Below are 72,089 nucleotides of genomic sequence, written 5' to 3'. Positions count from 1 at the left end.
TGGATTATAGACACCTTTATAATGCATTTGTTGGAGAATGAGAATAATATGCTTTTATGGACTTTTATTGGACTTCAGTGTAAAATATAGAAGAGTTTTTATAGTTCAAAAGGCAATAGCACTGTGTGATTGCACAAGATGATCTCTGTATACAGGCTGTTAACCTTCACATACAGTGTTTTTCATATTGCTCTCTCTCTCCAGGGCTGTATCAGCAATCTTTATTCTGCTTTTAATCGTAAGTCATTATTCTTGCAACATTCCCTAAGAAGAGAAATGTCAACAGGTGACAACTTGTTTTCTGGCAGCAAACCAGCCTCTTAAGTTAAGTTGTGCATTTTTTTCTTTTGCAGACTCTACTCCATCACATGTAGCTGTTTAGTCCTAATTACTCTGCCCTTAAACTGACTTCATCTTGTTCAGAAACATAGCTTGCTACTTTCTGAAGTACAAATGAATAATTCTAGCTAATATGATGGCAGTTTTATTTCTTTCTTTTACTTCCTTTTTTCTTGAGTTTCCAGTAACATTAGTGTTTTCTACTGCACAAGTCATATGGGTTATGAATTTTATTTAATGAAGCCCTAAGCAGTTGGCTTTGGCCATTACTGTGTATGCTGTAGTTTCCGAAGTCAAAATTTGTATCCAATTTCACATGGTGTCTGGTCTCAGTTTAATCTCACCACCAAATAGAAAATGTTATTATATTTTGCATCAGTATAACACTGTTGGCAAACAATAGTGTTGGCTATTCTATCTGTTTGGGTTGGTCAGAAGCATATTTATTACATTTATGGCAAAAAAGGCATGAAGTTAGTATATTATTTATTTGTTACGGATATTTAAATTTATTTCAACTTCTCAAACAATTTTCTCTGCAAATACAGAAATCTAGGTTTCCTATAAAACCAAAAGCTAATCTCTTGCAGCTGGAAGAATTTGGACGGGGTGTGGTATGCCTCCCTTTCTTTCACCATTACAAAACCTGGTATCTCCGCCCATTTTCTGAGTATCTCTCCCTTATAGTTTAAATTCAGCATGCTGCTTTGATCTGTCTCCTGTTTTTTCCAGATCCATTGTAAGATATCAATTGCATCTAGAATATATACATACATCTCATGTACAAACACATTCTTTTCACTGCTCTATTTGGCACTAAACCAGTTTTTAAGTTCCTAGGGGCAGAGCTGTCTCTTCTCTGTGTGCATACGCCACTAAGCACATTGTGAGCACTCAAAGAATAAGCCAATACACATGCAAAGCCCCTCCCTGTTAACGCTAAATAAATTTTCCATAGTTAAACATCCAGATGCCAGGAACCGTGAAATTTATGACTGAATTAATAAACTCACTTGTGCCTTCTATGGAACAGTGAAGTCAAAAGCCCTCTACTTTAGCAAGTGCTTCATCTGAGATAGTGGTTTTTTTCATATTTAGTTTTCAAAATATACAAATTTAATAAAGTTTCATCCCACAAAATCCTTGTGTAACATTTTCACTGGGCCCTAGCTAACATTGGGACAGGTAGCGTAACCTCAGCAGTCTGTTGACCTATGCAATAATGAGTATATCTGTGCTACAAACCCTGTTACTGGGCTTTCTTGGGACCAAGAATATAGAGTTTTTGCATAGCATTTTCATTTTGGAGAATAAACCTTGCTTTCATAGCATTACTCGTCTGAGTCTGCAAGGCTCCACTTGTCGCTGTCACAAGTAAAACATACTCCTAAAGGCTGAACAGGTAAAGTAAACCAAGGGGCAAATAACATCTTCAGTAATGTTTTGCACTACTCTCATTTACTAGGAATTTTAAGCACTGGAAAAGCTTGCAGCTGCAACACACTGCAGTGTGTTTCCACACTTGTGCCATGGGCTTCAACCTTCTCATGTTAGGGATCTCCCACTGCAAGACCTTCCTCCTCAGGGGGAAGGAAGTTTACCTAGCAAACACAGAACTCCCACTGGTTTTGGTAGAATGTTTTTCATCAATAAAGGACTTTAGAAAGTCATGATTTTTCTTCTCACAGTCATGATTGTATTATTCCAGACTTTTGTAAGGGGCGCCCATCGCAGCAGGGCATATTCACACTGTATACGCTTAGACTGTAAGGTTGTAAACCCAAACACACAGTGAGACTCAATAATGTAAATATGTTCAGCAAATGGAGTTCGGTGGAATAAAAATCATTCTTGAGCCAAATCCATTCCCAACAGTAACTCCTTGCCTCATTGCCTGTCACAGGCGCTCCCAGTGGTAATAGGTTAGAACATCGTCACTACCAATGATGCAAATCTGCAGTTCGTCTGGTGGGTTAACAGTGCAGGATGATAATTTCTGGCAGTTCCTCGCTGTGTTTCTCGAAGCACAGAGGATATGAACTGTGATAAATTCTGGTAAAACTTAGACAGCTGTCAGGTATGTTGACAGCGGGAAATTGGGGAGGAGGGACTGTATATGTTATGTGCTAAAACTGAATTTGCTCACACAATTATTTGCTCCACGTATAATTAAAACTGAGCTCAACCCAGCAGCTCTTTTTTGCTCAGCTCTCGCTTCCCATTTAGCTTCAGCCTGGCAAAGAGGAGTTGGTGGTCCCCTCTCAGCTTCTACTCCCTGCATCCAAAGCCCCTCTGGTTATGCCAAAATGATAAGCCATTCACATTCAACTTGGCAGGGTTTCACTTATGCTTCTTCTTCCTTACATTTTTATCAGCAGTGACATTGCTGCCAAGGCTTATGCACCTCTGGATGAGATTTATGCAAATTATCAGCTAGGCTATTTTGTACAATTGCTAATAATTTGCATACAACTGTACAATTTAGTTTAATATGTGCATACTGAGCACTGGGGAAAGGCTTGTAAGTGAGGGGCCAGATGTCTATTGCAGTCTGCCCACAGTGACCTTTTCCAAGCTCTCACTTTCTTTTAAAATGGGAAGCAATAAAAATTGCCTTTCTCCCGAGGAAAGGCTATGCAACTTGGTGGTACGGTAAGCACAGCAGAAACACAGAACTGTTTTCAGCAATAGGCAAAAAGAGGGGAATGTTGGAATATGTGGTCATTGCTCCAATCTAGCTCATCCCCCGTTTGCTCTGTAAGTCAGGCATGCGTGTGCAAAGCCACACATATACTCTCCCACCCTTTCTCTCCCTCCTTCACCCTCACTTACTCCTCTGACATCTCTGCCTACCTGTTTCTGTCTCTCAGATACAGGAAGGGGCACAGTGAACTGTTGATACTTAACTTTAAGGTAAAATAAGTAGCATCCTTTTGATGTGGTTGTCAATGAAAGGAAATTATCTCCTTAGAAATAAAATTATACTGTACTGTTTGGGTATAAAGGTAATGTGAAAGTCAGTGGAATAATGAGTTCTGTTTTAGGAAAAAACACACTCCTGTTATGATATGCCAAAGACCAAATTTGATGTAATAGTAAGAATAATAAAAACATCGTCAAAATTTAGGATTGTGATTATTTTAAAATAAATGCTGATTTTAATCAGATAGGGAAAAAATCTATTTATTTTATTGCAAGTTGCTGTCTTTGCCCTGGAACTAATTTGGTTTTGTTCAGTTTCAGCAACCCAAGTAGATCCATAACCATGCTGTTTTGTTTAATGATGATACGGGTTATATAAACGAGTAAAAAACTTACCATCTTCTATTGCTTTGCTGTGCTCTTGCCTGTGCCAATGGTACAGCTGGTGGAAGTGTTTGCTAGAACCAAGTTACTTGTTTTTAATGAAAAAGGCTTGTTTGCTGAGGTCTTCTTTTTATTATTATTATTTAACATACCTGTAAAGAGCACTGCGGAAGTTCTTTTTTTGTGTGTACACATGGGTATGCATTTAGAAAAATCACCTGCAAACAAAATAAATGTAGAATCATACAATCTAATTGGAGTTTCTAAACTCATTAAGAAAAGGAACACTAAGCTTTCTAAATCCATGTAATAAATGGAATATAATTTTTTGCCCCCTCAATTACTTAAGTCTTGGTTTTCAGCCTACAAATATTTGTGGCTATCTTCAGAAAAGTGAGCATTTCTAAAAACTGCTTTTGCTAACAATTTGTTGTCACTATTTGCATAAGTAATTTGATGAGTTAAGTGGTTGAAGCGGTGAGAATGGGAACATACATTTTTCATTAAACATTTAGGGTAATTATGATTCCAGACATTTTTTCTTTCTTTAGCACAATAATAACATACACAGTCATCATCCCAAATGAGCCTCAGGAAACTTAAATAATGTTTAAAAAAAATCTCCCATGAAAATACGAAATATAATTTGCTATGGAAAATATGCCATTTGAAGGAAATCTACACAAATTATAACTATTTGTGAAACTTGTTTGTCCGTAATGGTGAAATGCTGCGTGGGTGTAAACATACCTGGTTTGGTTGGGATTTATGTTTGCATTTTTATTAATACAGCTGTAAGTTTTTTTCCATAATAAAATAGAGGTGTATTTAATACTGTGAAAATTGTCAGAGATAGGCATTGTCCTGCTAAAAAATTCTCTTAAAGGAAAAATTTTAGAATAGAAAGGGAATCTGTGTATTACGGAATTCCCATTGGAAAACCTAGTCTGTTTTATATTGACTTTGATTCAGAGGCTAAACTACATTTAAATATTTTACAGCAATACTGCCTTTAAATGGGTTATAAATAATTAACTCAATAGCTGAACAGATGTCTCCGTGGAGTGCGAACTCTCTATATCTTAATGAATAGACTTAATAGAGTAAAACAAACTTCCAAGCTTTCAGTTATTGGAAAAGAGTTGACAGGAAATCTGGCATGCTGCTCTGCATAGCAGAATCAGATAATCTAGGAGTAAAAGCAATAGAGAGTTCCTAGACATTTTTTATTATTATTTTTGAGCAGTCAAATTGCACAATATCATGGCCTATAACATTTTGTTCCCACTTTTATGTTTAGAAGAAGCCTTGATTTATTTTTTTTTCCCTGCAACACTCTTCACACAGGAATGGGAAGGACAAGGATTTGCTCTAAACAAAGCTTGAAAAATACAAAAACCCTATTCAAAACTCAAGCCGGTTCTGAAAATTTGATGTAATAAAAATTCTTCAGGACTGACTTCATAATATCCTCCTGCTGAAGAGGAGACATGATGTGGCAGCAGAAGCGCCACTGTTCTTTACTACTGGGACATCTGCAAATTATTCCACTGGACATCCAGTATCCTTCTGCACTGCTGTCGGTCAGCACTGCTCAGAAAATTGGGGAAGAACTTGAAAAAAGGACAACAATGAAACCTTGCACTGAAAAATACTTTCATCCATTTTTTCCCCCCTTATTTGTTTGAAATCTTAAAAATCCTTATACTATAATGATGTATATATGTAGATAATAACCCAGATTCTCAGAAATTATTTAGAAATTAATCTACATTAGATTAGATTAGATTAGATTAATTAGAAATCAATAATCAATCTAATTAGAAATTAGCTACAATGATTTACAAAACCTTAAGCAAAAACCTAAATCCAAAAATGAGATGATCACTCCAGATTCCATATCCTCCCTTCCTCCACTTAGCACTCACAGGACATAAAATTACAAAATAATAAAAAAAAACACCACAAAAAAAACCCCCAAACAAAACCAGCTTTACAAAAGATCAGAGACTTGGCCTTTTCATTACAAATTTACCATCCAGAAGCTGTGCATGAGATATGGTGGTGCTCCTAAAACTCAGAAATTACACAGAAGTACTCTTCAGTACTTGGCTGGGATTCAGAAATGGCACAACTCAAGTTATTCCTGGTTTCCAATTTTGTTCCTGTGCCATTTATTCCTATTCTGACTTCAGTGTTAAATCCCTTCTTTTGGGTGAAGACTGTAGATGTGTACATAATTGTATAAAAATAGATTTCTGCTTGATATTACAAGTCTTTTCCCAATATTTGTAAAATTCTTGCATCTGCTTCTAGTAGAAAATTATAGTGTTACAAAAGCAAATATTTTTTTACAAAACCTTATCATACAGTGTGTACCAATATATCATCCATCAGGGCATAGTAATACAAGATTTCTGTGAACTTGTCAAGCATTTTTTCCCAGTTAGAACAAAATCAGATTTCAAAATGTAATTCCAAAGAGAAATACAGATTTTAAGCAAGATTTAGTCCCTGCCAGCTGTCTGTGTATTTTTGAGCAGCATTTCTGAGCAGACATCCAATAAACCCCCAAAACTCAGACGGAGAACAAGGGAATTTGGAGAGGATGAAAGGCAACAGCATAATTTAGTAAACTAAGTTCAAAGCTTCTCACAGCTTTGGCAGCAGTGCTATTAATTCTTATCATCTCAGGCCTTTCTGAAAGACCCTTTCTGGAAGCATGTGAGTAGGCAAAGCCCCAAGCTTTCACTTGTGAGAAGAGTAACTTTGAAACTTTCATACTGGTGGAAGAAATTTGACAATACCAAACCTTCAAAGTTGAAAGATGAAAAGGGAAACAAAAATATCCAGCATTTATTTTAATTTATTCATTATTATTATTATTTATTATTATTATTATTATTATTTAAAGGCTATTGTTTTTTTAATACCTGGGTGAGGGATATGGAAAATTACTTTGATTGTGGCCTTTGTCAGCACGAAGGTATCTTAAAACCTACCTTTGTTCTGTCTCCTTTTAAGATGAATGTCTGAGGGGAAGCAGCACAAAGTCTGTCTTAAGAACAATAAATAAGAAAGGCACAGGGTCATGAAAAGTCATCCAATAAAACCGGTGCAGGAATGTCAAAGGCAAGCGCCTCCAAACTTCTGAGTAACTCAGACTGTACTTGACTGGAAAACATGACCTCCGAGTAAGGATACAGGAGAAACTACCTCTAAGCAGTAGCATCTGTGGCTGGCTGGGAAGCATGTTGCTCATGAGGAGCATTCATGGCTAGCAGGAACCTGATACTTCGCAAGGCCCCTCAAGTGCCTTCCTATCTCAGCCCTGCATCCATCCAAGAGAAGGTGCCTCAGCAGAAATGGGTGCTTGTAATAATGATCTACATTACAAGTTAGAGCTGTTCACAAAGTGTATTCAGGGGAATAGTAAAATAAAATATGATTTCTGTTTTTTTTCCCCTTTATTTAAATTATTTATTTTATTTTTAAACGCTATCCTTTGTTAAATTCTGATGAAATCTTAATGCATCCAAGTGGAGCATCAACACTATCCTGTATGTCCAGACCTGCTCTATATACTGAGTATACTGATATTTTCTGCTGTGTCACCCTGCTCCCCTTGTATCGAACATCAGAATCCTTAGTAAATGGCTATCTTCACAGTACAGAAGTATTAAAAAGTGGAAGGAAGCATGTGGGAGCAAAGCCAACCACCTACGTGGAGCAGCTAATGTTCTTTTATTATCAGATCTCTGGCAGCCTGTGCCAGAATGCTACGTCTCACCCCCTGGATTAATTTTCACAGTTGCTGCTTATGCAATATGGGGAATCTTAAAATGTATGCACCTAATTCATTTCCTTGTTTTCTCTGTGTACAACAGACATAATACGAGGAAGCTGTACTCAAATACAAGCTCTGCAGGCTGTTTTCCAAGTTACGGCTAGCGATCATGAACACCGAACCAGGTGTACCCCAAGCACAGTGTGGTGGAGTGTGGTAGAACATATTCTGTGTCTGCCCAGCCTGGACCAGGCTTGCAAGTCGCTTCTGTTAAGCAGCGTGTGATGTTCATTGTTACGTGCACTTGTTCAACTTGGCACTGCACTACAAAGGCTGCAGTTAGCTTTCATGCTTGCACGACAATTGCTTCCATGTTTAGCACGGCCATTTGTGTCCAAGACTGCTGCGGAGAGCAATCATAGAATGGTTAGAGGTAGAAAGGACTTTAAAGATCATCTCCCCGTCCCCGTCTCCGTGCACAGAATCCAAATGCACACTCTAAAATATGCATCACCAAGAGACTCACTGGAGTTCAGTCTGAGTAGTTGCATCATTGAATTTTGTAAGTAACTTCCGTTGTCACTTTTGGCATTTGACAATTTTTTCATTCTGAATGGATCTGCTGTATATTTCTATATATTAGCACCATTCTTAATTGTGTTAGTACATCACAAACATCATTTTCATATTTCTGAAGCTTTTTCTTGTGCCTAGCAATGCAAATTATCATTGACATTTTGTCAATTAATTTTGAACTCATAATTTTGAAAAGTTAAAATTGTGGAAAAAGTAGGCAAAAAAAAATTTTTTTTCACCTAAATTAATGATTTGGCTATTCCTTAAATAAGAGCATTGCTTTTAAAGTAGTGTAAGCCAAAAGTTATTATGAGAAATGTGAAATTATATTAGCCATGCTTGGCTTATTGAAGGAACAAGTAATAGTAACACTGTTTTCTACAAACAGCATAATTGGTGGAAAGATTTCGCAGCTTTTCTTCTTAAGGGTCTCTATATTAGGCATTTTTTTTATTTGAACAGTGTCCCTTTTGTTTCTTTTGAATGTATTTCAAGGAATTACTTGCTGTCAAGAAGATTAGTTCAGATTTTCATGAAAATCTAAGCAGCATACAATAAGGACACTCTCTACCCTTTCCCCCACCCTGGTTGTGCCACCACTCCTCTGCGGTCGGGTCATTAGAGGAGGTCTGGAGTGGGTGATGAGGCTGCAGCGCCAACAACACGCTGAAAACTCAGCTCTGTTTTTCACTGAAATAAGTGGCAATGGCATTACAGCTTTCTCAACACCGAGTTGACAAGCCGGCTGATGAAATAACGTGCTGTGGTTCTCTGAGAACTGCCTTCAAATCAACCTCTGCGAGGCAAGGGACAGCCCTTTTAGCACAAGCATCCAGAACAGTGGTTTGGACTGGTGTCGGCAGCAATTACCGAGATGGTCTTTCTGCTCTTGTCAAATTATTTTGCAGCCTGTGGATCTCTGTGTCTGCCTTTGTCCCCGTTTCCCAGATAGCGGACAGGTCTTGTTATCATCTGGGGCAAACCTAGAAGTCAAGATTTTCTCCCTCCCGTGACGATTGTTTGTTACCTGTGCTGTAAATGTCTCCAGCCAGTTTACCTTAGCAGGCGGGGAACGGCTTTTGGCTTCCCATTTAAACACCAGAGTAAATTATTGAACGCCTTTGGCAACAATACAGTTTCAACTCTTGAATGCACAGAATTCTATTGGCACATCTTTTGGTGAATTACACCACCACAAAGAGTTTCTGTGAGGATGCCTTACAGTAAACAGCAATATTCTGAGACATCCTGGATACAGAAGAGGTAGGGAGGATGATTTTGCAGTCATCTTATTTGTATCTTTGAAAACTGAGAAAGCGACAATTGAGAACTAATTGTTTGTCAACTTTGCCTATCCAGGATACGGCCCAAATCCTGTTTGTCTTCCTGGAGTAGTGGATTTGAAGCTGATAGCGATATTTAACTGTGTCCAGTAAGCAGGATTTATTACTTTGTCATAGAGGGTGAGAATAGCTGGCAGAAATCTGTGAAATAATTGGCACACAACTAAAATACATCAGATGATTATCCCAGCTGAGCTCTTCCCAAAATAATTGCCAAACTAATATAAATGTGCCAGTATCAGTGCTATCGCAGACAGTTCTTCACAATTTTTCCCTTTCTTATATTCCTTAATTTTAAGTCTGTTTGAGATGATCCTTTACAGGAACAGAGTAAGACAAGGTTCCTGCACTGGAGATTTTACAGACATGTCTGGACAGTAGAAGAATTGAACAAAAAGATAAACTTATCCTTTTTAAAAACAAACAAGCAAGCAAACAAACAAACAAACACCAACCACAGAAATTATTTCTCATCTGTATTTTCTGAGATTTTTTTTTAACGACAGTGTTTTCAGGAAACCCCTAAGTGCTTTAGAATGAGAAGAAATTACTTTTAAACCACTTTCTAAAGAAGAATTAGCCTATCTGTATTTGTGTGGGTAGAGATGAAAAATTAGTTCTTTTACTGAACAAAGATGGAAAGAAACATTTCTTTCAAATAACGAAATTAAAAAAAAATCATTTTAGATGTTTCAACCAAAACATTTCTTCTTCCTCCAGCACAAGATAATATAATACTTGCCTATGATTGATTCTTTAAAATCTCTGGAAAATAGATACCTACAATGTGTCTTTTATCCCCACGCTTATACAACTGAAACGGACTATATTTTCTGCAATGCAACTAAAACAGACTACATTTTCCACAGTGCCAAGGGGCTTTCCTTGAGATTTCCCATGGAAAAGAGACCAAAAAAAGTCTGAAACGTAATTAAATTGTAATACATAGGTCAGCTATATTTCAAGTATCTGTTGTGTTACCTTTATGGCCACTGAAAGGGAAAAAGAGAAGGGAGAAAGAACGTGGCTTGTAACAGGGAACTGTACGGCAAATGGAGCAGCAGCCAACCGTGTGAAGGGGATTTTGCATTGCAGAGAGTCCTCTGGGGACTGGTTTTGCACAGCTGCACTGATTCAGTGGTTGCTTCATGTTACCTTCTTTATTATCTACCTGTATGAAAGACAAGGAGCATCACAGATAACTTCCTAAAACTGTACCTGCTGCCATGTGGGCACCACAGATGTTCCTGTAACCACCCTCTTGTTGTGCTCTAGGGAAGGGTACAGCAAACGGTGATGGCAGCATTGCCCATACATGAGACAGACATGCAGGCAAGCATTAACAAAACTGCAAGGCTAGCAAAATCAAAGTGAAATCCTAACCTGGGAGATGTGCCAAGCTTTCACCAAAACACCGCTGAATGTTGCGTGAAGGGGAGAAACCAAAGGGAAACTTTTTTCTAAGTAAGTTCTTCAGCACTACTCTGCTTACGCAGTTTTTCCCAGTCTTTATTTCTGCCATTTTACTGGTTCTTACAAAAAAAAAAAAAAAAAAAAAAGGAACAAATGAGCTGTAGTATGAAGCATTAAGTCTAGTCTCACCTTGTCCCAAATCTGGGTTCTTTATCTGGTGTGCAAGCCAATAACAAACAGAGCAGAGTTATTTCCAAGTTTGTTCCATTAATGTGCAGAAACGGGGTGCTCGTCTTAAGGGAGCACACCTTAGTTTCAAAATTTCCCTTTTTATACAACAATTAATACATATTCTAAAAATTAATGCAAGTTCATTGTTATTCTCTTTAATGATTGGTCAAGACTTCTTCACTTCCTAGTGAAGAAGTAAATTAGTGTGCAGACTCTGTTTTCTTCTTCCATTGTTCTCTTCTGAGTAGGCGGTATCATTTGGGTAGGTGGTTAATGAGTCAGTGGTCACAATCTCCCCCTGCCGAAATTACCTTTTTCCTCCTTCTCTAATCTTGGCAGTTTGAGGTGGTTTTCTTGGTTTGCTGACCAGGCCTACAGTTCATCATTCTCTTGACAGAAATATCCTGCTTATTAACAAAGCTGCATTGTCTAGTAGTTATTTCTTCGATAAATCATGTCTAGTTACTATTTCTGTATCGCTGATGTTGGGGCCGTATAAAGGACTTCTAGCAGCAGCAGCAGGTTCCCTTGGTTGCTTTGATTACATGTTACTTTTCATTTTTCTAGTTAATATCAATTTTACTACAACCACCTTGTCAACTAAATAGAAAAGATATATGTAGCTCTTTGTTGACCAGATTTGCATGCAGTTTCTTATCATACATTTTCTTTAATGAAACAATTCAAATGTTGTGTTAAAAAGATGCCATATAGCTACACTCGTCATAAATTCTTGTGATGTTTTTTGCACTTTGCAACTCTTGAAGCAGTATTTCCAATATAAATATGACATGTCAATCATAACAATTCATATCAGGAGTGAAATTCTAATTTGATTAGAATTTATTTGATTATATGAAAAGCGATGAAATCAAATCTGGAATTCATGAATAAGTGAACTGTGATGAAATTATGTTGGGCTGATGTATAGCAACTGTCATCTTAAATACAATCTTAAACTGTCATCTAAAACTTTTCAACATACAAAAGTTTCTTCTTGGAAAGAATAAAAACTGGATAAAAACTGCCATCTAACTCTCTGCTATTGACTTGCCAATGGTGAAATTGTTTTCTAAATCTGCTTGAATTTAGATGATTCCTCTAATCCTTTTGAACAAAGTTTCCTTTAAATTTCTGCCTTATTTGCATCAAGGACTGCTTAGGCATCTAAGCAACAAGCTTCTGACCTTATTTTTATGGTCTTTGAGTGAGAAGTGCTCATTAGTTTCTTAAACATTTCTCAGCCTGTAGGAAGGTTTGATTCCTCTACTGCCTGAGTCTGCGTAACTGAACCAGGTCTGCAGCTGGTGGGAACTGATGTGCAGACTACGATATTCAGTCAAACCTTCAGTCACGTTTTCTTGAGTGATTTGACGCATTTGATGGCTAATGCCATCTGTGATACCTTCCACCAGCCCAAGCTCCCTTCCCAGGCCGGGTTTTCCTAGGAAATCCCTAGGTAAAAGGCTCATTTTCAAAGAGCCCCTTTTACTTCTGACAGGCACTTAATGAAAGCAAGTTTCACAGTGGACCTTCAGGACTGTGTTAGCAGCTCACGAATCGTAAGTGAGAGGAAAACCCCTGTTATGTGAATATCTGCCACTAAACGGTATGAAATACTTTTAAATATGGGAATTGTATTTATGCTGCATTAAAGTGGAACTAAGTTTTTATTAACGCACTGTGAAAATATGAATGTGAGGTATGAGAACTGCATGCTGCATATGTGGGGCAAAGCTACTAGTAAGGGCTGTCGGGTTTGTCACTGCTTCTCATTCTAGAGCTCTGTGTAAGTTTCCCGACGTATTGTCAGTTCCATCAAGAATACAGCAAAATTAGCATCCCAGTGATTTTTGTAATGTGGAGAAAGTCTACCAGAAAATATATGGCAATTCCCTTCCTTTGTATACAGCAATGCATTCACAATCAGGACCTGGTTATACTACATTACATTTCCTAGCATTAGGATAAGGGAATATTTCTGCTTTTACTTCGCTGTCATTTTTAAAAAATAGAGAATATATGTGGGGTTTTGTTCCTTTGCTTTGCTTGTGATGGAAGGAAGTTCATTTTCCAGTTTAGGATCCAAACTGGAATTTCTAATAGAGATATATTCATACATCTCTTAAAAGTCTTTTCAACGGGTGTAAGTTATTTATCTGCTGCGCTTGCAATGTAAACATTTCAGCATTATAGCCAGAACTTGAACCTAAATAGTCTCCTTTCATTTTCACAGCTGAATTTAGTGCAAATAGTAAAATTGTACAAATGATGAAAAGCAATTAAGGCTATTATCTTAATAACATGTACACATATGAATAGTTCCATCAAACACAAAGGAGCTAATTTACTGCATGAATGTCTTAGCTATTTAACATGCTTTCAGTGTTAATAACTTAAGATGGAATATTTTAAAGAAATGTTTTAGGCTTTGCAGTGTTTTTGACAGCATTCACCATGGCACAGTGCTGCTGTTTCCTCTGACCTTGTTGCAGTGAGCTCTGTGTGAGTACATTAACGTACAGAAGCTTTTTGGAACTGCAAGGAGCAACCACCTAAATTGCAAGGAGTGGGGAAAGCTGTACTATCCTTGCAAAGAATGGATAAAAAAGACTGAAGACCTACAAAGCCAAGTGAAAATGAATCAGCTGCTAAAATGGCTGCCTTTTCACCTAGAACATGTTAAAAAAAGTGGATGTGAGTGCCATTTGGGGAACATATGACCCTTTTTTTTCTAAATACTCACCTCCTGTCACAGTATTTATCTTTCATTGAAAGAAGAGAGGAAAGAAAACAATGAAGATGCCTGCTGAGTGAGTGTTCATTGTGCATTGCAGTTACACATTATGCTAACAAGCCTCAAAGGATGTAAGAAAACACTTCCTTAAAACAGCTGATTGTATATTTCAGTGTAAGAAAACAGATAGTGACCTCAAGGTTTTATTGCTAATATTTTCAGTCTTGCAAACAAAAAAAATCAATTAAAGAAGGCTCTTAAATCACAAAGAGCTGTTCCTCATATTTTCCTGTATACTCAGATTCTTACTAGGAATCAATTTGTAACCTTCTGGTCCTAAGAAAATACTGTCTTTCTCATTAAGACTACCTATGGTCAGGGTATAAGTAAAAAACCTACGAAGTATTGTTTTCCTTCTTATTTTTGCCTGAGTGGCAGAGTAAAAATTTGAGGAAATAAGAATCTTTTCTCTTCATAGGATTTTTTTTTTTTTATTTCACTCTGCTGTATTCCTTCACACTGCTTGCTCAGTCTACCATGCGTAGGAGACAACCATGGTTCCTCCTGAATTATTTCTCACCACTTGCTTTCATAAGGGGACCTGATTTTAAGTACACAGAGTGGATCATCTTTAACATTTATGCTGAGGAACTTGGGCAACAGCTGTTCCATAAATGCTACAGAGTCTGTATTTCCATCCTTACGGGAATGCTTCTAATATACATACTGCAGGGACACAGGTAGCTGCCTGACTTCCACATGCCTGCGGTAAGACAGGAGTCTCTGGGGCATAAGAGAAAAAGTCTAGCTCAGATACTCTCTCTTCCTGTGAAAGTGCTCAAAGGAAAGGCTGTAAGGTGGATACTTCAGAGAGGAGGAAGAGGCATGGATCTCAGGGTTTCCAACACTAGGAACTTTTTTTAGACTGATCTTTTCATGACTCAACTTGATGATTTGCAAGCCATCTCCAGAGCAGACCACAGACACTAAGGCAAGATAGCTCCATAGTGTACTGAGTTGAGTTGGCTCGTCTTGCAAAATTAAAAATTAACTTTTGCACAATGAAAGACACATAAAAAGGTAAAATGAAAGATGGGACTTTCTACACAACCTTCTCTTATTGATATTGCCATCTAGGTGAATTTTAAAAGTCTTTTTTTATCAAACAAGATTGCAATCTCAAGAGCTAGCAACAACTTTCATTGCATTTTGAAGACCAATGTTGTAAAAGTCTTTGTAGAAATTAAGTTAGAAATTAAGTCATGTCTCTAATAGGGCAGAGGAAAACTACTGTAACTTCATAGGGTCTTTCGGTGAGCTTTGGCCAAGTTTATACATTTGACTATTACTTCTTTTTCCATTGCTGTAAAAATTACATTGAAGTTCCTTCTAATATTCAGACAGAGAGTCCAATAATACTATCAGCTGTGCGGTAGCAATATAAGGAGTATGTTGAAAAATGAGGGTAAACGTCTTCAGTCGAGAATAGAATTCCATAGGAAAAGTTTTAGACCCCGGTGAAGCTATAAGGAAACGAGTTTATTCTATCTCTCTGTACAATTACGGTTAGGATAGAGATGAGGACTTAAATATCTGTCTAGATAAAAATAGTAATTTTTTTTACTAGCCAACTGAGAAAGTTCTTTTGCTCCACAGGAAACCAGATACTAAACCAAAACTATCATTTATGAGATAGAGCAGAAACCAGCTGGTATTTAGGAATTTTAAAATGAGATTTCTGATCAGAAAAGTTAAGATGGGAAAGCAATGCAAGTCCCGCTGTCTAAAAAAAAATCTAGACCTTCTGTTTTCAAACTATTTGTCCCTACTAACTCTCTTTTTGTGTAACACATATCTCAAACTAAGCAGGTACAAAGGGAGCTATCGCCTTAACGCCTTTGTATTTCACTGCAGGGAGGTGTAAGAAAAGAAAAAGGAATGTTATTAATTATTTGCAATTTTTCTAGATGTAAAAGCAAATTGAATGGAACTGGCATTTTACACTCAATATTTTAATCAGTCCATTCAGCGTGGAAGGGAAATTTGCACTTGCAGGCATGGAGCTCACCCACATTAGCTAGGACAAAATGCTTTTACCTGGGAAAATTGGTTCCTACTGTACTTCTGAAAGAGTTCAGCTCGCACGGGTGTTGATTTGAAGGTAGGATATTGATACTCAAACCAATGCCTCTTTTCATCTCCTACCAACAGACTCATCTCCTGCTTTTTTTCCACTGGCGTGGGGGACCCAGTACAGCTAATGATGTGAGTTAAGCCTCATCAATGAAAGAGTTAACAAGTTTTAATGACAGTCTGTATTACTGGTCATTATTAGTAATAGCCTGAAAGCAAGAGGGAACAGGACTTGTGATTGCTTTTCTGGGCTGAAATCACTGATGCACTGTAACGTGATACTATGTAGTACCATTTTCACAGAGATACACTTCAGAGTACAACTGCTATTTAGTTCCAACAAACATAACTCAGAGCTAATTAAATTACCTTTTTTCTCTACTGTTCTTTTGTGCTATTGAATAAAAAAAAAAAAGAGGAAAAAGAGAATTTACTGGAGTTACTGAAAGCTCTGTTACCATTAAGATTCATAGCTTCCTGAGAGACTCCAAAGTGCTTTGACACCAATAGAAGCAAGTACAGGTGAAGTGCAGCCATTTCAAGGAAAATTATCATAAGCAATTCAGGAAAGTTTTAGAAAAGGGTGAAGGAAACCTATTCTGCTCTGCAAGATCAAGAAGTTTTGAACTAAGCCATTTCCCTTGTAACTGAGAGGGTTTCAGTAATGAAGCTAGTGCTGCCCTAAGCAGGGAAACTGCAAGAGAGTAGCAAAAAGAAAGCTGGAGTTGTGATGCTGAAACTGGAATTCATGTGGGAGCTCATCATCTATGGACTTTTGTTACCATCTGTGTGTTGTTAGATACTATTATTAATAGGAGCATTTAACATTTATTTTTATACTGCTGTCAAAATACTATCTCAGAAGTTATTATCATAGCATTCTGTAGGAAGCATAAAGAAATCTGATGAATATCTGTTATGAAAACTATTTCAAGTCCGAGTTTTTGTACCGTAACTTGATGAACGACTGAGGTGTTTTACTGAATTCTGAACCGAATAGCAGAATGTCTGAAACTATTCACTGGATCGTGAAATATTACTGAGCTTGTCTTAATTACCTGTTCTCTGGTAATTTTACTTTTTGATTTAGTATAATGGATTTTATGTCACTGTGCATGTCATGCAACCCTGTAGATACAATGCATATTACTATGTTATATATTGTTATATACAATTAATAGTATATTCTAGATACAATATAGAGTATAAAAAGATACTAAGAAAACCTCCAAATTACAACTTTTAAATGACTTAGCTTTTACTGCTTCCAAAACCCAACATCCCCACCAACCCTGTGATTTTATTCCAGGCAAAGTAATATGGTGCATGTATGTCACTATAAAGGCTTAGTGAAAAGAGTAAGTTTGCTGCAAGAACATTGAACATACGCTGATTGCTATTCTGAAGAAAGTCTGCAGTAAAATCCTTAGTGCTTCTACTCTGCAAGTTTGTATAGGAGTGTTGCTGACGTATTAATTATCCTGTGATAAAACTAAAAGCAGGTTACCCACAATCTCTTTCCACCGAGAAGTGTAGATTCATGTCTGAGAGTCATATCATTGTATATTATAAATTTTATGGGGAAAAAAAATATATTTTAGCAATCAATTCTACTGTAATTTTATGCCAAAACAGCTCCTGTCAGCTGAATGCCTGAGACAGGCCTGTTAGTGGCTGCATTTTTATTTTCTACTTCAATTTCTGTACTTTCACTGTAGACACTCATTCCTTAAAGATGGTCTGAAAGAGTTGAATGTCAATGCAAAATTTAAAGTTGATCAATGTCTCCCATTTCATTTAAGAAAGAGGATCCGAATATGGCTCCCAGCTGAGTATAGAGAGAGTGACTTACCCTGGTTTCTACAGGAGTAAGAAATTAAAATGTTCTAAGACCAAATTCTCATACTTGCTTTCAATTTAAAAATCCAGTACAAATACATTTGACAGACTCCTAAAACTTCTTTTCCTCCAGTAGTACTTTTAGAAGTAGCATTCTCTTGATGAAATGTGCACAGCTGGCCTATGAGGGGAAAGCAGGATTTTTCAGTACAGCTGTAACACAAAAAGTTATTGCTATGTGTGCATGAGTTAACAGCTTTGATTCAGATTAGGATGTCAAACAGGGCTTCACACCATCTGCTTAGTGATACTGCTTTGGCAGCTAGGGCTTGGTTAGGCTGAGACAATAACAGTAGTTCTCCAAAAATCAGAAATCCTAGAATACAGAAAATGTGATAGTCTGTCCTTGGAAGACGTTAAAAATATTAATTAGTTAATGTATATGTTACTTGCTCTACTACTACTAAAACATCTTCATTTAGGATCCTCAGGTCAGCACTTCCATAAACATACTAATAATAGGTGAAAACAAACCGGGCAGCTTATTTTCACAGAACTAAGACAACAGGATGAGGCTGTGGCAGTGGCAGTGCTTAGCACATGGGTTGGTCAAAGCCCAGGCAGTCACTGTGAACTGTGAACAGTGATTTTCCAGAGAATTGATGCTGAGCTCTGCATAACTTGGCAACAGCAGTCGAGAAATTCATAGTTGATAGAAGGATTACGGAGATATATAAAGCCTGAATCTTTCATTGTGATCACAGCCATGTGTTGCAAGACTGTTTGCAATGTCTTACGCAGTAGTGCCCACCTACTATCATGGAATAGAGATGTCCTATTTGTGTTCTAGGGGAGATCAGGATCCACCTGAAGGCCATTCAGAGGGTCTGGTTTGACATGCAAGTCTCACTGGGACATGGGAATATCCATCCCCCACAGGAATAAATTCTTTAAGCCGTGTTTGGGAATGCATCCCATCCTGGTGTCTTAGACTTATTCCCACATATGTCAAACTACTTTGATCTGTAACACACCACGTAATGTAATTGGCTCCATTGCTAGAACTCAATCTACTGATGATTATCTTTCATTTCCCAGGACTCTGCTCATCTAGCCTACCCTCTTATCTGCTGTTTTAGAACAGCTGTGATGGTACAGATGTTCAAAGCAGAGCCTCCTGTTGTATATATTGCTTTGAAATGCCATCATTTGGACCTTCTATCCCATGGGAAGTTGACCGGAGCTTTATTCAGGTACTTGGTTTCTTGATTTAGCATATTTTGGTTTCTGAGTTAATATTGCTTTTTTCTAATTACATTTCAGACTTCTTTTACTAGAAATCATGGGGGTGTGATGGAGTTCTATTCTGGTAAAATACTGGGGGAATCTAGGGCAAAGGAAGATGAGGATTTTTTGGCTTTAGTCTTGGATTGGGGAGGAGTAGCAGAAGGAAGGACTAGAGGAATATGATAGAAAGAGGTGGGAGGGGAGTCTTGAACTGAGGTGAAGAAAATGCATTCTGGAAGAATAAAGAGAGAGTGCAAAGCCCACAGGTTCCTGGTGTGCTGCTGAGGAACAGGCACTGTTTTCCTGGGAGCTGGGAGGAATTGCAAAATACAAATATTTGTGTAATCAGAGATCTGGTTTAGTAAATATGGGGAGAAGGATCTATGGAAAAGTCCTTTATTCTTTCTTAGAGCTATGAAGATCATAAAATGCAAGACCTCTAGTGGGATTAGTGCTTTCTAGTTCAGAGTTTAATAGTGTTCATTTGATAGAAGATCAAGGTGAGGATAACCTTACCTCAATAGCTGGGAAGGTGATACAGCAAATAATCTTGGAAACCACTTCAAAACATATGAAGGAAGAGAAGGTGATGGAGAGTAGTCAGCATGGGTTTACAAAGGAGAAATCACACCTGACCAACCTGACAGCCTGCAATGAGATGACCACCTTGGTGGATAAAGGGAGAGCTGTGCATGTTGTTTATCTTTACGTTAGTAAGGCTTTCAACTCTCTCTTTCCCATAAGACCCTTCTAGACAAACTGATTAAATATGGACTAGATAAATGGACTAAAAACTGGCTGAACTGCCTGCTGAAAGGGTTATGGTCAATGGCACAAAGTCCAGTTGAAGGCATGCCACTAGTGGTGTGCCCCAGGGTTCAGTATTGGGACCAATACTGCTTAATATCTTTGTTAATTACCTGGATGATGGGACAGAATGCACCCTCAGTAAGTTTGAAGTTTACGTTGACAGAAGCACTCTTAGATGTTACAAAACTGTTGGCACACTAGACAATTGTGCTGCTGTACAGAGAGACCTCAACAGGCTGGAGAAATGGGCTAACAGGAATCTCAAGTTCAACAGAGGGAAAAGCAAAATTCTGCGTCTGGGGAGAAATGATGCCATGGATCAGTGTATGTGAGGGCCCACCCAGCTGGAAAGCAGCTCTGCAGAGAAGGACCTGGGTGTCCTGATGGACAACAAGTTGACCAGGAGCTGGCAATGTGCCGTCATGGCAAAGAAAGCCAATCTCCTTCTAGGCTGCTTTAGGCAGAGCATTGCCAGCAGGTCGAGGGACGTGATTTCTCTCCTCTACTTAGCCCTGGTGCAACACATCTGGAGTGCTGTATCCAGTTCTAGGTTCCCCAATACAAGAGAAAGATAGACATACTGGAAAAAGTCCACCACATGGCCAAAAAAATTATTAAGGGACTACAGCCACTGTCATACTAGAAGAGAATGAGAGAACTGGGACTACTCAGCCTGGAAGAGAAAGGTCAGGTAGATCTTATCAATGTGCACAAGTATCTGAAGGGATGGAGTAGAAGAGATGGACCCAGACTCTTCTGGGTAGAACCCAGTGACAGGACGGTGGGCACAAGCTGAAAACACGGGTGGGTCCATCTGAATATAAGAAACAACGTTTTTACTCTGAGGGTTCTCAAACACTGTCACAGGTTTCCCTGAGACATTGTGCAGCCTTCATTCTTGGAGATACTCAAAACCCGATTGGACATGGTCCTGAGCAACCTGCTTAGGAGGGGTGGAATAGATGATTTCCAGAGGTGCCTTCCAACCTCAGCCATTCTGTGATCGTGATCCTTGTCATGTGAGTGGAGCAAGGAAATGCGCTGGAGTCTCCTCACTGTCTGCCAGTGACAAATCTTTATTACAGTTTTCATTTCTAAGTTCTCAGATCAAATTTATAAATTTGAAATGTCTTTAGCTGTCACTGAAACACATAATTTTAAACTACCTGGCAAGAGTTTAATGTTCCTGGTGACACATAATTGTCAAATGCTTTTTACTTAATTCCAAAATATAATGTGTTAAGACAATGCACCATTAGACAACAACAACCTGACTGCTGGGATAATTAAAGATGCTAAAAATGCTCAAGAAGAAAACTAGTGAAACATTCAGTGACATTTTAGATCAAACAAATTAGTTTTTTTGTTTGTGATAATTTTATTGTCTTCTAGAAATAGTTTTTCTAAAATAAGCTGATTGTAAACTTTTTGTGCTTCCTGAGTTCTAAAATCTGTCTCACAGAAGAAAATTATCCTTTATAGGACATGGGTATTTCAAAATATTTTTTTATGAATCTTGAAATAATATTTCCTTATTCTACTTGCTTATAGATTTTCATATTGGATATTTGGTAGTTATTTGATGTGCAAACTTAAGGTTTGCTTTTGGATGTTTAGTTAATAAAGCAACTCGTGCTAAACATCTGTGTGTTGCTATTGTCAACAAGTCACTTTGTGCTTCTCAGCATTTCAGAGAGAAGGGCTGCGCTAATTAACGGTTGCTGTAGAGCACTCCCTTGTTTCTGAAGACAATAACCCCTCCGGCCCACCTGCTTAGCAGATCATAAGCACATGCCAAGATGAAACCATAGGCAGTGTCAGAGTTGGAGTCTTTTCTCACTCTTTTTTGTTGTAGGTAGAAAGATAGCGAGAGGCAGGATAACTGAGTAAGAGTTGCTCTGGCAGCCAGGAAACTTACCCTGTTAGTAGGACATTGGTTCTCTTCCTGCCTTGGCCACTTAGGTGCTCCCTGGCACTGGGGTTGCCCCATTGCCCTGTGACTTGTAAAATTGGGATTTTGGCACTGGGGTGAAGATCACAACCGTTACAATAGAAGTGCTAGTAAACCTTGTTTTACCTGAAAAACAAGTGATTGTTTGAAATACTTTCCTTTTTCTAAAGGGTGTTCCAGAACAGAGGTGGCGTCTGCATTCGATTGAAATCATGTTCTGTTTTCATTCATGAAAACCTAAACATTCAAATTTTGAAATGTTCCTTTGGGTTTTTTTTAATTATATTTCTCTATTTCTTTCTGTCATTTAATGCAGGGGAGGAAAAAGATAGCTTTTGGGTTGTATTTCTTCTTCCCCTTAGTTACTTTACACAGCATTTCCAATGAATTTCCCTCTCATTTGCCACAACTGTTTAAAATGTTTATGTTTGTGTTATGGGTGAACTCAATTCGTTATGAGGAACAATGAAGAGACTGATGATTAGGATTATGTGGGCAGTTGACAAAGATTTTTCAGAAGATGGAGAGGTTGTTCCATGTTGGAAGAAGGATGTAACTCTGAGCCTGAAATAGAGTGAAAACGGGCCAGGCACCCCAGTAAAAAAAGGACATCCGTATTTTGATGAAGCAGGAGATGTCTAAATGCCTCCTTTAAAAACAAACAAACAAACAAACAAACGAATCTTTTTCTGGTACATTTAACGTTTAATAATACTAGTGACAGAAATGACACAAGTGCAGCATTGTTCTCGATGACTCTTCTTTGTGCCACCAACTGCGTGTTCGCCATCCGCCCTCCCTGTGTGCCTGCCAGCTCCACAGTCACACTGCTTTGTGGTACATGGTTGTTTGGTTTTCTTTTGCTCTTCCCGGTCCACCGCCCCAACCTCGGGGGCAAGTCTACTTGGTGGCCCCTCTATCTTGCCTGTCTCTCTTTCCTAGGCTCAGCCTGTCAAGCAGGATTTGAGACCAACAGTCAGCATTTTGGACTGGTTTGCCATCCAAGAGTAGGTTTTGAGCTATGTTTCCACATTTTTATCCTGTCACCGGACAGATGCCATCACCTCACAAGTGACTCGTCCCTGCACCACCACCATTGCCACCACTGTTTGCTTCACCTCCTTCTCAAGTGGATTTCTGAAAAAGGAGCACGCTTGTTATATATGGCAGAGAGGGAAGAGGGATTTAAGCTGGATCATTTCATAGATCTGGTTAAGAGCATGAGCACATGAACTGTCAGACTGATGTGGCACCAGCTGAGGCAATCTCTGCAAGAGGTGGTAACTTCTTAAGCAGGGTCTGCTGTTGCTAAATAGTATCATGCAGCCACAGGCAGCATGCTTATTCAGAAATATACTGCAAAGCAAGAGGAGGAATAAAGAAAGAGAAAGAAGGAACCAATAAGGAAGCGTTGGAATGATCTGAAATGGGGCATGGTACACAGAAATTTTAAAAAAAGCATTGAATGCCTCAGAATACATAACTGATTTTAATACTACACATTTTAATGGTATTAAATGAAACCAGGAGGGGGTGTGCTGAGAGACTGTGCCACTGCACAGGCCAGACAATTTCTATTCCATCTTTCTGTTTCCTAAGCCAATTTGCCTGGTTTTCTAGTGATCTAACTCATTCCTCAAAAAGCACGTATATTTTGTCGTAGTAATTCCTACGTGATGGCCTGAATGTGAGCAGCTTTTGATTTGAAAATGTAAAAGCAATAAGATAGTATTAATCAGAAGCATAAATGATTTTGGTGTTTCTTCCCCATGCTTTAATAAGTCCTAAAATTACTGTTATCGTAGTGTGTAATTTAATGATTTTCACTTGAAATTGTGAATTTCTTTTTTCCCCAGACATGTCTCCCATGTTTCTTCTTTTTGAATTGTCACTAGAATCTTCTAGAGAAAAACAGAGAGGAAGAACAAATAAAGCTGGGGCAACTTGAAATGCAAACATATAGAAGCAAATTCTCTGAAAACTGTCTCCTGATTATTAAGGAGGAGGGCATTGTTGCTTCAACATTAAAAACAATTCCCCAATGGCATTTGCCTTAAGAGAAACGAAGGTCAAATTATTGTTTTAGTTCTTATTTTATTTACTAAACCTGCTCCTAAAAAATACTTTTGGCAGAATGCAGGGCAAATTGAATGAGGGAGGGAGGTAATGTGTGGAACTTTGATTTTCTTCTGGTTTTCTATTTTTTCTGTTTATTTTCTCCTGCTGAACCAATGATTTTCAATCTTTCTTGATCTGTGAAATCCTAAAAAATGCGATAGCAGGCTCAGTAGGACAAATTTACTGCTAGGAATAAACTGCTTTTATAGTTACCCTTTGCAGCTCCCTTAAAAATCTCTGTGGATTCTCAGGTTGGTCTATGGATCATAATTTGAAAGTCACAGTGGCAAAGCAAATGTAGCCTCTTTTGAAAGCAAGTATTTTAAATACAGTGCTTTCTTTAGAAGACAGATTCTTGCCCTCCTTATTCTCTGCATAGTCTTGTAGAATATTAACTTTAGGAGCCAAGATCTTAGTTGAAATCCTATAAGCATTTAATCTTCATTTCAACATCTGAGCTCAGTTGCATAATCGCTTATAACAAATTACCCACAAAATACCTTGGATTACTCTCTAGACCTCTAATACTTAAACCATGAACTCATAATTTCCAACTTTTAGGAGTATTCCCTTGACAAACCTTATATAAATAGAGGGGGTTTAGAAGCTTTAAATGAAAATTTATCATAAAAAATAAATATACAATAGTCCAAACTCCATTTCAGTGACTTCTTGCCAAAATATAAGACTGTTTTGGGATGGACTAAAACCAGTGTTTTAGGAAAGATGTGTAAGTATTGTAAAGTACCAACCCAGCACTTTTATTTCTTGGTAAGGCTGGGGAGCACAGCTTCTGGAAGATGTTGCTTTGTGATAATTCATTTGCTTATAATTTGGTTTTGTTCTATATCAGATCTGCCTCATCTGCTATGAGAATCCAGGTAAATTAGGAGTTGCAGCCAACACTCATTAGCCCACTTGTGCCTCCAGCCTTTCAGATAAATATTTGGGACCTGTATTACTATGTAGGTCGTTAGCATATACTAATATCTGACAAACATGGGGACTTTTCCTTTTCAGTTTTGCACCCTGTATTTGTTTCATCCAACAAATTGGTGGGTTTAAAACACTAGTGATTCAGAATAGTCGATCGGTCACAGTGCAGCGGTGAAAATGAGAACAACAGATGTGTGATCAGATGGGGTCCCTCCTTCTGTCAGTCCAGCACTGTATGTGAATCCTAAACAGAGATCCCCGTGTAGTCTCCTCCCTGCTGTGGAACTGTTGAGTAGCATTTGCTGGCTAGGGTGTGATCAGGTATCACATTTTCACATTTTCTGGCAAAAAAATATTACTTCCCCTCAGCTGCTTGTCACCACCTGTCTGGCAGAAATTATTGCCCCTACACAGACAGCATAGCTACCAGAAGTGTCCAGACACATCCGTTTCTAATGAATTCACCATAGGAGCAGAAGTAGTCCATGAAGATGACCTGGTCAGTCCTGTCTGCCAGGTCGGTGGGCAGTGGGAAAGAGCAGGAGATAATAATATATTACATTATTAAACCTGGATGATGTTACATCGCCATATCTATAGAGTACTTCAGTAATATAATAAAACAGAATTGATTTCCAAAAGGACAAAACCTCAAAACTCCATGTGATTTGGTAGTCCAAAGGGTGGGATTCATCAGTTTCCATTATATTCCTCAACAATATTAAATCCTTCAGTATAATCACAGCAAAAAAATTTTTTTACTCTCCTCTGTGGCCTTTCAAGTGAAACAACCATACTTTTCCCTGCAGTTTGCCAACTCACTCCCCATTTATTCCATCAAATTATTAATAAATATTCTAATACTAGGTGCCCTGGTGTCTGAACTCTCCATTAACCTCTCACCCCTCTGACAATAATCTCTTCTCTAATCCTTTGTTTCCTATTACTTCATCAGTCATTTTTAAATCTATGAAAGCATCTAATAACCTTCCATCAGATTTTCTAGGACAGAAATGGAGGGGTTTTTTCTCGTTAAGGGTTTTTTTCTCGTTAACAATATAAGGATCAGTTTGGACTTTTCTCTAGTAAAATCAGTGTGAACGGGCACTGCATAGGTGATTTTCCTGTCTGCAGCAGGAGTTGCTTAGAAGATCCCCTGCTCTTAGAGGTACTTACTGGCTTGGCACAGGATCATCCTAAAAATTCCCTTCAGCAAAGAAAGAGCTTCCCAGTATCACAATCAGCGTCTTTAAAGAAGAAAACTCACCAGCCTTTATGAGGTGTGCTGGGAATTATGCCCAAGAATCGAGGTAGGCTTGTGATGGCAGTTTCTGTGACCTGGGACTCTGATGTGTCTGTACAAGTGGCCACAAGCCCGATCCGCGAGCAGCCCATAAGCCAGAGGCAAGGCAGCAGCGACTCTGATCAGTTCAGCAAAATGGGTGGAGGCAGTCTGAATCTTGCCCATAGAATAGTTTGGGTTAGAAGGGACCTTCAAAGATCATCTAGTCCAACACCCATGACGATTTGGATTATGTGCTAGGTTTCTTCTCTCACCCTGTCTCCAAGGTGGCTGCTGACTTGAAAGGTAACGTGGAAAAAAAAAAAATAATAATCAGAATGATTTGCTGGGCCAAAAAGCTGCTTTTAGGGCAATTGGCCAGAGTAGCTACAGCAATTTGGAGGAGGAATAAATAGGCTTTGCACTGCACAACATTGTCCGCTGCCCAGCAGAAGTGATTTCAGGGGAGAATGACAGTGACTGAGGCAGAGGGACAGGCTGAAGCCGGGCTGGGCCATGAGCCCGCCGGTTGGGTCAGGATCAACAGAGCCCGTGTCCAGGCAAGAATGATTCAAGAGCCGTCCCTACCTCAAGGCAGACGGTGGAGTTGGGGCTGGCAGTTGCTGCAGCCGAGGGGCCGGTGTGGCCGTGCCACGCTGCAGCCAGGTCAGCCCGGGCAGGGTCTCCAGGGACCTGCCTGAAAGGGGAAGTCCTTAGCCTGGTCTTGTGCAGGGCTGAGGCACATTCAAGAAAAGGTCCTGTCTGCTCAGTGGTACGTCCTTTCTTGTGATTATTTTCTACCGTAAAAACATATTTACTACTCTTACTACATCTCCCAATGAGTATCAGTTATGTAGATCAGAAAATAAAAAAGGTTTTCTAGTAGATGTTTATAATAGACAAATATAACGGCTCCTACCCTGCGCATTGCCTTAGTACCACTACTTTTTTGCAGGGAAAAAACACACTGTTATCAAAATTGTTACAAAGAGAGAGGCCTCGCAGGACTTGCCATATGCCGGGAGAAACCAAAGGACAGTCCTGACCCATCACACTACTTCTGTCAAAAATGCCACCAGAGCCACATTTCCCTGTCGGTACACAGATGTATTAGCAACACATCTGGATTCACGGAGCCCTTGTCTGGATTATTAAAACACCCTCTCCCTAATGAACATCGGTTATCATGGAACAAAGAACGCTGTTTTCCTCCTTTAAAAGTTGCCCATAAAACACGGGCAGCAGGGGGAGAGGGGAGTGGAAACCTCCTTTAGGAAGGTGAGAGAATGGGTGGGGATTTTTGGTGGTCTTTTTTAAAAAAAGCTTTTGACACGTTGTCATACTCTAAACACCAAAGCAAATGGTATCAGAAGTCGCCATAGCAACAAAACCTTGGAACCTTGGTCAGTGAAAGACTTTCCAAGAAGTGGTGATTATGTCCTTCAGGTAGCAGAGAATAAGACCTCGTTATATTCAAGCTTTGAATACTTTAATTTGCACTTTGCTTTAAGGGAAAAGGCAAAATTAAGAAGGAAAACAATGAAGAGAATTGCCTTTGTTCTCCTCTGGGGTGAATGGTGGAGTATAATAATGCAAGCAACAATAATCCTGTCACCATCCTTCCACCTCAGAAAAAGAGAAAAGGATAAACATTCCCTGATCCTTTTTAAGGTTATAAAAGATGAATTACTCTGTAGTGATGGTGGTAACATTCTTTCTTCCTTCTAACCCTCTTACCCCAAATTAAGCCCTTCTGAAAGCAGCAAAATATTGAAAAATATTTTAACTGAGAAGAGGTTAAGCTTTTTCCCTGGCACAGGTGCCAAAGGACAAGGGAGGCCTTTTCTGCCAAGCCTAGTGCTTGGAGTGTGTCCCCCTGCCACCACATGGCAGAAGGTCCAGGCTGGAATCTGAAGCATCTCGAGGCTTTAGGGAACTCACTGGAAAGCTGAGGATGTGCTAGTTTTTTCAGTATAACAACGCCTCAGGCTGACTTTGCTACAGTCCTTGAGAAGTTGAGCTGTACTCTAAAACAGCTGGACTTGGATGCCCTCAAAAGATGTGACACAACTCTATTGTTGCCTGATGCTGCTCTGAAGAGTGAGGAGGTATATTTGGCTTTTTAAAATCCAGAGCAGCAAGAAGCATGGTCACAACTGGTTTGTAATCAGCCTTTTGAGGATCTGAGGTATCTTTATACGTTGCCCTGTGGCAGAATGAGAGGCTGTTTGAATGGATTCCCAGAGAAGATGGGATGACCTAGTAACAGTCATATTTAGTACCCATCACGAGAAACTATCTTACATTTCCTATTGGAAAACGAATTTGTATTTTAAAACTGCTTTTAACCAGCTTGAGAAAAGAGGATTTGGGGCCTACCTACCAGACACTAACTAGCATGCCAAAAGCAAATACTTTTAAGAAACCCTTAAGACCCCCAAAGCTAACAGAGCTGACATTCTGTAACATTTTGACTTAAAACAATAGGTTTCGGTATTTGATGCAAGACTACAGGACTTTGTGGATTTCTTCCCATTTCTTCAGCTTTATTAATCACATCCAGACATAAGTATGAATTCAAAACAAAGAAAGGTTTAATCTTTTAGAAGACTAGAAAGACGCTTAGAAAGAACATTGGCTTAATTGATTTTTCTTTTACTAAATACATTTTGAAATTCTCCTCTTTTGTGATATGACTTGTCCCATTGCTTTTTGTATTAGGCAGTCTCTGAATGGTACTTTCATCTTCCTATAATTCAAAATCAAGATGTTCCTAGTGGGACCACAGCAATAAATTTTTCAGCCTATAAGCACAGTGCTTGCTCTGATAAGAGGTTTCAAAACTGGTATCTTATACCTCTGTAGAACAATTCCCATTTTTTCTTCAGATTTATCATTTGACTTTTGCATTAGCTTTGTTTAATACTGTTGGTCTCACAGGGCTAATACAGTTAATACTAAGTGCAGTAATGTACTATTACTAATGTAATTTGGGTTATACGTCAAAAAATGTTTGACGTTGTACAGTCATTTTCACCTGTGGAGACTCACTGAGCTCAAATCGGTCAGCTAAAGCCTTGCATAGACACACAGGACTTCCGTTGCTCTTCTGTACGGCGTATGTGATTATAGAAGTCTCTATAGAGAGAAAGTGGAGGGTCTGTGGGACCAGCTTTTACTAAAAGTTCCTCTCTTTGTTGGTAAATACAATGTGATTTTAACAGAAGTCAGAGAAGCCCTATGAAGTCAGTACTTTGATGTAATTTTCACAGAGGTACTTTTTATACCATTTGCAGGAAAGTTGCCAGAAATGTCACTGTTTGTATAGAGAGTCCAGGGAGCTATAGCAAACCTTTTGATTTTATCAACAAATAGAAAAGCTGTGTTCTCCCATTACTTGTGAAAGCATGAGCAGGAAGAAGTCAAATGTGGTACCATAGTTAGGACTCTGAAAATAGGTTAAAGGTTAATAATAAAAATCATCATAATCTTCAGCATTTTTATTGACCTGTCTGCATATAAAGCTGGATACATATTTTGACCTACTTTTATCAATTTTAACAAATAAACATTTATGGGTCACTGGCAGAACAAAACCGAAATCTCTAGGTGCACAGTAAGTCCATAGCAACAGGACAGCTGAGTAATGTAGTTTGACACCTTTCCTTACCTGCCCGTCACCTCTTTTGCCCTATGTTTACATAGCAGACCACAGCTGTCTCTACATCAGGTATCTTAAAGAATAGATAGATAACAGAAATATTTTGGGAAATTATTTTGCTTGACATTGTTGAGATGTCAAGGAAGCTTAGCACAGCTGTTGTGGAGGCTGAAAATGTGCAGAAGTGAGAATCTGCTGGTTGGAAAACTCTAAGGAAAAGTGCCTCGGTGATGACAAGATGTGTCTGTGCTTATTTGTCATCTGTCAGGGCCATAATCTTGGTTTATGTATAGAATCTGTTAATTAGAGCTGTAATAAACTGTTCAGTTCACTCTGTTCATGCACTAGCTTGCAGACTTAGGGACAAAAGCCAGTGCCTGAAGACCCAGGGGACCAATTAAGTACACAATGTTTCAAGTAATTAACATCTTAGTCAGATGTTTTCAGTGACAGTAAATACATTATGCTGCCATCGCCCTGCCCTAGAGCATCCTCAGGCCAGGTTTTTTAAACACACTTACCCTGTAATCTATTTTACCTGTTAACCCACGCAAATGTCAGGGATTCTGTAATAAATTTATAAAATAAATCTTTAGCAAAACTTGTTCTTTCCAAAGAAGTCATTGTCATAATGAGATGACCCAAGCTGTGATCCTTAAAATCAATTATTTGTGTATCAATTTAAACTAAATAGACCTATTGGCAGAAGAGATTTTTGCAGAGGGGTGATGCCAGACTTTTGTACTGCTTATCAGATTATGTTGTCTGTGTAGATTAAAAAACCAGTTAGACATCTTGTTGCATATTGACAATTGCTTTCCCATGCAGTACGACTGAAGTATTAGCTTTGGTAAAACGTGCCAGCCTAAAGCCCAGTGACAGTGAAACATATGCATCTGCTTTTTAAACAAGCATCAAGTTATCAAAGGAATTTCTAATCTGGAAGAAGAGATCAGATTCAGTCTTTAAGAAAGTGTCCAAAACTAACAAAAGGTAAAATAATTCAGAGCTAGCAACAAGATTTTATTTCTACTGATGCTGGAGGTCAGTTTATCAGTGTGTTTGCTTAATCTTCTGGATTAATTATGCAGACTGATAGGTTGAGATCTCTGCATCTTCCCTTCCTTTTTTAGTCAGTGGTAGACTTTCTGCTTTCAGAAAGCCTTCTGTGAAAGATTATGGGTAATTTTCTTGATTTTGCAGGCTTGGAAAGTATATATATGACTATTTGTTACCTTGGGTCCCCAGACCGAGTGCCTCCTTCCTTGCTCCTGGTACTTTTACTGGTTATATTAATTGGAGGATTCAGAATATTTCACCTTTGTTTTGTCCAGGTGTTATCAAAATTTGCAAGCAGTCCTTACTGGCTGTAGCTACCAAGTAGCAGGCTTGTGTCTGAGAGTGCAAAATTTCAGTTTTAGACATGCACCCACACCCACTCACGTATAAACAATTGTCAGCTGCCTATCAGCGTTCACAATTTAAGTTATTGTCTATCACAAGGGCCAAGTCCTGAGGCAGCATGGTACTACAGCGTACAGAACTTGTCTCTGATCTCTCCTATATGGGACTTGTATCACCACAAATCAGCCTTGCAGAAACTTATATTATAATATGACTGAGGCTGCTGCAAAGTGTACTCATCATAGCTCTTAGTAATAACTCCTATAAATGCTTCACTAAGATTGCCAAGAATCGCCAGAGCAGAGATGACTGGGAAGCGGCAGAGCCCACTGGAGGGCACAGTCTCTGTCTGGTAGGCTTGTGGTGGTGGAGGGTATTTTTGTGAAAGTTTTTTTTAAATATTGCAGTATAGGCCTCTTTTTTAGTGTTAGATATTATCAAGCATTTGCCTATTTCGCTTCTACAGAGAACAGGTTCCCTAGGTATCTTTATTAACATTTGATCTCCATACAGTCTGAACCCGCATATAGTTATATTTTCTAACTTTGCTTCAGAATCAGCAAATAATGAACTTCAATTTGCCACAGTTTAAATGCATTGGCTGAAGCAGTAGTCCCTTCTATCCTCTTTTCCCAGACTGTCCCAGCTAGAAAAGAGTCCAAGTGTGTGCTGTACTCAATCGTAAGTTTTATTCCTTGGACATAATTTCACAATGAATGTGATCACTGTGAAGTAGCAGTCCAATGAATGTTCCATGCTATCTTCCTTTGCATTTACTTCTTTGTAGAAATAAATAACCTGCAGAAAGGAAGAACTGCTACACAAATGGAACAGTATGGATTTGGAAGGAGTATCCCCAAAGTTTTATTTTCTTTTGCTTACTGTTTAAATGTATTGGTGCAGACATGTTTATGCAAATCACTGAGTATGAAATAACATGCATGCATGTGCCTTTCTGAGATATACAGCTAATTTGTCTCATCGGAAATACTTTTGCAGTTAAGATAACAGAGTTTAAAGTTCTCTTGAGGCATGAGGCCTGCCGCTCCTCTGTAGTTCATGAGGATAAGCTTGACAGACGACCTTGTTTGTATGCAAATTAGTTACTTTAAATACATTTTATCTTTTATTTAGATTCACTGTACTGGGGACCTAATGGCCAATAGAGAGCAAACTCTTCAGTACATTTTAAACTGTTTTGTTCTGCCACACCCAATAAATTAAACTAATCCTTATTAGAATATATTGTATCATTAGCATCTCTTCCAATTTTAATTTACTATGGACAAAAGAAATTGCACTCGTGTACCAGTTTTTCTGTTACTCATTGTGAGAACCAGCAATTTAAAGCCTTCTCAAAGCTTAGTCAGACATAAATGGGTATGGGGACGGGGAGAGGGTATAGGAAATGTGGCTAGGGACTCCCTCCAACAGCTGGCAAAGCTGCATGGTTGAAATGCAGTGTAAATAGATGCTTTGTGAAAGTCAGGATACATTTTCCATTGACTTTAGGGTCAGGATTTCACCCTTTATTGTTCAAAGAACCAAGAAAATTAAAAGCTAATCCTGCACAGTGATTTATTTGTAGTTATAATCAGCTTGCTAAAAAATATCAGAACTCCTTGTGTCTGCTCAAGGACAGATACTACCACTGAAATAAAAGGCTGGAAGTGTCTTCCTATTTCTCAGGTCCAGGCAACTAAATTTTATAATCTCATCTTTACCTAATAAATGAGGTTTTTTGCTTCTTTTCTTTTCTCTTTTTCTTTTTTGGGTCCCATTGATCCTAATGGGTGGTTACTCCTGAAGCTCTGTCCCCTGATTTGGCAGGTTGTATTTCTACCAACAATTCTCAGCATCCTCAGAATCAGCAACTCTGCTTTTATAGAGGCACCAAATATTTTTGAGGAAGTTTAAAATTCCCCAGAGATGTTTTTCCTGTACCTCAATATTATTATAAGTATTGCCAGACAAGTTAGCAATATCAGTCAGATCTTTCTTAGAGCCCTGGGATGAAAAATACTGAATGACAGCAAGGGAGACAATCTCTGTTTAAGAAACAATTGAGTTAATCTCTTGGTTTCTTGCATACCTGAAAGTGAGAGATCTGCTTGTATGATGGTTTATAGACATGCGTTGAAATGAATTGTTTTATTTTGAAACGATAACTTGTAATTGTCATGTCAAATAAATGCTCAGATGATGCTGAGAAACAATCCTGATTCAGGCTTCCTTCCCTCTTGATAGAATTCTCCTATGGCCTGAATGTATTTCATCAGATTCGTCCTTGCTTTTGGCATGTTTGTATCACTTGGCATTTTTATGAGCCATATTTTATTTTCCTCTTAAAAATAGCTTGTTCATCACTCCCTGATTTCTGCTGCTACTTTGCAATACTTTTACTGATAAATCTGTTCATTTTGCCTGTGTTAGGGGTGCAAAGATATTTACAGCAGACACATTTTTAAATAGTCTTTCATTTAAATTGTATATGAGTCTGAGGAAGGTCTCAGCTCTTTACCTCTACTTAACATATTTGTCCTGTAGTGCCTAAATGACAAGCAGATGAGCCCTATTATGTTAGGTTCTGTACAAGGAAAAGTAACTGTAGTCCCTTGATCAATCTGTAAGGCAAAGTAGGGAGAAGAGGGAAGCCAGCAAGCTGGGTTTGGGAAAGGAAATGGTTGGAGAAGCAGAATAACAAATACATATATTAATAATTTTGAAGTGCGAAATGCCAATGAAGTGAGAAACTTTCCCCAAAGTAGAAGATGATTTCAAGAGCACTTGATAGAGAATGGTTTTGCTTCTCCCTATCCAGAGACCTTCAGATTCGTAGTGGCTTGGCTACAATTCAGAACTATTTCTTACAGCTAGAAATATTACCAATAACTTCCAGGATATCATGGTCCCTGTAAAGACATGATGGAAGGTGGGTTTTTTTTTCACAGGGCATGTACTGTTTTAAAGCTTTCAGTGCCATTCCAACTTGAGCGAAATAGCTCAGTTCATTTTAAGTACTGATTCCTTACAGAGTAGTATCGTAACTTAAATGGTCACAAATTTCCTATGGACTTCTTGTTTGTTTTCTGGCTATAGCTTCTGTATGCCTGAGACTGCACACCAGTCAATGGTAAAAGCAAGAACAGTTCAAATGTGATAAGAAAAATAAAAGATGCTGTTCAGTAGGGACAAATGCAAAGTATTATACTTGGGCTGAAATCACAACCTGCAGAAATTTAGGCTGGGAAATTTCTGGTATGGTAGCAGTGGTGTAAAAGAGGATCTGTAGATTACAGTAGACCACAAGCAGGAGTTACATCCATATGATGAAGTTATTCAGAAGAGAATAAATACAACCTGGTGTTGCAGAAAGAGAAGTGTGGCCTGCAAAATAGGTTCAGTAATTGCGTACTGAGCTTGCATTCAGTATCAGGCAAGTTTCATGTGGAGAAGTGCCCGGTTTTTGACATGACACTTCAAGAAAGATGTCGTTTGACTGAGGAGAGTCTAGTATAGAGCAATGTGATCAGAGGTTGGAAAGGATGACTTACGGAGAAAGTGTGAATGAGATCAGGTTGCCTGAAGAACGAAGGACTGAAGAAGGATATGACAGAGTGTAAGACATGTAAGAGGCTTTTGTAAAGGAAAGAATAATAGTTTTCAGTGTTTGCAGTAGAATAGGCAGGAAACAGTTGGCTTCAATTGCAAAACAGATGACTTGGACTTGATATTAGAGCATACTGGTACTGCAAGAAGGCTAAGTGTTCTCAGCTTCTGAATGGGTATAATACCTGAATAATCAGGGCAGCCAGAAACTTCTTGATGTCCTTTCCTTTTTTCTTCAATGTCAGTAAATGTTTTCAAAGAATAATACCTTATTTAGGCAGCAAGGGTATATAATAGAAAGAAACTGGATTTTCTTACCCAGAGTCTGAACTCACGTTAAGATCCCCACGGCGCTTCTTGCAGCCTGCGTCAGCCCGAGGGAAGCAGAGCCCTGAGCCTATAATCAGACTGCAATGCACAGGCCATTGCACATGCATGTACTATTGGGCAGCCATAAAGTAAACAGCACGTTGGGCTTTAAAGCTGCTTCAGGAAAGAAAGTAACAAATTGATTCAAGAGCAAACTCATCAAGGAGACGCACTCCCTCCTGCTTTCCACCCGACAATCTGAGCCACCAGGACTAGAGTCTTCATTAAGGGAACACCAAAAGCTCTGTGATCATTTCCCAGGTAATAACCAGCATTTTTTTTTCACAGACTCACAGAGTAGCTGGGATTGGAAGGGACCTCTGAGATGGTCTGTACAAGCAGGGTCAGCTGGAGCAGGCTGCCTAGGACAGTATCTGATTTGACATTTCATGTAAATCTCAGAATGGATGCTTCCTTTAACCCAGAGAAAGGGCACCAGCTAGCTAGTGGTGGTGGTGGGGACAGCACATTCTCAATTTTCATTGTAGTCACAGAAAGTGAAGGATGTTTGACACATTTAGGAGGAGACTGCTTGTTAGGAGGGGATCGTATGATGTAGCCCATTATTTTTGCTTGAGTCTATTTTCAGCGGAACGTACTGAGAAGCGAATTCCCTCTACTGTTATCTGTGTGTCCCCAGAGCAACTACTACCAGATAACTAGGAACATTTAAAAAACTAAATTCTCAATCACAGAGTTAACAACACTTAACTCTGAAGCAGATGAAGTTTTGGTTTTATTAACATGCTAGCTTGCACAAAGAGGTGATTTTCACAGTTTTTCAAATGTCTTCTTAGAATAGTTTCTTGAGCAGCAATGTTTTCTACACTTGTTTTGAAGTTAAGCAAAGTTAGACCATGAGTCCTCGAAACTCTTACGGCAATTTTGTTGAAGCTATGTTAGGAAGTGATAAGCAACTCAGGAAGAAGTCTTCTGCTAACTGGAATATCATTTTTAGAGAGGTAAAAATGCATTAGACTTACGACAGGAGAAAAAAATTTGAATGACTGCAATGTGGGTTAATCTAATATATGCAGAAACTGGAATGAAACTGTCCAACTGACATGAGTGGAAATGTCACTGTTACATCATAAATATTTAACCTGTCACTCAAATAATAAGCAGATACTCTCAACTTGTTATTTGGATCTATGTGTCTGCAGAGAGGAACCTGCTGTAAAGTTTTTTCGACTCTTTTTCAGATTTGTAATATTTTCACTTCCACCTCCAGAAGACCTCTCTTCTCATACTTGCTGGCACATTTGACTAGCATGTTTATGTGCAAATTCATTCCTTTTTGAACCAAGTAGGGTTGTACTCTGCTAAGTCATTATACCAGACTTGATGATTACCCAGCAATTGTTCCTCATACTAATTCAGAAACGTGTCTGCAAGCTCACCTAGCCGGCATTTTACCTGTGTCAGAGCAGAAGAGTCAGCTAGCACTGGGAAATGGAGCTGGCTTTTCCTCTCTCTTATGAATCACCAGTGCAAAAAAATCCAGCCAGGAATCTGTCTCTGTAGCGCAAGGTAAGACTGTGAAGAGTGATGCCAGATTGCTGTTGGTGGGTAAATTGGCAAAGTCAGTCACAGATACAAGTGGAAGCTGAATCTGATGAACACATTGGGGCTGACTATGCATTTGATAGTAATAGAGATATCACCCAGGAGAAGACAATAAAGAGATTGCAAAGGTGGCTTGCACAACTTTAAACTGCTAACTGATTAAGATAAATGAGGAAAGAGGACAGCTTGACTTGCGGAATCAAGCTGGATTTTGCAGGGCAGGTGGTAGTCAGTAAAAGGATATTTCTCTTCTAAACAGCACGCGTGAACTGGAGCCACAATAAAAATGGAAACCTGGGATGCCATTTTTATCAAGTCCACTGTCAGAACAGAAGAGAACTGCATTTGTGCCCGATTAAATAATACGACTTTTCACACTGAACTAACATCAGAGACAAATTTCAGTCAGATACTTGTTCTTCGTTACTGTAAAAGTATTGAATGAACTACTGAAGAGAGAAACCATTTCACCTTATTTTCTATAGTGTCTTTCATACATATTTCTATTATTATTTTACTTTGACTCTTCAATAAGGGTTTAGTGAAAACAGGACTCAATAGAGTCAGAAATATATTTTTCAGAGGGAAGGGAATAAAGAAATATGGAAACGTAACAAATTTTCAGACAGAATGTTAGTCTGGAGTCATTATCAGAAGACAGTGCAGATATTACTGAGGAGAGCTGACAAGCCAACAAGGGTGGATTGAAAGCGAGGAATCAAGAGAGAGTTACTCACAGATAAAGTACAGAAAGGGTGCAAGTCTGATACTTGCTGTCTTATACAGATGGCAAGGCACCTGCGTTTATACCAGCTCAAAAAGTCTTGACATTAAATGAAAATAATATTTGTATAAATCAGCCAAGGCTTTTATTTACAAGCTTGATCAGGACTGGATAAAGAGGAGTGACCCATCTGACTAGGAAAGCCTTACCCTGGGGGCTTCCCAGGGAAGGCTTGTGGGAATAGCTAGTAGATTGTTCTAACATTACCATACAGCCACACCAGCAAAGCTTTTCAGAGATGACCAATATATTAAAATTTCTGGGTGTCCAGTGCCAAGGCAGTGCATAAGGCTTTCTCTTCAGTGGGTAGGTTCTGAGCACTTTCTAAAAAGTCTTCATTTTTTAGAAAGTGAATCCCTTCACTGAATTGCATTTGGGCATCTAATAACAGCTGGAATCATTAGTCATCTCTGAAAAGCTTAACCTGTGCCATCAACAAAAACGTAAGCTTAGTGTGTTATGTTTCACTATTTGCACCTCATGAGTGAAGATCTGGCCATACCTTTTCTTCTGAGCTCCCTGAGTTTCCTTTTTTTATGTCGGGCCTTCTTCCTGTATGCTATTCAACAGTCCTCCCATCTTCAGGCTGGGTCAAGGCCGCAGATTTGCAAGGATTCGTGCCTCTACTCGGTTTATTTTGGTCAGCAACTGAATTCTGATCCTGGTAATTTTGTCTTTGGGGACCTGTGACCAGTGAGACGTTTCACGGCTAAAGATCCTCATTGAACCAAAGTACTGCTCATTGAGAGGTAGAAACAACTTTTCTAGGCGTATTTCCAGATAGCAAGATTCTTGTTAACTTTTTGTCCTCTCTGATGAATTGTCACCCCAGAGATACATCAAAAACATTTTCTTCAGACAAACTTCTGTGTGTATGTGCCATAGTTGCAGTGCAGTTGACCTAAACAACTGCCTTCCCCTTCGGAGAGAGGGCAACTTTTTAGGCAAATCAGACTCCTTTCATTTTCTTGTCCTCTTTAACCTTTTCCTTTCCTAGAGTCCTTTATATCATCCTGAGTAAAGGAGGATAGTAAAACGGTCATAGTGAGCCATCCTTACTGTTTCTTTTCCAACATATCCCCAATTACATTGAACACAATACCGTGTACTGCAACAACCCATATAAAAGATACTGATAAATGCTACAAAGCACCTCTAGATCTGCCAGTTCTCTCAGTTTTGTTATCTACAAGCTTCTACGCCAATACAGCACATTTCTGCACTGAATTTTTGTTCAGAAAGTAGCTTCACTGCTATTACCAAAATCAAAAAGAAAAACAACTGGCATCCTAATTTGCCAGATGCTGTATCCTAAGGATCCAACAACATCCTCGTGATGATAGAATTTTGCAATAATAAAGATTTATAAATCTTGTTAGATGAGCAGTTTCATTTTTTTTAGCATATCAAAGCCAGCAAATTATTAAATACCAAGATGCTCTAATTCATGCCATTTTTATATGCATCATCTTACTGAAGTCAGTTCTCATCTGTGGTAACACTAATTTCTGTATGTATTTAGTTTCTTTATCAGTGTTCTCTCTGACTCACTGTATCTTTTTTTTTTCCCCATTGGCCTTTTGATTATCTTCTTTAATTTCATTCCTGCTGTTACAGTCTTGACTTGCATCTTAGTAAAGCTGGTCAATTATCAGAAAAGCTTCCTTGACATCATTTGGTCATCACGGTACAATGTAATCAAACCAATCTTGAAAGAATAATTTACTCAATTTTTTAACTGTCTCTGATTGAATTGGAGCAAGTCAATAGGTTTAAAGTTCCTCTTTCTGACCAACACTCACAAGATCTGAAAATGATGAACAGTCCTCTGTTGGCAGCCTAGAAAAAAATGCCCAAATGGCTGGAATGTCAATAGCCATGGTATCAGCTGGGAGTGGGGAACCTGATGAGGATGGAGGGCTAGGTAGCATGTAAGCAGACGCTCACCTTGTTGGCCTAATCCATGACCTAAAATCCTACAGTAGCAGCCAGTGTCTATGAGGACGCTGTCTTGGCCTGGCCTTTTTCAATAGAAATATTGTAAGACTTTTCCACAAAGCTGTTACAAACTCTGTTCCACACTTCAAGGCTTTCCCAAAAAGCTTAGAGCCATCTTAACAGTAAAGCTACTCACCTTCTGTTTGCTGTTTGTAGCTAGGATGATTTCACTGAAGAGTTGCAGTAGTAAGCAGAGGAGAAACAAGGGCAGGAAAGTTGTGAACTGTTTGTTGAAGCAATGTACATGCTCTTTAAGAAACACATTACAAGCAGCTTTCTGAGAAGGAGGTAAATCTATTCCCAAATCAATAAGAGAAATGCTGATCAAAATACATTCTGTAGTTGTATGTATGAAATAGACCCATTCACTGAGGGAGCCATCGTAGTTGGCAAACAATTGGCTTATGTACAGATAGGGAAAAGACAGGCATAAGCGGGGCTCAGAGAGAGAATAAATGTGACTCACAAGAGAAATACCCAAACCAGGAATAACTATATGGAAGTTTATCATCAGACCAGGAGAAGCAGCACAATGCCAGACCTGGCTGTACTTTCACCTCTGAACAACAGAGAAATCCTCAGAATCACAGGGTCTTTTTTGATAAAAGTTAACATGGATTACTGGCTGGGTTATTACTACTGCTCAGAATGGGTTCTGACTTATGTAGTTTTATAACACATACCTGCTTTTGGAGGTATTCATCATTTGTGACAAACAGATCTGGGCTGGTGAAGAGCAGCCCACCATCTCCAATTCATACTGCTTCATTTGAAACACTGTTTTGTTTCCCCCTCACTTTATTGGGATAAGAGACCTGGAATACAGCAACCAGAGGTGAGAAGGGGGAGAGCAAGCTGAAGGTAAGAACAGAGAATTTTGATCAGGAAAAAACGTGGAGCAGACGGACTAGGGAAAGCAGCTGAAAAGAGACAGCCCATAGCAGCAGGCTGTGAGGGTGTGAGAGCCTTCCTCCCGGGGGTGGCACACTGCCCAGCCCTCCTGCCACCTGCAGACCTCTGCTGTGAAGGCAACGGGAAAGGTCAGAGCCATTGCCCTCCTGCAGCAGGGCTGCAGCTGCAGGTAGGGCAATGGCTGCTATTGCCACTGCTTGCGCTGCTGGCTCCAGCAGCAGAGCTATGCTGTGCATGTGAGAGATTCCAGCCTTACAAAACCATGTAGGCATCGTTATGGTCACATCAGAGGAATCCTGCACCCTCTATTTGTATTTTTAGGAAATGGGAGCGTGCATAGACATTTTGATTCTTGTGAACAACAGAGTAGCGGTAGCAACCTCAGTCCTGTGTGCCTCCTTTCAGTCATTTCTGACTTAATGCTATTACGTTCGAACAGAAATGTCAAATCAGTTTCAATCTTAATGCAGGTCTCCAGTGGAAAGCTTTGCCATCTTAACTCTGCTGACTTATACGATAGTATAAGGAGACTACCCTCAGCATCTTGGCTTCTCAACAAATATCCTCCTCTGGATTCAGATGTGCTGGTGGAAGCGGGAGCTCCCAGATGCTAGCTTTCATCTCGCTCTTTGAGGCTGCCATCCCACGAATCCACTGGCAAAGCAGCCTGTAACTGCTCGCTAAAGTGCTTAAGGCACAGTCAGCTGGCTTGCCTCAGTCAACAAGTTCAGACCCCACAGATAAAACTTTGGTGTAAAGGGAGATGTTCGCTGGCAGTAGAGTGCTTCTGTAACGCAAATTATATTTTGGGATTAGATGATCCACCATCTCGTCTTTTTGAGTAACCAATATATTTGGCTACTAACATGCAGAAGTAGCTTTTTATAACTACATTCCCCAAGATACCATACAAATCTACACCAAGCCTTGTAGAATATGTGCAGGTTTCCTTATTTGCATGTATTTTAATAGCTGTTATGGTAACTTTACTTTATTCAGTATTATTCAGAGTACCGGTGATATATCATTGTACTAGCAGATGGGGAGGGAACTAATAATGCTTTAAAAAAATTAAATAATGTACATGAGAGCTGTGAGACTACTTCAAAATGCCATTATGAAAATACATTCTAATGAAATTAGTTCAGTCTGGTATTTGAAAGTTTATTTGCTCCCATGAATATTCATACAAGCTGCAATTTTTTTAGCAATAACATTCATTAAAAAATTTAAAATTAATCATGCCAATATGTGTTTGCCCTGAAAGCATTGTGAATTCTCAAATGACTGTGTTTGCATGAATTTTCACTTCTATAAAACTTACTCAAGTCCTTTTCCTTTTTCTTATAAGTGTGATTGGATGGTGGAGACAAGCAACCGAATACCCTGGGATTTAGGATGGTAGTAGTACTGTATAAACAGCAAATTATAAGTAAAGAATGCCAAAAGCAAGGCTGGCCTGAGACAGTTAATAAGCAAGCTGTGGGCAAGAATACGATCACATAAAATCCTTTCTAAACAATGTCAGCCAGCATATTTTGTAGAAATGAAATCAAATGATTCCTATGGCCAAGTAGCAAACAGAGAAAGAAGGGGCTTATATTAAATTCATATTTCAGCCACCTATAACTAAAAAGTTAAATAGTGCCCATTACTCTCTTCCTAAAAGATTTTATCCCTGCCTTAGGATGATGAATCCTTTTGCTGTAACCTGTGTGGTAAAGAGCAACAGATTGTCTTAGCGCATTACTAACAGACACCAGGAAATGCCTTTTAATAAACTTAATACATTCATGACAAGCTGTTTATAATTCTGACAAAAATCCAGCATTGTATCCTAATATTTGATAAAACCTTAATTCCTGCAAGCGGAATGCCTGAATCTAGTGTCAATATTAGGTTGCCCCCTTGCTTTGGTCTCAGGGCAACGATTCACATACATGTTGTTGCTGCCCTAGGAACTAAAAAGCTGTTCAGAGCTGAACAAAACCACGATCAAGAAAGGATCTGGGATGGGTCTTTGAAAAGATAAAACTGGGCTTGGTGGCTTATCATTTTCTTTCATAGTCATACTTTTCCACACTTCTCCTTTTCTAGGGTTCAACTGTAACGGAGTGGGTATTCCTCTAACCCTTTAGTATGATTTATAGCCAAGATAAATAACCAGATGATCACCTGCATTGTTGTTAGGTGACCCTTGGCAGCCTGTGTTATAAATGGTTTTCAGAAATGAATAACAAAAAAGCCCATTGACCAGCAGGTGAAATTCTAGCATTATTGGGTTGAAAAGCATCTAATCAGGAAAAGAAGAGGGAGGAGCGAAGAGGAAGGGCCATATGTGCTAATGAGGAAATGAGGGTTAACTGAAGCTTCACCCACAGAAAAGCCATATGGCAAAGAAACATGAATAATTTGAACCCTTATCTCAGAAGAATGGAGCTAAGAAACTACTGACCAAGGCAAAAAAAAAATGTTTATTTCACTAGAAACTAATAGCTTAAGGAATAAGTGTCATTCGTTTGAATACATGGAATTGCCTGTTCAAAAGAAAAATCATCACTATTTGTTTTTGCGGAAAATAATTGCTTTCTTAGCATGAAATATATAAATGATCCTGGAGGAGAAAGTAGTTCTAGCACAAAGGTTTTACTTCCCCAGCCTTTTCTATAGCCTCAGAGTTTACACACACTCTTATGCTAGACTTAAAGAGGAGCTTATATTCTCTTTGGTTTAAGGTGAACATCTACCAGTTCCACTGCCTGAGTTTGTGTCCTACCTGCTAGCTGTCATACTGGTTGCTTTTTAAAAGAGTGATCCACTCTCTGCAGCAGCACTACCCAGGGTGGACTCTTAACCCTCCCTGGTAGAGAGATCTTGTATCTCCCTGAGCCAGGTGCTGACCTGTAGCCAGACAACTAAGGCACTAGATAGGTGTGGGAGCTGTGGAAGTACCTAAGATGGACACTTTAAAAAAAAGATAGGTCAGACAACAGTAAATTACCCCACAATCACTGACAAATTTTGTAGAAACTTCTTCATTTTTTATGGTCAGAATCAAACTCAGCCGAATTCTTCCATTTTGTGTATTTTTTCCTGCCTGATGCTGTGGAAGCGCAGAAAGGAGCCATTTTCTCCAATTCTGTTTATGCATATAGAAACCAGCATTTAAAATCCTAGTGAAAATGATAATCATAAAAGTTGGAAAATTACTAAACTTCTGGGATAAATTCAGTAACTAATGTGTTCTACTGAGCACTCTGGTTGTAAAATATCAGTGGATTCAGTGAGGAGAAGGAAGGAGCAGATATGTCAGTTTTAGACACGAGCACTGTTTAGCCCCTGATGTATGTTCTGTACTAATAGACTAGGAGAGCACAATCAGGTAAAAGTATCAAGCTATTGACTTTCTAATTAATCAGTCAGGAACCTGAAATACCAGGAAACTCGAATGACTGCAGCTGGATCCAATTGTTTTTATGTGCAAGGCATCTTAAGATCTTGAAATTACTTTATTCAAAGCTTTCTCCTCTGGATAATATAGATGAATAATAAAAAGAAAATTATGAGGAGAGGTGAGCTCAAACTCACCAACTTTGTTTAGAGCCGGGGAGTACCATATATTCCTGCCAGGTTTTTCAGTTAGATGGAGATCTATTATAATGAAGAAATTGAGTCATGTCCTCTGATGCTGAACTGTAGAAAAGAGATATTTGAAATTACGCTGACAAATGCCAAAAAACATTCCCCCAGAACACGCCGAAAAAGTAGAGCAAGTATGATAAGGCAGAAAGCCCCAGTGAAGAAATGTCTCTCAATCACATCCATTAACTACTGAAGGGCGTCATGAAATATGCCTTTTCCATTCCACTTAGTGCTCTGAATGTAAAAATAATTATGCAGTAGCACTGAGTGCTGAGCAGATAATGAAGAAGTTTGGACCCCCACCCTCTTGGCTGACTTTCCTCTGAAAGTCAACTGTATATCTAACGTTAGTATAATGATGTGTCCATTTTAAGCACAGATGGGGCCTAAAAGCTCACGGACTTCACACAAAGCTCTTTATGTTTCCAGATCCATTAATATAGTCCCTGCCCAACTATGAGAATTGTAGGCTTCGTTTAATTTAACTGGCACCAAGGACAAAGAGACTCAGCTCAGGTGTTTTCTGCCAGTCTTCTCTTACACAGCCAGACAAAAAGGACAGAGAATGGGTGATTTCCGATCAGGTTTGGTTTATTCAAAAGACTGTTTCCTGCCAGCTTTCATTTGTGTTTTTTAGCAAGCAGGAACCAGGAGTTTGGCCAGCAGAAACAGGAATAAATATACATAGAGTAATATGAACAACACTCTTCAATGCTAAAAAAAAAAATCTTATATAGGGTAGAGGAACACATTTAGAAGTTATCAGAGGATTGAGTGGTGCCTGGCTCTAGCCTGGCAACAGAGGGAATGAAAAAGAATTAAGCTCTCTGGACACTGTTTCTCATCTGGGATGCTTGTGAAGGGGGCTACTTAATTAGGCCTTCATGTTTGTTACTTCCTGCAAGTGTACTCATAGGAATGGGGACGAATGAAGCACTGGCATAACCGAGGTGCCTGTTCAGAGATAGGGAGATCAACTGTCCTGGCTGGGGCCAGCAGCAGGGAAGAGCCCTTTGAAGCATGGGAGAAGTAGGAAGCTTCCAAAGAGCACAGCGCAGCTCATAGTTTTCTTATTCTGTTAAATCCTTTGCATCTGTCCAGGTGTGAGGAAGCCCTCTCACCTTTAACCTGCCCAGGCTGCTCACAGAAACTGGGCTTAATTTGGAGATTTGTCTCAGTTCATGATTCCTCTGAAAAACATGCAAAAAAATCTTGGTTTGGGTGGTTCTGCTTTGCATTTTGGCATACAAGCAAGGAGTATTTCAGTATGGCACTGCCACTCACGTGCCGCATAATGTAAAGTGACACCTTGCTTCACCAGCGAGCCAAATGATTTCAGTGTTCCCTTCCCACCAATCTGGAAAGACAGTAGCTTGGATGACTCCTTCTCGGGGAAAAACAGTGTTATTCTATGTGGGAAGGGAGGGTGGAAACACCATTTTAAGCCTGCGGAAGAAATTTCCAGAACAGTCTTGGGAGGATTCGCTGTACCCTTGGGGAGGAGATACCTTGCTGCTGTAAAAAACTGTGTAAGTTACAATAGGTGTCATATGGCCACGTAAGCCTTTTGTACCTTCCTGTGGGTGACCCACTGAAGAACCATTAATGAGATTCTTCCTGTAAAGTTCTTTAAATATAAGCTCATTTTGCTGTTTTATACATAGTGTACCTTAATTTAGTCCCAAATGGGTGGTTTATCATAGCTTATTTAGATCTACATTAGAAAGTATCAGTATTTCTTCAGTTTTTCACCCCAACTTTCATTTCCACAAGCAATCGTTTGTCACCCAGACATGGATGCTGCAGTGATTTCTAACTGATCCATTGTAAGGCACTCAACACACGTTCACATGAAAATTTCTTAATAGATTTATGCCAGTAAAAAAAAAAATACACCAAAACCAAAGTTGTACCAATGCCATGATACACAAAAGCATTAATGTGTTATTTTAAGTTAAAAACCCCCAACTAACAACACTTCTTGCAAGGAACAGATAAAATTACTGAAGCTCTGAAAATTAATTTCCTGTTTAGCAGTGAAATAATTGAAAGACCAAAGTTGCTCCTGAGATTAGAAGGCTGTCTGCAGGTTCTGTCTGTGAGCAGACTTTCATGCAAAACTCCCTACAGAGACAATTTTTTTGTTACGTAGACAGTTTCCTACAGAGATGTAGATTAATCACTAGAAATGTACAATAAATAATAGAATGACTGCTATAATTGCCTGAAAGTGGATGGCTATTCTTAAATGATCACAGTGTTACAAACCTCCAAAGTACATCATTTCTGTATCTGTATCTTTGTGTGTAGAGCTTTGAAAATACTTGTTTCAACACTTCCATGGTCATTGTCCACCATCTGCCAGGTAGCTAGAGCATTCCCTAAAGACTAGGAGGCATTAATATGAGATTCTGCATCATTCTGTAGAAACAGGAACACAAGTACAATCAGAAATATGTTTGACAAAGTTAGACAGCAGAGACATTTTGATTTTCAGAAATCTCTCCATTTGAAAATCTTCCTGCACCTAGGGCTAATCCATCAGCCTTAGACACATCTGCCTGTCCTGAGTCACTGAAAATTATAATTTTCTGCTTTGGTAGGCCTACTATTATTTGTATTATTACAGAATATGGACCATGCCTCATTAGGCACTGGGACAGAAAACATCAGTCGATGGTTCCCTAGCGAAAGAGCTAGCAAGCCATGCCAGACATACAGAAGACATGCAAAGGAATCTTGGTTTCATCTCTTACTTCTTCTCAGTTTTGCAGTGGTGATTTTTGGCACTAATTGTATTCCCAACATTTCAGTCTATGCACCTGACTTAAATGCTAACTTCAGGAAGCCCAAGTTTTCCTGTATAATCATGGAGGGAAGAGAGTAGTTTCTCCAGTGACAATGAAAAGCAGGAACCTAACTTGAGATTTTGTTTTGCCCTGTGGAAGAAAGGCTGTATCTCTGCGCTGAGTGTTCCGGAAGACTAAGCAGACCAAACTACATCATACAAACAACTTTCTATCTTCTCTGGATCTTGGGTCCCTAACTGTGAAGTGAAAATCATACTCATTTTCCTCACAGAGGGATTGTGAAAATAGACTGGGAGGTGTTTATATACAGTCATGGATGGACCACTGAAATACACCTAATAAGCTCTTTTTCCTCTCTAAAAGTATGTATATTTGCTTTTCAGCACCTAAAATTAATTCTTTGTTATTGGACATAAAATATATGATGATATTAGAAACTGTTCTGCTAAATGAAGACTTTTTGCTTTCTACAGAAAAAAATATTGAAGGATGAAATATTTTTTCTTGCAATGGGTTGGTGGTTTTATAAACAAAAAGAAAATATACATGAAATAACATAACTGAGTCATCTCAGGTTCCTGGATCACATTTTTCCTCTGTGCAAAGCAGATGAGAACTACGAGAATGGATAAAGGAGTTCATCCATATAAGCCAGAAAGTGGAACTGACAATAAATGTGAAAGAAACAGATTATGCTCACCAGACTGTTGAAGACAAAAAAGTGAAGATGGGGTATGGCCGAACAAGTACATCCAAAGCCAGGTAAGTATGTGGCTTTAACCACAAAGTCAGGCAGGGGATAGCTCTTTAGAGGTTAATCATATGCTCCCCTCCATTTTCTCTCTTCAAAATACTTAACTAGTAAAGACCATGCATCTTGTTACTTCTTTTCTAGACTGCTTTACCCTTGCACATTCTTATGGTTGTGTATAGCCTCATTATTCATAGTAAGTGGAGTTCCACGTGGTACGGGCTTTCACAAGTTGAAGGCCTTTGCCTAAGGAATATCCTTTTCCTGTGGGTGTTGGCACATCAGTACAAGGCTGGTTAAATGCACTCTCTGTAATGCAGTGTTTTGCCTTTGATTTCAAGGGGACGGAGAGTGGCAGCGGTTTGGAGATCTGTAAGCGGCAGAGATTGAATTATCATGGTCTTTGCAGATTCAGAACAGGCAGTATGGTGCTGAGAAGAGTAAAGAAAATAATCACATACGTAGCAAACAGGTATTTAATACATCTGAACGTTCACAATTACTTATTTTGTAAAGGTCCTGAGGTAGTTTCAGAGGAACGGTAAAAACGTCTTTAAAGATCTGCTGGATGGCTACATTTAAAAGAGATCTTATAGATGCTATAAATATTACTCCTAGGTGTTCTTGCGAAGATGTTAGGTCAGATCCTTTTCTAGTGATAACTGGTGTTCAATAACTTCGTTGCACTTACCCTGCTGAGCATCTGGATACTCATGTGGAAAAACAAACAACAATCTGAAATGACTTGGCATTGGTACTTTACAATTACTGGAGACAGGTGTTTGAGTTTCGTATTTTATAGACAGACAGCAGGTCAAATTCTGCTTAGTGCTTTGAATAGAGTGGATGAGCCCAGCAAAGGGCACAATCTGATCCTGCACTGTAAGGGTTTTCAATGTACACCTTTAATTTGTTTATGTGAATAAAATTATGTACTGTGGTCACAGCACATCTGTGAAAATCTTACCAGTTCTTTAGAATATATGATGCATATTCTTTATGAAAGGTGCAGTTGTCAATGCCCCATCCCTGGAGGTGTTCAAGGCCAGGCTGGGTGGGGCTTTGAGCAGCCTGGTCTAGTGGGAGGTGTCCCTGCCCATGGCAGGGGGGTTGGAACTAGGTGATCTTTAAGGTCCCTTCCAACCCGAAACATTCTGTGATTTTGTGATTCTGTGAAATTTATAAAAAACCCTTTCTCGTGCCACTAAAAATGTATAGTATTTTCCGGAACTTAGCATTTCAGTTTGGTATGAAGTGACTAAAAAAAGACTAATTAATTTAAGAGATGAGGCCTATGCCAAAAAAAAGGGAAGCAGTGATGATACAAACAGTATCTTGACTTTTGGCCACACAGTTTGTATTCAGTCCACATCTTCCTCAAATGTGCCTCAATTCTCTTCTCTACCCTTCCTGAAAAAGAAGAGTATTCAAGCATTCCCCCTTTAAATGGCCTCCATTGAAATAGCTTATCTGCACAATGAATTGCTTAGTCTGAGTGACAAGTTTTAAAGGTTGGGCACAGCACCTTTCCATTCATTTGTATAGCACAATCCTTTTTATCAGCATCCTCCAGGCTCCCTCCACTCTCTGTGTGGGGGAGATAACAAATAGAGCAAATTTTTGTAAAGAATATTTTCTATTTAACAAACCATGGTATCTATCTGTTGTTAACCTTCTGAGCAATGAGAGAGACAGGATTACTCTATAGGTGGTGAAATAGCCATTAAGCTGATAAACCAAACTTCACTAGGATGTTTCAAATTTTCTTTTGTCAGCTGCCCAGGTCAGAGGAGAAGGGGGTTGTTTTGAACTTGGAGGTGGATTCTCTTATCTGCTGCCCACCACTCCCGCTTCCAGCCATAGGTAATATGAGTTGTATGAGGTAGGCTTGGGTGTTTCATAATGCTGGCTCATAAAGACATTCTTTCTTAATGTTTTTTCATGTGTCCTGAGAAAACTTTGGAATTCAATGTGTCAATCTCTAATAATGATCTTCAACATCTCAAGGAAAAGTGAAGAAGCCCTGTGACTGGGGACCAACCTCACAGAGCCCAGTTTGTTTGTAGAAAGATTCTGTGAAAGACAGGCTAAATATCATGCTGCGGAAGGATCCGACTACTGTTTTCATTTCCATATGCATATGCATATGCATAAATAAAATAAATAGCCTACTCAGTCTATTTACGCAAAGTGCTTTCCAGTTGATCTGTTGTTTTCTCTGCTGTTTTGAATGCCTGCAGGACTTCTTACTTGAACTCTGACAACTGCCTTCTTATAGAAGACAGCTTTGCTCCTCATTCCCCCTGGGAGGTAGTTCTTAATTCAAATCAGATTTCAAAAAATAGTAGCAACTTGCTGGAAAAAAGAAAAGTAGCTATTAATCACTGGCAGAAAGAAGAGATAATATCCTTTGAAGCCAATTTATCCTCTAAGTTACAGAGTAATGCACATTTTATTTAGCTGTAATGTGTTTGGCATCTTGAGTTTCTATCGGCGTGTTATAGCTGTATCACCTCCAGGCGTTAGGGACTGTGAATGGGGATTCAGCTCAATTTATAGTTCGGGCACCTGCTGATGTGAAGCTGTCATAAATCACAACAAACAGTATATGATGGCTGAAGCTAGTCAGTCTACAAAGTGCAATTTCTTCCTCCTTTCACACAGAAACATCAATTGACATTACATTAGCAAGTGTAGAGCTGAGTGAATAATTTATAATGAACAATTAGTCTGATTGTGTCTGCTTCCTTTATGAGCTGATTATGAAGCGCTGAGATTGGATGTCTGAAATGATTTGTGTATTTCTTCAAAACAAGTTTTCCATGTGAACGTCGTATGAGTAATTCATTGTGAGTAGTTGAACTTCAGAAGTGATGATGGTTGCTAAGTTATATAAGTCACTGGGATTGTTTGTGTTTCTCTAATCAGATTATTTGCAAGTCCAGACAAAACACGGTGAATTTAAATTATTAGAACTGAAAATATCATGGCAGTAGAATAAAAGGTGGAAAATATCTGAACAATTGAACTTAGTATACTTGGAGTTAAAGCAGAACCGTGCAAGTAAGTGGAAAATTAATACAAAAGGGCTATAGACATCATTATATTTACCTTTGTTTTCCATTGAGGAGGTTACTTAATGAAAATCTTTTTATTCTCCCAGGTCTAAAAGAACTTCCTTTTACCATCTGCATTTGATTTCTGTGTTGTTCAGGGAGGGGGTCTTACATTAATTAGCTGTTCATGTGTGGAGTTTGCCAAGGTCAGCCCCAGACGGTGACATAAAATCCTGGCTGAAATGAAATTCAAATATTTCCACTGATTCACCAGTACCGTGATTTAATTCTTTGTTCTGAATGCCTTCATTTTACAGGAGAATCAGATCTGGATCTAGGTTTGAAGTTGCTATGAGAAATATTAAGATTTCTGAAAATGGGGGAATAAAACGTAAAGTAGGGCATGATTAAAGGCCAATGGAAGTATTATTAGAGGTCTCTGTGGATCCCCAGTGTCCTGCAATGCCAGTGCTCAGGTGGGAGTGATGGAGTCATGCTTGGATGATCACACAAGCCTGTTTTTGACAGGCATCTTTTATCCCATTGATTACATCAGAATTTTACATCCGAGCCTGCATGCTGCTTTATCACCTTTACGTTTGTCTTGCATGTTTTTTCCGCATGGCTTTTTAAAAAGACCCGTCTTTCCTCGTCTTGTTATTTCAGTGTTGGCCAGTGGGTTGCACTGTGTCAAATGTGCCCTCAGATTATCGATGAGGGACTTTTACAAGAATGCCTCTTTTCTGCACTATTGTAATATTGATAAAGGCTCTTTCTCAGTATTTGGGCATCCTCCCCCTCCGTAATGTGTCAAATCCATGACAGCGAGACTTTTACTTGAATGGTTTTTGATGCACCCACAAGCCATCATGGTCAGATATTTACCACTGAGAGCGGATCACAATAAGGGAATTTTTCAGCTCACAAGTATGCTCTGGGCACCCGAGTAGATGTATTTTAACCTTAATTATCTTTGCTTTTTTCCTTCATTTAGAAATCAAAACCAATCATACTTTCTTATGTCACAGGTGTTTTGTAAAGATCAATTAAAGTTTGTGAATCCCAACCTACTGGTAATAAAGGGCATCAATATGCCCAGGAAGAAATGAATATTTCTGCCTTCAGAACAAAGTCTGAATTCCCTTTCAGTGAAAAAGGCTTGCACCAAACATTGCACCATGAAAATAAAATTTAAAATTGAACAGCTGCTCATTGAGTACTGCTTACTGTTGAACCAAATAAAGCAAACACATCCTTTAAAACATATTATCTGGTCATGGGATTAAAAGCAACGCTGCGGTTTATGAGCACCAAAGAAATTAATGGTTTTGCAACCCAAATCATGTTGCTTTGGCGCATCCACGGTGTGCATAAAGGGTGTTGCCCTCTGTCTCAAAAGGACTGTATCAGTATGATGAAGTGAAGAATGGAAACGGACTGGTCAAGCGAAAGCAACGTTTTTATTTGGTAAATATTTCATAGTGCTAAGACGAGGCATGTATGTGGGCAACGGATGCTGACACTCAATATTTCACATGGGAAAGAACACAGCATTTCGCACTTTCAGACATGCCCGTCTTTGCTTTGGTCACAGCACTGTAGCAGCAGCATTTCTAAAAAGCTGTAAAATGCTAAAATGGATGGGAATGATAATTCACAGCTCCTTGCACATGAGGGTTTTGGAAAGAAACATAAAATTTCATGGCATCAGCTGTTCCACCTAGTCTACACCTGGCTGCTATGACTTAGGTTTCCTTCCTCTCTATATTTTTCTGAAACAGTTACTTGAGGATTATTAGTCGTCAGGTATTTTTCCTGTAGATTACTGGTCTGGTAACATCTATCTCCCCGGACGGTGTTTAGAACTTTAAAGCAGAAATTTAGAAGAGGGAATATTGTACCAGACAGCACTAAAAATCATTAACTCTCCATGTGGTATCCAGAAGGTCTCTCAAATGAACCCTGTTCTGTGATTCATATTCTGCATTTTAGTTGTTTTGCTTTTTGTGCAGTTTCCAACCCTACCATTGCTGCCAGATAGCTAATATTCCAGGTTTGCCTTACTGGTATGCCTTTCCAGTGTTGCCCAATTCCAAGATCATTAAATATTTGGAACTGAAGGAATTTACAGATAATTTGTGTTTAACATACAAATATTTCTTTTTCTCCTTATAGAAGAAAAACAAAAAATCTGATCTATTTATTATTATTGCTGAAGTCATAAGAGGCATCCAAACGAACTGTGGTAAAACAGATTTGCAGATCAGGAGTCCCAGGGAGTTTCTGAAAGATCTACAGGAGCATGGAATAATGGATTATGCCCTGAATGAATCCACCATTGTACTATTGGAAATTGGCCCAAGCTGGAATAATCTTATACTTAGGGTGGAGATAACTGTGCCGTAACCCCATTAGCACTGCTGGGGTGCAGCATGTGTTACACATGAAATGGGAATAGCACCTCCCAGAGCCATTCCAGCCAGTTGTCCTCCGAACACTAACTCTGGTATGGCATCAGCTCTCCCCATGGAAGAGGGAACTCTCTCTGGGAGTTTCCATGGCCAAGAGGGAGTCCCAGCTAGTAAAAAGCACTCTCTGCAGCTTCGGTGCAGCCTCTGAAGCAATAAAAACTGCAGCCACTGTTCTCAGCATCCTCTGTGCACTCTTCTCTTCCCTGTTGTACATATTTTGTTCAGTATATTCATTAATGACCTGGATGATGGGACAGAGTGTATCCTCAGCAAGTTCGCTGATGATACCAAGCTGGGAGGGGTGGCTGACACTCCAGAGGGCCATGCTGCCATCCACTGTGACCTAGACAGGCTGGAGAGCTGGGCAGAGAAGAACCCAATGAGGTTCAACAAAAGCAAGTGCAAGGTCCTCCACCTGGGGAGGAAGAATGTCAGGCACCCGTATAGGTTAGGGGTGGACCTGATGGGAAGTAGTTCTGAGGAGAAGGATCTGGGGGTCCTGGTAGACAGTAAATTATCCATGAGCCAACAATGTGCCCTTGTTGCCAAAAAGGCCAATGGAATCCTGGGCTGCGTAGGGAAGAGTGTGGCCAGCAGGTCAAAGGAGGTCATTCTCTCCCTCTGCTCTGCACTGGTGAGGCCACAACTGGAATACTGCATCCAGTTTTGGGCTCCCCAGTTCAAGAGGGACAGGGAACTGCTGGAGCGAGTCCAGCGAAGGGCAACAAAGATGATTGAGGGACTGGAGCATCTCCCTTATGAGGAAAGGCTGAGGGAGCTGGGACACCTTAGCCTGGAGAAGAGAAGGCTGAGGGGAGACCTTATTATGGCATACAAGTATCTAAAGGGTGGGTTGAAGGAGGATGGTGCCAGGCTCTTTTCATTGGTTCCCAGTGACAGGACGAGGGGCAACGGGGACAAGTTAGAACATAAGAAGTTCCATTCAAATACACGGAAAAACTTCTTTACAGTGAGGGTGACAGAGCACCGGAACAGGCTGCCCAGGGAGGTTGTGGAGTCCCCTTCTCTGGAGATTTTCAAGACCCGCCTGGATGCAGTCCTGAGTAATGTGCTCTAGGCAATCCTGCTTTAGCAGGGGAGTTGGACTAGATGATCTCTAGAGGTCCCTTCCAACTCTGAAGATTCTGTGATTCTGTGATATGAACTCAGTTATGCCAGTATCCTATAAACCAGGAGGTGCATTCAAGGTCCACTGCCACTCTGCATCATTTCCATTTGTGCTGTGCACATTGCTACTTGGATGAGGTTCACCTGAGGCTGGGAGTAGGTCTGAGGTTCTTCACCTAGTCGGGGTGCTCACATGGGGAGTTTAATTGGCTTGGGCTTTCTCTGAAGTTCATGTCTATAAATCCAGAAAGACAGGTATTTCTCTGCCACTTAAGTGACTGGACAAGGGCCATAGTGTGTCTCCGCATTTGCCCTAGACATCTTGGTTAAATGTCTCGTGCTTGTGGGTATTTAATACATATGTGCTAGGAAAAAAAGATTAATGAACTCTAGTAAAGGCATTAAAACTCCACCATATGTACATTTATAAACAATTTTTCCTTCTTAAATTTATATGAGAGAAACCTCAGTCCACAATATTTTGTCATTTTACACAGCAAACTTCTCTGTTGTCATAGTGTAGAATAGGTGAAAAAGACATTGTTTACTAGACTGAACACTTCCCCACATTCATACCCAACTGAAATGTTGACCTTTACAATGAGAAATTGTGTGTTTTGCTTGCAGGCTTTTTGCTTTTCTTTTCTGTTTTAATATTGAAAGTTGGAAAAAGCACAGACGTAAATATGGAGCTAAATCTCTTGTCTGGTTATGAAGTAGTGTCACCCAGTCCGGGCACTAGAGTCACACCAACACGTACGAGCTGAATGGCTGACTCTGGGGGGTCTTGGCTTCATTAAACTGTCCTTTCTTTCATTTTCTGCACTCATTTCTGATACATCTTTGTAATTTTAGCGTGTAAGCCAGGCTGAGGCTAGCTTCTGCTATCAGCAGCTTGTCCACCTCTATGTCTTTTATAACATCTGTAAGTGGAAAATAATTTTTAAAATTATTCAAGTTGACAGGCAGTGCTTTCTGCTAATCAGAATAGCATTAAAGTTCATTCCTTTGCACCTTTGGTGCTGGTGGCGTTTCATGTTGATCGGAGCTTTGCATATAAACAGGCTTCAAAGTTTAGACGTGAGGCGTAAAGGCAGCAGTGCTGGATTCTTCCAGGTGGGAGCTGGATTTCACTGACTTTTGAATGCACGCTTGCAGTATTTGCTTGGGTTATTTTTTTTTCTTAGAAACATTGATTCAGTTAGGAAGATAAAAAACCCACAGTGCCGATCCGTCTGATCTCTGCATGTAGCTTTGTCCCTGAGCCTCCTTTGCAGGAGCAGGTAATTGATTTGCGGCTGCATGTCTTCAGTAGGTGTCTGGAGGTGTGGTAAGCAGACTGCGAGCAGCAGCTTGTTCATATATGCCAATTCATATATACAGCATTAACAAAGAGGCAGAATAAGGGATCATTGCTGAGCTTCTGTTTCCCGTCCACTTCCTAGCTAGCCCCTCTTGGAAGGAATTCTTCAACACTGAACTAATATTATTTCAATAGTACATCATCCTTGAAAAGCCTCTTGGGTCTTGCTGAATGCTCATTTACATTGCTTTAATCAGTAGTACCTTAAAGGCAAAGGCTTTAAGGGCAACCTTATGGAAGGATGACATGAGAGAAGGTTCATGCGATTACTCAAGAGCTGTGCTGGAGCAATGTCCAGGGAGCAAGTGGCACAAGACTCACAGCATTTTCAAATCTGCTCCTCTGTGATTTGTGAAGGAGTCAGTTTTGAAGGTTTTCCTTGACAGCAATATTTGGAAGCTAATAAAGGTCACATGACAGGAAACCAAGCACATGATTTGTAGCTTAAACTTACTAATTAGGGTTACTTCCTTTTGCCAGGCAAGATTTTCTGAATGAGAATTCTGTTGAATTTTTATTTCCACTGCTTTGATCTGGGATTGTTTCTTCAGAAATTGAAGGTCTCTTCACGTTTTTTTTGTTGGTTATTGGGGAGCTGAAACCCAACGTAGGCAAACACAAAGTCTTGAATAACATCAGAGATCAGCAGAAATGTGAGATTTCAGGTTTTTCTCAGTGCAAATAGATATATCTACCTATGCCGAATGCATAGATATGAAATAGTTTTAAATCAGTCCCTTTATTCACCTTACAAGGCTCTGAATTAGGATCTATGCTCCCATGCTGGGTGGAGGTGCAAGTTCAGGTCCCAGAGCAGCACAGCTGAATTAAGGTGGTACTCTACTTAGACTAATTAGCCTTGCCTCAAAGAGCATGCACATACTCTAGGTGGTGAAAAAATCCCTCAGCTAGCAATGACCGCCATAGTTTCCCAGGTGGAGGCAGCCAGATCTTCAGGGCTTTTTAACTGAGACATGGCATGGCTTAAATGTAGCCAGACCGCCTTCATGGCACATCGTGATACTTCATCATACGGATGTGAGGCCCTGCACTGTACCATGTGGAGATGTTGGTACACTATGGGGGACACCCTCTGCCTTAAGCAGGGCTCTAGCCTAAGGGCAGCACCATGCTGCCACATCCTACACAAAGGGGTGGAATTAGCTCAGTCCATGTGTATTCAGGAATTTCTCCCCTGGGGAATGGCCATAAGGTGTCTCTGGATGAGGTGATCTGCACTTTGTCTCCAACAGAGAGGTTATCCTTGAGGTATGTGAGACCACTTCCTCGGAAACTGCTTGCTTACTTCAGAAGAACCAACACACGCCATTTGTGTGGATCTTGGCCCAGACCTTGCAGGTTCATGTTCTGACTTTGGGCATTGATTTCTTGTTCCTGGGTCAGCTCTGTGTGTTAGCCACAAGATCAGGTTCCAAACCTGCACACAGTCATTAATTAGTTCGTCACACTGGGCGTCACCCAAGATGGTTGGATTTCATAAGAATTAAGCTGTAGTTTAACCTTACTCCTGCCAAACTCTATATTAAACATAACCTTTAGATGCGTATCTAAGAACTTTCTGTAGCACTTGTTAACTGCTGAATCTTATGATTTTACAAACCTGGCAGGTAATTCAAGCTGTCAGGAGCTCTCATAGAATCATTTAGGTTAGAAAAGACCTTTAAGATATCTGAGTCCAACTATAAACCCAACAATGCCAAGTCCACCACTAAACCATGTCCCTAAGCACCACATCTATACATCTTTTAAATACCTCCAGGAATGGCAACTCAACCACTTCCCTGGGCAGCCTGTTACAATGCTTGATAACTCTTTCTGTGAAGAGGTTTCTCCTAATATCCAATCCTAACCTCCCCTGGTGCAACCATTTCCTCCTGTCCTATCACCTGTTACTTGGGAGAAGACACCGACCACACCAACCCCCACCTCGCTACAACTTCCTTTCAGGTAGCGATAAGGTCTCCCCTCAGCCTCCTTTTCTCCAGGCCGAACAGCCCCAGTTCCCTCAGCTCCTCCTCATAAGACTTGTGCTCCAGACCCCTCACCAGCTTCGTTGCCCTTCTCTGGACCTGCTCCAGCACCTCAATGTCTGTCTTGTAGTGAGGGGCCCAAAACTGGACACAGTATTTGAGGGGGGGCCTCACCAGTCTCAAGTACAGGGTCCTGCTGGCCACACTATTTCTGATACAAGCCAGGATGCTATTGGCCTTCTTGGCCACCTGGGTACAATGCCGGCTCATATTCAGCCATGTTTTAGGAGTCCACTGTAACAGTAGCTGCTAGAGAGAAAGTCAGAAAGTGAACATTGCTTTTGAGATCTAATCAGAACTTTTCAGCTCCCTTCATAAAATATTCAAGACAGTATAATGGAGGTTTAAATCAAAATGCATTGGCAAACATTTTAGTGGTGATCACCTATGACCTGGCTGACTGTGTCACTGATGTAATGGTGTGTCAGGGGACGTTACTCCCTGGGGCCGCTCTGGCAATTGGCTTCTGCACCTTGTTCTGAACATGTTTCCGGTGGGGTTCGGGTGGCCACAGACTCTCTTATTCAAAACTTGTGCTGATACAGTTTGTAAGAAATGCTGCCTTGTGAAATGGAGACAGCAGGTTGGCATTGCTGCCCGTTCCTCACTTCTGCCGGTGCCACTGCTGCGCTGCCCATCTTCCCCATGCTTTGGTGATATTCTCGTCCCTGCAAGTGCATGCTGAGAGGTGAACGAAGAGGGGAAAGCGCCACCCAGGATGGTGCCACCCCCATCAATTCCTAAAGCCGATCGTACAAACTCATAGAAGGTAGTTTTAAAGAAATTCTTTCGTAAAAGTAGATTTAAGTAGTAAATTTTTCAGAGAAATGGGCAGAACAAACATACTTTTTCTGAACAGCAAGAATCGGAAATGTGTCAAATGCAACCTGTTTTGGAATTTACATGGGTCTTCTCCTAAGAATACCTGAGTACTTCCCAGTCCCTCTAGAGCTAAATCTTAAGAAAACCTACAGGAATTAAGAAAGTGTAATTCCTTTTCTACAGATGAGAAACATGGTAGGTTAATTGTAAATTCCTGACAGCAAATGACCTCAAAATCATGCAGTAATACGTGTTATTTTCATGAATACCTTTATTACAGCTTGATTTTGAGCCCAGTGTACAACAGAGGTACGAGGAAAATAAGATAATGCGTGTGCAGACACAACACACGTTTCTGCATGTAACTTTGCCTGTGTGCTTCAAACCCAAGTGGAGAGCGTCAGGAGAAGAGACCATTCCTACTAAGGTTGCCAACAAAATTACCAGGGGGTCTCTGCTGGCATTTTCTGATGTCAGCGCATGTGCAATAGGATCCACTGACATCATTTCATACTTCCAGGCGGTTTTGTCAATTTGTGTTTAGGCTGAAGTTGCAGAGCCAGAAATGAAGTCAACGTTCCCATCTGACTGTATTTTATTTCTTGGATAGAGTACGTTTCTTTCACTTATTTGCTGGAAAGATAAAACAACCAAGGATCATTTGGGAATTTTTTTTCAAGCTGCTTTTATAGCTATCAGGGGCTTTCTTGATGGTAAGATATTGATTTGTGTGACATGAAGTGATAGCCTGCTGCAAAGAAACAGCACCATTCTTTCAATGCAAAAGCTAATTTAATATTGATCTTTCACTTATAAAATGCAAGGATAATTCTTTTAGCAAAAACACCTTGCATCAGGGCTCCTGTGGCTTTCCCAATTCAATCTGAATTTCTAAGCACTAAAGAAATCTCATTATTGAGAAGTGAAATAGCAGCTCCCTCAGCAAAAAGGTCACGGAAGTGTGAAATAGCCTTTGTACTGTATTCAGCAGCAGTTCTTGAATATACGCATTACTCATCCATGAGGTTCATGATGTTTAAATGCCATCTACAACAGTGCTCCTTCTCTGACCGTCATTTTACTTCTTCGCCTTTTTGCCTTTAATAAAGCAAAGATTAAATGGTTTACAAGAGCTATTACTTTGAAAGTCTCGTTTTCTCCATACGTCACTTGCAATTACGCAGGGAATATGTCTTCTATTAGAATACTTAACTCAGTGGGTTTGGATGTTTAGGTTTCAGCAAGCCCAAAAATGTTTTAAACATGTCTCTGAACTTTGAGGTTTTTACCTTGATACCATACCAATCTTCTTAGCTTTCCATCCACCTCCACTTCCCCTTCAGCCCAACCCATTCATTTTTATTTTCTTTGGGTTTGTCATTTCTTTCCCTCTGTTTCCCCTGATTTGCCTTTTGACCCGTCTCACTCAAGCCATACAGCAATTAGATCTTTCTTTTTTCTGCACTGCAGCAACATCCCGCACTTAGTTTGATCATTAAAATCAGAGGAGTTTAAAGATGCTGCTTTGATTTTTCTCTCAGTCTAATTTGGGTTGGGCTTGTTTTTAAATAAGGACTTGTAGAGGGGGTATAAATGGTATGAAACAAGCTTTTTTTCTGAGGCTTTTAGGTTTATTTTCCCTTCAGAAAAAAGACTGTTACATAAGCAGTCTAGCACAAGGAGAATTAGAAATTAAATGGATGCGGAATTCCTGAAAACAGTAGAACAAAGGTATTTAATAGGAGGTTACTTCAAAGGAAATCTGGGAAAAAGAGAAAAACCACGGGGATCTATATACCTGAGCAGGCGTACACCATGCACTCTATTCTTACGTGCTTGCAGTTCCATAGAAGAAGGATTTTGCAACTGAAGTATGCACACAGGGAGACCCACTAGCTAGAGTTTATTCAGAGACTCCTAATGGGGAAGAGGAAGGAGCATTTTGCCGAAATGGGTCACTATTTGTGGACTATACAGAAGCATCTGTTTAAAATATTGGACAATATCTGTTGCATTGGAGGTAGGGCTCATTAAGGGAGATGGCATAAGTAAAACTGAAAGAAACTATGGAAGTAATGACATGGGGTTCACTGACAATAACTTTGGTGAATTATGATCAAAAATTTCAATATTTTAGAGATGAAGGAGCTGTCTGAAAAGCCTTGACTTTCAGAATGTGGCAGTCTTGTATCCCTATTCACACTACCGAAGTGTGAAGGGAAAGAAGCATTGAGAAATAACACGTAATCGATATGGAAAGTCTATACTGAACCTGTAATAACATCCACAGTGCACAATACGATTGCACCACTGTGCAGAGCGATACTGCAGGCAAGTTTCATTTCTTACAGGAAGAGAGCCCAAAGGTTCTTTCTTTGGCTGCTGGCTCCCAGAAGAAGTTTGCTCTTATTTTCTGCGTTGGTCTGACCTGCCTTTTAAGCCATGCATCCTTCACCTCGTAAAAAACTGCCCTTTACAGACATGTCCAAGTAGTCGCTGATGCCTGTGCCAGCCCAGCCATCGGAACAGGCTGGAGCAGCAGCTGCCTCTAACTAGTACACACAGATCGTCCTTCTGTTGTGTGTGTCTTGCTCTTTGATGCTATGGAAATACATTAATTTATGCTTTGCAGCTACATCCCAGATGATCATGGTTGTATTTTTAGACAAACAAAACGAGGGGGGGAGGCTTACGTGCTCTTGGAGGATGCTGTAGTTCGGCAGTTGGTAAGAGGAATTAGAAAATGGTTTTTGCTCTGAGCTGTTGCGAGCGTAAAAGCTATGATGATATCCATATAACGGGAGCCTTATTCAGATCCTGCACACCAAACTCAGCTTCTGTTTCTGCCAGGAATGTCTGAGTGCTTTTTCTGCTCTCTATCCCCTACCCTCGGCCATGTGAGCACACATACACACATACACATACACACGCATGTCTCACTTTGTCTCTCTCTCCCAGGCTCCCACAGATCTTTGAAGGCCTGTGCTTCTCTATGGGGGACGGAGCCACCACACAGAACTGAAAGTAAATCTATTCTGCCACCTGCAAACGTGTTCAATACGTTGCATTGCAGTTTTAACTTTCGCTGCTCGGTGATGCTCACTGAAGTGTGCACAAGCGCTTACCCTTTAGAAGGTGTATTTCTGCTAAGGATGCAGACATGTTCCGGGGAAAATGTTGAGTTGGTAGTGATTTGTTATAGGTTTCCCTCTCTGTAAAGGTATTTTTCCAGCAGGAGATGATGCAGTGACATCCCTCTCCACATACTCCTTCCTGAAAAGTCTGTGCAGAGATTATGTCTTTGTGTTTGGGAAAAGCGTTGGCAGGCTCCGAAATCATGAATGAGGTCACAGCAATTTTCCCTGTGGGTCAGTGAGGCTGAACTGGGAAACGACATGCAGATTCCTTCTAGGAAGAGAAGGAAAAAGTGCCTTGAGGATGATGTTGGAATCCAGTGTCTCCAAACAGGGTCGAGGAAACAGTTTGTTCTCTGGCCTGATATGGCAAAAAAAGTCATTTATTCCAAAAGGCTTTTCAGCTCTGGGTGAAATTTGTCCTCTGTGCTTTGCTTTGCTTTGCTTTTCTGATTTATAGTGTCAGGCAAGGCCTTGCGTGATCTCCCATTCGTGGAGAGATGAACTAGATGATCTCATAAAATTATTTTTTTTTAGCTCTGTTTGGTTTCTGTTGTGAATACCGTGTTACAGAAAAAACGATTTTATAGCCAAAGTACTTATCTACACACAGAAAAGAGCTTTGCCTGTGTTCAGTTTTCTTATTTTTACATTGTAGTGAAATCACAGCTTCGGTCTTATAGCACAAAGAGGTACTTTATTATGTAGCAAAAATAAATTTTCCAGGTGATACTAGTCTTTTTCTCTAAAAAGGGTATAAACATCTTTTGCCCTTTATAGGAGCTAATAGGGAATATACACGTCAAAGGCAATGCAAAACCTGAGTTGTGCAGTTGTTGACACGATGTTCAAGTCCCAGCTGATAAACTCCATTTCCTGTTTCAGCGGCAATCTCTGACAGGATTCACGAGCCGGACAGTGACAAAAAGGGGGAAAAAATCCTGACAATTTCTCCCATAATTGCCACCTGCAATCCCAGAGAGTGGAGGAGGAATGAAGCCATAAATAGCAAGAAAGATTTGTCAGGCTGTGCAAGATCAGAGCATTGATTCAGCCTTGATTGGACTCCCTACCGCTGTCCTGTCGTTATTTATGTCAGGTTAACCTCTCACTTTCAGCAATGACATCTGTTCCCCATCTACTCATTTCAGGGAACATACTGCGGTTACCATTTTGTCAGCTGGTTTTTCTCCTTCTGATTACTTTGGAGCAAGGCTGCTGGGGTGGTTTTTATTTAAATAATGCCTAATTCAAAATGAATGGGCTTGCTTTGAGATAGGACATGTGATAAGATGAGGTACATTCCATAAAGCCTACCAACAACATTCACGATGAAATGAAAACTATGAGAACCTAACAGAGAGGTTTACAGAAGGCAGAGGCGGAGGAAAGAGCAGGCCAAGCACAGGGGTGGAAACTCCCAGACCTGTGGGCAGGACTGTTTTGTACGAAGGAAATGTAATCATCAAATACCCCATAGTTGCGCGTGGTATGCAGGTGAAGTGTCACCAATGGGAGCTCTTACCTCCGGTGTGTGAGCAGGTGTGTACGTCCACGTGTCGCTAGAAGTCTGCTTCTGTTCATCAGTTAGTCCAGTAAAGTCTGGCAGCTTTTTTTCTGAGTTCAGATTGGTTGTTTTCAGTTTGAAGGGGGTCTATTTTCAAAGGAAATCTTTCTAAGACAGTTTGGTGGTTTTTTCTTTTCTCCTTTCCCCTGCCTGTTGGTTGTGCAATGCTTCTCTGTCACTTGTATTGCAGCAACTCTTGCATATAAAACCCCACATTCCTTGGGCGATACTGGCAGGGAAGGAACCTTACTGTGCTGCAAACTGTGCTCACAGAAAAGTGTGAGGTATCTTCTACTAGAGATGTTTCTTCGCTTACCTCTACGCTTATTTACGAAACAAACTGCTCTGCTGGGGTTGCATAGAGGCATATCCCTGACTCAGATGCCTTCTTTTGCCTCTTTTGTCTGTATTCCTTTCTGTGTTCCTAAATTGTAATGACAGACTAGAGCTTCATGCACAAGTTACAAGCTTGACACAAGAGTCATTTTGCGAAAATCAGTGACTATGAATTATGCAGGAGTCTAGCTGATATCAAGTACTACATTTCTTTAAAAATGCTTGAATCTCCAGTTTTAATCTTGCATTTTTACACAGGGTTACTGGTTTCAAGGCAAAAAAAAAAAAAGGTAGTATTTTAAATATTTTTTGACATACAATGCTTGCAGTACTGTAAATTTAATTCTGGTGTTGATTCTGGCTAAGGTCACTTTACCTCTTTATTCTGGCATCCTCCAGGGCAGGTATTTCATTGCAGATTGTACATGATTTATGTAGTCTACCTATTCACATTCCTAGCTGCACAGGACAGCGTGTCTCATCTGATGCCAAGTATATTGTTAGTACTTAAAGAACAATAATAATGATTCTACCTTGAAGGAGAAAAGAGCCATATGAGCAAGTTAATAATCAGGAAAATCTTATCTCTGAAAAAATATGAAGCTGCTTCCTTGCCCAGAGAGATACATAAAAAGCAAGAAAATCTAAAGTACATTATTGTATAATCTCCATATAGACTGCTTTAGCAATCTTCCCCCCCAGTTTCTTCCCTGGTGGTGTTTGACTTTGCCTCTGTATTTTATTCTAGGTTGTCTACTGTTAGAAACCATTGCTGCTTAGGGAGATTAGCATTACAAAAGCAGAGTAAGAAATTTAGTGGAATTTCTCTAACTCTTGAGACAGGAAGATATTAAAAACAGTTACTGCTATCCCATTATATATGTTGTTGAATCAACCAGGACACAAGATTAACTCCCAAACTGAAGGCTTTTAAAATAATCCCTACCATTTCATATGAAGCTCGTCTTCAAAATATTCTGCAAACTTTAACTAATCCTCAGAACTTCCCTTACAGAAGAGTTTTAACTCTTGTTCAAAGATAAGAGGACTATGGTCCGGAGAAGGAATTTACTGAAAGTCGAAGAAAACAGCCAGAGTCCAAGCTCTGCCCATGACTAGCGGCGCTGCTTTCTGCGGTTGGTCACTGGGGCACCTTTGCCAGCAGTTGATCTCAATATGGACAAAGGATTTAGGAATGCCCCACTGTCCCCCTTTTTCTGGGATGCTGTATTATCCGGAATGTCTTGAATCTTCAGCTTGGACCCAGGTGTCCCCTGGTTTCAATAATGTTTTTGCAGTGTTTTCTAAAATTAGAGAAAGCAAGACACACAGGTCTTGCAGAGTTTTGATTCCATCCCTCCCCCAGATTGGAAAAAAAAAATTATTAATATGTACAATACATACAAAGGGATCCTTCCCATTGTATGTATTTCCAGTTGAGGGGCCGTCTGAGTTGAAGGGCTGTGTTTAATGGCTGCCACTGGGTCTACCTGAGTCACTTGATTGTATAATATTTCTCTACTGTATTGTATAAGGCATTAAACATCATTGAATACATGTTAAGGAAAATATGTTCAAGCGTAATTACACAAAAAGACTTCTGTGGAAGCTTCATATAGATGGGAAGTGTGTGTGTGTTTGTATGTGTGTGTGCGCACGTACGTCTGTTTTAAAAGAACATAGTGAGAAGGCATGCTCATACAAAATGCTGAAGATTATTTGCTAGATTTCCAGAGTACTTTTCCCCTGGCTTCTTCAATTTCTAGTGCTCTCAGCTGCTCCTAATGATTTTCCCAATGAAACAGCTGTGTTTATGGGACTCTCTCATACCAAGATGTCTGGATTGCAAAATGTTCAACACATTCACAAGTAGACAGTTTCCCCGTGAAAAAGTCCAAAATAACGTCCAGGCATTTTTATCCCATTTAGATCTCCAGTTACCTATTGAAATTAATGGATTATTAAGTATCAACATAGAAAACTGAGACTACTTTAGCCAGGTACAACTGAAAGAAGCACGGATAAGCTCCAATCAAGAACGAAAACGCTCTCAATTTTCATGACATTCACATGTTTTGACTGCAGGTCTTCAGACTTATAGTGTAAGAAAAATCTTGACTACGTTGGCACAAATCAGGGATAAATCAATCTCAGAACTATGGTACCCCATTATCAGCTGTCTTTGGGAATGCCCCTTTACCCTCATTTCTGGGATGCTGTATGATTGTGAGTGTCTTGAATCTTGATCCCAGGTGCTCCCTGGTTTCACTATTGTTTTTGCACTCTTTTCCAAAATTAGAGAAAGCCAGACACACAGGTCTTGCAGAATTTTTTATTCCCCCTCCCCGAAAAGTTATAAAAAATGTTAAAAACTAAGGCTATTAGATCAATGCTAGGACTACTGTAACCCAAATTAGCTTCAGCCCTGTACGGTACACCAATTAGCAAAGACAAAAAGAGGAGTAATAACTAGGTATGCCATTATTCTGCCAATCTTTACAATCTCTTTTATGTGGAATTCTACTTCAAAGCGCCTTTCTTGTTTGTTACAAGATCACTTACATAAGCAGCTAGCAGACGTGACTAAAAATAAGTATTTTGTTATCGCTTCGTGCCTGTGTCCTCAGCTACTGAGAATCTCTTATTCATATTATCCCTGGAAGTTCTTCAGACGGATGATGTATATGTATGCTCTCTATGTATGCTTTTAGCTTCTTATTTTTTATTAATTTATTGCTTTATTTTAATTTTTTTCTCATCTGGTGCACCTCATTTTTTCAGTCATCTCCATCATCAATTTTAAGAGGTGAATGAGGATGTTGAGAGTAGGACTGGACAGGGAGGGGGACCAAAAATGTGGGTTTAAACCACTTCTTTTATTCCTGGTGGTGCTGGTTTTCAATGCAAATTAGGATTACTTTAGGGTAACTCAGATTTAGCTGCTCAATCTACAGAGTTTGTTCTCGCAGCCTGAGAACTTCATGCTGCAAAAGCTATCACTCTGGCTGAGCTGCCTCCAACATTAGCAAGCAACTGGGATTCTCGCTTCCTACTGCTACATAGGGAACTTGCTATTTGTTTCGTTTGCACAGGTGCGCGTAAGGGTGAAGTCCCCTCATGTGAACAGTGTTTTGCTGGTGTACACTACTGTATGCACTGATGCTAGAAGAGAGCGCCCTGGTAGTTCTCCTATTATACGACCTCATTTTGCTAAAGTATTAGCTGAAACTGGCACGAAACATAGCACTAAAATAAAGGCAAAGCATATATTCCACTAAACCGGATGTTTAGACTGCTGCCAGGAGAGGACCTGAGAAAAATCAAACACATATTCACACATATTCAAGTGTCATCTTGTCTTTTAAGTGTACTACCTTGATATATTCGTTTGTCCTCGAATCCCGACATTGAGACACAAACTTAATAGAAAAAGCAATTGCTAGCAGAATGAACTACTGCAAGTAGCGTCTGTCCCTGCTTTCAGTACTCAACCTTAATCTGGAACCTTTTAAAGTAGTCGGGTTATCTGGAAATACTGCACAGTTTAAGTTAATTGTCTACAAGTGCCTCTTCTGTAAATATGTGTCAGGCATTGTAAAGCACTCCTAAGGATTAGTCATGTTAGAGGTGTGAAATTCAATATTCACTGCTGTACTTGCAGGGAGGAGGCCCCCACAAGAGCAGTTGTATCTACTTACAGCAACCTGTCATTTATTGGCACCGGCAACGTTTTGCAAGAATAAGCAAGCTTGAGAAAAAGCAGCCCTTTGTAAGAAGAAATTGCAATGGAATTGATGTTGCGGGTAGCGTTGCAGGACTCTGACGCAATAAGTCATTCAACTTCCCTGAATGAAAAAAATGAAACGCGAAAGTCTTTCTGTTGGAAATTAGCACTGGTTACAATTTCCAACTGCATGGCTAGCCTCCGCCTGTCAGTTGCAGTACTGTATCTCTGCCTGTTTAAAAGCTCTTAGCTGAATGCTAATGACCGTGACTTGAATTAACAGGCAGAACAAACAAGGTTAACTTTGATAGTTCTTCCTAATGCATTTTTAAAGCTGGGTTCAGGAAGAGCGTCTGCACAACAAACAAAGGCCACGATGTCCAAAAACACATGACCAAACTCATAATTTTCTTTTGTGAAGCCTAGTATCCCAAATGTAGTCCCAGGTCCTGTTGGGTTAGGTGCTCCACAGGAAAGAAGAGACTGTCTCTGCCCTGAATAACAGTCAAGCTAAAGAGAAAAAGAAACAGAGGAGAGGGAGAAAGAAAAAAGATCACGTGATTAATCCAGTGGCGTCAGTAACGGAGCCACAGCACCATTTCACTCTTAAATTCCTGACCAGATTTGCAAACTCATTTACTTCGATTGTACTCCCAAATGGTTCCAGACAAAGGCTTTCGAATAAGTCTGAACTATGTGAGAAAATTTACCAAAGAGGTGGCAGAGAGGTTGGGGTGTTAATCCAGGTAATGTCTGAAACCAAATCCAGAAGGAATTCTACTTGTTGCTTTCTTTGCAGAATATTACTTTAGCACTGTGCTTATGCCAAGGAACTTGGTGACCCTTTATGAACTTTCCAGACATATACTTTTCACCATGGCCATGGTCTTTGAGACTACACGTATAAGAATAGATTGGACAAAGTTGAAAGTAAATGAAAATACCTAGTGTTGTAAAGGCTACGAGATTTAACAGATCTACATGAGAAAGAAGTGGGAGTTCCCCTCTAAGTTAATTCATCACTGAGTGATTGATATTTCCTTTTGAACTGATGATTTCCATCTCTGCTCCAAAGTGCACGGTGCTCTGGGACTCAGAAATCCTTTTCCTTAGCCTGCCAGAGATCTGCACCGTGACCTTGGTCAAATAGTTTCATTTTGCTTTATATATGTGTGTGTGTGTATATATATATTTTTTTTTTTTTTAATGCTGTGACTTTGAAGGACAAAGGTAGTATATGAAAGCAAGGTATTACTACTGCTAGCTAGTACCACTTCACTAGATCAGGTGTAAGGAAGAAGAGGAAAGTCAGAAAGAAATTCAGCATGTTTGTTTTTCTCCGTATCTGCTAAGAATAATCGATCAAAATTCCTTCTGTAATGTCCAATGTAACTCAGTAACAAATCTAGGCCGCACTTAAATATGAGTAGCAGCCAAACCACCAATTTGCAGTTGTTTATTGTGGGGTAACATATTTCCTAACAAAGGACAAAAACAGTCAGTGTAAACTTTGGAAGTATATTAGGAGAAAACTAGGAAAATGATACCCCCTACCCAGCAAGAGGTATGGCAATTTAATTAGTATTTCACCAAAAATGGCTTCAAATGTTGATGCAATTTCCCAGGAACATCAGCTATTTACATTCCAGGTCATTTCCAGCTACTCTGCTTCCATCTAGATCAATTCTGTAAGCTTGCAAAAATATAAATATTGGATTTTAGCCTAATGCTAGAGAAGCATATGGGTCATTAAGTGTAATTCAGGCCTTGAAGGCTATTTGTTGACTCTCCTGAATAAGAGCAAGATCATTTCTCCCTCTCAAAAAGAACTGCTCTATTTTGGTTTGCAAGTTTAGGAGATGGGGCGCAGTCAGTCTGTTTTTAATGCTGATATGCATACGGAAGACAGAAACCAAAGAAATTTACCCATAGAGATTTGTCCTTTCCTTGCTTAGTAAACTTTCCAAAAAAGAGACTGGCAATAGGGGTCAAAAACAGTAAAGTCATTATTCATTACTTGTTGTGCAGAAAACTGTGGGAGCCTGCAATAAGGACCAGGTACATAATGGCATGCTTGGGATTTGCCATGTAACCCCCAACCCTGGTGGGAAGAAGATGCTTGGGTGGTTTTTTTTTCTCTTTATGTGACTTTCTTAAGGGTCCGTCAGTCAGGTTCCCCAGGACTCTAGGAAATTTCATAGGTGTTTCTAAAAACTCTTCTGGTCCCAGATATGAATTCTAAGGAGGAATGGCTGCATATTTTACGATATTGCAATTTTTTTCAGGGAACGTTAGGAAATAAGAGCTGTCCTGTAGCTCAGGAAGTTGTGTTTGTCATTTTTATGTCCCGAGCAATCTCGGTTCTTCAGCCGCCTTTGAAAATATCGGCAGCCCATGAGCCTGAGCCACCCTTCTGTTTTCAACAGGATTATGCTCCCAAGGCATGAATAACTTACAAAAATGACAAAAGTATTTCAAAATTATTTAAGAGAAGGGTGTAATAAAACTGTCTCACATTCTGAAAATACCTTCCCCCTGCCTCTGGGAAGGAAGCTGTCAGCAGCGTTTAATGCTGCCGCAGTGCCTGTGCGGACAGAGTACCTCAAGGTACTCTGCTGTCGGTGGTTTAGCCCGGCGCCCGATTTATTGCAACAGGTTTTCTGATGGTCTGCAGGAGGCAGGCAACGGGCGCCCTGCGAGCTGGATGTGGGTCTGAGGCCCTGCCCTGCTGCCGGCTTAGCCCCACACCCGTGGTGCAGGGCGCTGTCAGGGCACCCGTCATGGATGCGTTCGTCAGAGCTTTAACCTTCCTTTTCCTCGTCAGGTTTGGGGGAACCGATGTGCTACTGCTGAGTAGGTTGGGCGAATAGGGTAGCTGCTTTTTGCTGTTTCTTGTCTTTCTGAGCCTCTCTAGATACACAGAATGAGACCAGACTGAACGGAAGAAAAAGACACAGCGGGTGTCAGGTCTTCAACATTTCCCAACACCTGCAGGAGAAATTTCTCCCACAAATGAATGCAGCCACTAGCTCAAGAGGCTGCCATGAAACCATTAATCTGTGGCAGAAGCTTTCCCGGTATGTTTACACTTCGCACTTTTAAAAATTAATGCCGTACTCCAAATGATGACAGTGCACCACGCACTGAGGGAATGAAGTGATGATTAGAATGACAGACATGAAGTATCAATTTCCTGATTATTTTTAATTACACTGACAAGAAAAGCAAGCCAATGTCAGTTTAATCTGCTTTGCCTTTTTCTTAGTGATTTATAGTCTATCAGCCAGGTAGGTCTGTACTGGAGACATATTGTCTTTCCAGCTTAATTTCTTTATTGATGTTAATGTTATTTATAAGGGCAATCCCACATCCTTAGAAAATTATTTGGGTCAGCTGAAAAACTAATTTTGTTTAAACTGCTTTCCAAATTACAAAAGGCATAATAGAAGCGATCTGAAGCAGAGGCTTTGTCCACAGTTATGTCTTAAGTAATGTGGTGACACAAATACTGCTTTATACTTCATTAGCGGGCAATTAATAATGCGTGGTAGACATGGCGTGTCCTGTTGGAGTTCAGCTGTGAAATGAAGTGTTTCCTTTCATTTAGTTTGTCAGCTTCTGGGAAAATATAAAGGATTAATACTCCTCCAAATTCTGGTGCTGACACCTTTAAAAAACACTAGATCTCAGGTTTCATGGTGCACGGAAATACTATCCTCTCTAGGTTTCTCTTTCAATACTTTTCTTTGCTCTTTCTAATAACAAAATCAGATTTTTTTATCTCTTGACTGAATGCCTTGATTTAGCCTTTTTAAAACAAAGGGCAGAACTACCTGCCAGTGTGTGTCCCAGGCAACAATAACAATTTCAGGGATTCTAGACCCCATAAAGAATAGCATTACAGCTGAACATGAAGTAAAAGAACATACCAGAAAAATTAAGAAGAATTTATTTATTCATACAGCAGGAGATGGCGCACGAGGAAACGAGTAGCTACTCCTGACTTTATACACCAGCGTAAGGTACAGATTAAATAAGATAAACATTTGTGCTTCCATTTAAAATGCCTAAGGTTTTCAGACATTGTGGTCATAAGTGTGCTGTTAGTGTCAAGAGAGACAATTACACGGTGATCAATAGATAGTAACTAGGTTATATACACAAAACTATGGTCTTCTAGGGAAAAGAATGATTGTATCTCTCTTTATTAGTGGTATAAAAAAACCACAAAGTCCCACAACTATTTCATTCTTCCATGTCAGAGTGTGGGAATGAAACCGGTTGCAGCAGAACCAGAGAGTATTCTTTTCATGAACCCAGTGCACATCTAATTTCAGTGAGAATAAAGTTGTCCATGTTACCAGAAGGGTACAAAATGAGAAGTCAGGAGAAAATAATGTACTAGCTTGCTCAATCTTTTTTACTCTTCTTTAAATTCTGAAATTTCATATCTGTGGTCCGCTTAAAGAGAATATAGATAGGTGCACATTTCATATATTTATAAAGAGAAGCTGAAACAGAAGAAACCAATGTGTGGGAGAGCTCATTCTGATATCAGAGCATATGTAAAATGTTTTTGATACAGGTGGGGCCATCAGTCTCAAGGTGACTGTTTCCGTTAACATATTGTTTACAGTTGCTATAAAACTTGGAACGTTTTGATTATTTGTGCCAAAATTGTCAGCCTGGGCTAAATTTATGTGCAGGGGAAGGAAAAAATGAGGACCCAGAACATTTCATCCAAAACTATTGATCTCTTTCCGAGGAAACTGTTGTTTTGATCAAAGATTTGTGAGATTCCTTCCAGTCCTTCTAGGTTTTGAAGTAAGCATGTATAATTGTT

This window comes from Rissa tridactyla, chromosome 1 (genome assembly GCF_028500815.1).
Source record: "Rissa tridactyla isolate bRisTri1 chromosome 1, bRisTri1.patW.cur.20221130, whole genome shotgun sequence".
Classification (NCBI taxonomy): domain Eukaryota; kingdom Metazoa; phylum Chordata; class Aves; order Charadriiformes; family Laridae; genus Rissa; species Rissa tridactyla.
This window is presented reverse-complemented; position numbering follows the sequence as displayed.